At 52.5% G+C, this 69,858-nt stretch overlaps 2 protein-coding genes, 1 long non-coding RNA gene and 1 other non-coding gene across 6 annotated transcripts; 1 reads left to right on the forward strand and 3 right to left on the reverse strand.

Moving 5' to 3' along the window:
* Nucleotides 1-11,850: 11,850 nt before the first annotated feature.
* TRNAS-CGA (transfer RNA serine (anticodon CGA)) lies at nucleotides 11,851-11,932 on the reverse strand. Its single transcript has one exon. It is a non-coding gene; the product is annotated as a tRNA-Ser (tRNA).
* Nucleotides 11,933-18,107: 6,175 nt separating this feature from the next.
* On the reverse strand, nucleotides 18,108-33,079 carry LOC140895930 (small ribosomal subunit protein bS16m-like). 3 transcript variants are annotated; one of them, XM_073306882.1, is made up of 5 exons: nucleotides 32,972-33,079; nucleotides 27,030-27,142; nucleotides 22,289-22,450; nucleotides 19,146-19,406; nucleotides 18,108-18,326 (listed from the first exon to the last, which is right to left on the reverse strand). In XM_073306882.1, the coding sequence occupies exons 1-5, from the start codon at nucleotides 33,016-33,018 to the stop codon at nucleotides 18,211-18,213; spliced, it is 699 nt and encodes a 232-aa protein (XP_073162983.1). In that variant the 5' UTR covers nucleotides 33,019-33,079; the 3' UTR covers nucleotides 18,108-18,210. The 3 variants fall into 3 exon arrangements, with proteins under 3 accessions (XP_073162983.1, XP_073162984.1, XP_073162982.1); XM_073306883.1 differs by lacking the exon at nucleotides 22,289-22,450 and having other exon boundaries at nucleotides 32,972-33,072; XM_073306881.1 differs by lacking the exons at nucleotides 18,108-18,326; nucleotides 19,146-19,406; nucleotides 32,972-33,079 and having other exon boundaries at nucleotides 22,434-25,967; nucleotides 27,030-27,109.
* Nucleotides 33,080-36,575: 3,496 nt separating this feature from the next.
* LOC140895931 (small ribosomal subunit protein bS16m-like) lies at nucleotides 36,576-41,855 on the reverse strand. Its single transcript, XM_073306884.1, has 4 exons — nucleotides 41,617-41,855; nucleotides 39,211-39,241; nucleotides 38,563-38,823; nucleotides 36,576-37,743 (listed from the first exon to the last, which is right to left on the reverse strand). The coding sequence occupies exons 1-4, from the start codon at nucleotides 41,809-41,811 to the stop codon at nucleotides 37,607-37,609; spliced, it is 624 nt and encodes a 207-aa protein (XP_073162985.1). The 5' UTR covers nucleotides 41,812-41,855; the 3' UTR covers nucleotides 36,576-37,606.
* LOC140895932 (uncharacterized) lies at nucleotides 41,444-50,039 on the forward strand. The gene is made up of 2 exons (XR_012154396.1): nucleotides 41,444-43,714; nucleotides 46,627-50,039. It is a non-coding gene; the product is annotated as an uncharacterized lncRNA (long non-coding RNA).
* Nucleotides 50,040-69,858: the final 19,819 nt, after the last annotated feature.

The following is a 69,858-nucleotide window of genomic DNA, read 5'->3' on the forward strand; positions in this document are numbered from 1 at the left end:
GGCGGCCGCACGGACTCTGGTCTTTGGGCCACACAGCCCCGACGGAGAGGGCGGCCGCACGAACACTGGTCTTTGGGCCACACAGCCCCGACGGAGAGGGCAGCCGCACGGACTCTGGTCGTTGGGCCACACAGCCCCGACGGAGAGTATGGCCGCACGGACTCTGGTTGTTGGGCCACACAGCCCCGACAGAGAGTATGGCCGCACGGACTCTGGCCGTTGGGCCACACAGCCCCGGTCGGAGAGGGCGACCGCACGGACTCTGACCGTTGGGCCACACAGCCCTGTATGGAGAGGACAGCCGCACGGACTCTGGCCATTGGACCACACAGCCCCAGATGAGAGGGCGGCCGCACGGACTCTGGTCGTTGGGCCACACAGCCCAGACGGAGAGGGCGGCCGCACGGACTCTGGCCGTTGGGCCACACAGCCCTGGATGGAGAGGACAGCCGCACGGACTCTGGTCGTTGGGCCACACAGCCCCGACGGAGAGGGCGGCCGCACGGACTCTGGTCGTTGGGCCACACAGCCCCGACGGAGCGGGCGGCCGCACGGACTCTGGTCGTTGGGGCACACAGCCCCGACGGAGCGGGCGGCCGCACGGACTCTGGGCGTTGGGCCACACAGCCCCGACGGAGCGGGCGGCCGCACGGACTCTGGGCATTGGGCCACACAGCCCTGAGTGGGAGGGCTGCCATTTTGGCTCTGGCCATAAGGCCAAACCACCCTGAGGCTAAGGACAGTTATTTAGTTTCACCCATGGGACCTCGCCCCTTCACCCCTAAGGCATCGCCCATCTGTCACCATAAGACCCACACCATGATATAAGACTTTCGGGATCAGGATGCAAATATGAGTAGAAGCAAGGAGTAGCATGTGACCTCTCTAAGAGCTCCTGCCACTCCTCTACCAATCTGGGGGTGTTTTATCTCCATCCATCTGCCTCAGGAATGGATTTGACCAATGGGGGAAAGTTCTGGGGCAGAGTGACCCATCCGGAAGTGGGTCACGTGACCCCTCCGAGAACTCCTCCCAGTTGGGGTGAGCCTCAGCCCCTTAGGACCAGCCAGAGAGGGGATTTCACCAAATCAGGTAAGTGCTGTGGTGGGGTGACCTGCCCGCAAGAGGGGCCCATCACCGCTCCATGAAATCCCCCCACTGTCCTCTACTAATCGGTCAGGGTTTCACACACCCCATAGGCCATCCCAGAAGGGTAACGTACCGATCAGAATAGGCAGTGCCTGAAGGTCTAGGCCAGAAGCCGCCGATCTCTGGAGCTCCATGTTTGCGTGGCTGGCAGCATCCTCCTGGAAGTCGCAACACAACACTGCGTGGAAGATCCCGTCTCGTTCCAAGGATGTCTTTTGCAGAAATCGTGGCCTAGGCCTTCGGGCTAAACCTGTTCTGGATTGGTACACGTTTACCTTCTGAGATGGCCTAAGGTGGGAGAGAAACCCTCGCCAATTGGTAAAGGGCGGTGTGAGGACTTTTTAGGGACCACAGGATCCTGTTGCGGGCAGCTCACTCCACTATGGCACTTCCCCTATTTGGTCAAATCCCCTCTCGGGGTGGTCCTACAGAGCTGACGTCCACTTCAGTTGTAGAGGACAGAGGGAGGAGTTCTCAGAGGGGAGACACAACCCCCTTCTGGATGGGTCACCCTGCCCCGCAACGTCCCCTGATTGGTCAAATGCATTCTCTGGGTGTGTAAAATGGTGTTTGCCCCTGCCAAATTTTCGTAAAAGAAGGGAAGAAAGGCATGTACGTTTTGTGTTATCTATTAGGTGGCCATCTTGGACTTGGCAAAAGAATCTGGTGACCTTTTGCCATTGGCTATATTCATTTGGGTTGGGAAGCACACTCCCACGCACGGATTGAATCCGCGTAGACAGGGTCTAACATCCAGGCAGAGACGACGCAAAGAGGGATAGGGAGGGTTTGTAGTTAGGTCTACTCACCCGGTCCTGTGTCCATCATCGAAGTCTGTCCCTGACGTCCAATGTCAAGAGAGCAGAAGCTGTCCATCGCTCTCCCTGCAAGAGAAGGTAGAAAGCACATCAACATTTCCTCCTGGGTGTAATTGTTTGTGAGAGTGGAGCATTTCCAGAGTTAAAGTTTTGTTACTCCACCCCTTCTCTAGCCTGTCCTAGTCCTTTCCCCCATCGTAAATAAAGTCTTGTTTGTGTGGTTACCACTCTGTGGCCTTATTTTCGTGTGCTAAGGCAAGCTCTGACAGATGGGATTACAGAGGGGACTATGTGGGAAGACTTTACTGTAAGATTTCCCGCATCTTCTGAATGGGGTTTGGGTTCTGCCCTCTTTAAAGGAAGGAAAAATCCTGACAGGTGATCCTAGGGGGCTGAAACCCACCGTGATGAGTTAGTAATCTGTCCTATTCACCACTCTAGGATGGAGTCTGGGATGCAGGCTCTGGGATGGAGTTTAGGTGCTGGGTGCAGGCTCCGGGCTGGGGCACAGGGTGGGGGTGCAGGATGGGTGGAGGGGTGCAGGCTGTGGAAGGGAGTTTGGTTGTAGGCTCTGGGCTGGGGGAAGGGGTGGGGGTGTAGGAGGGAGTTTGGGTGCAGGAGAGGGGGTGTGGGAAGAGGGTGGGGGTGCAGGCTCTGGGCTGGGGCAGGGAGAACCGCAATTAACTCATGCAATTAACTCAAAAAAATTAATCGCAATTAAAAAAATTAAAACTGCAATTAATCATGATTAATTTTTTAATTGTGATTTTTTTAGGTATGATTGATCACCCTGTTAAACATTGAATACCAACTGAAATGTATTCAAGATTTTGGGGTGTTTTTCTCCTTTTTTCAAATATACTGATGTCCATGACAACACAGAATACAGGGCTCACGTTCTAGGATGATGGTTTACAAATATTTACACTGTCAAAGTAAGAAAAGAAAGAGCATTTTTCAGTTCCCCTCATAAAAGTGCAGCGGTGCAAGCTCTTGGTCGTGAAAGTGCAACTTACAAATGTAGATGTTTTGTTTTGTTCAGAACTGCACCCAAAAGGAAAACAGTGTCAACGTTTCGCGCCTACAAGGCCACCGGACGTTGAGAAGAGGCGTTCGCATGGCACTTTTGTAGCCAGCATTGCATGGTAGTTATGTGCCAGGCATGCTAAACATTCGTATGCCCCTGCATGCTTTTGCCACCAGTCCAGAGGACATGCTTCCATGCTGACGATACTCGTTAAAAAAAAGTAATGTGTGAATTAAATCGGTGACTCAGCTCCTTGGGGGAGAATTGTCTTCTCCTGCTCTCTTTTACCTGCACTCTGCCACAGATTTCATCTCCTAGCCATCTCGGATGATGACCCAACACGTGGTGTTCGTTTTAAGAACACTTTCACTGCAGATCTGACAAAAGGCGAAGAAGGACCAATGTGAGATTTCTAAAGACAGCCACAGGACTTGACCCAAGAGTTAAGAGTCTGAAATTGGACTCCAAAATTTGAGCGGGATGAGGTGTGGCGCATACTTTCTGAAGTCTGAAAAGAGCAACACGCCAATGTGGAAACGACAAGATCCCAACCACCGGACAAGGAAATGAACCTTCCGCTGGTGACATCTCAATCTGTCCTCAACATGGACGCATGAGCTCTGGAACGGTGCCTGAAACGCGAAGGGACGTATGATTCTTCAGCACATCTGGCCTGTCAATATCCTGCGATGCCAGCTACAACAGTGCCCTGTCAATGCCTGGTCTCCCTTTTAGGTGACACGTCAACGAGAAGTGGGCAACATTAGCTCCTGCAAATGTCAACAAACCCCTGTTTGTCTGAGCGATTAGCTGAACAAGCAGTAGGACTGAGAGGGCTTGTGGCCTTTCAAGTTTTCCATCGTTTTATTTTTGAATGCAGTTATTCCATTCTGTTACGTGTGAAAAATGCAGATTTTTCTTCCCCATAATTACAGCACTTACTCCTAGACGACATTTGCTGACTGGCTTTAGCAAGAATCATGAAAAATGGGTCTTCACACATTTAGCACTGACTGTCAGCCCCTGCCATGTCGTGATACCGTTCAAAGCACAAGACACTGTTTTGATGAAAGTATTTTAGCGCTTGTAGGCCCGGAATGTATTCAGCTGATTTTTAGAGCCCGTTAGACTTTTGGTACGTTTTTCAAAAGCATCTCTTTAAAATAATGTAGGTCTGGGATCGGGCACCTGACAACACAGATGGGGGCCTAGGGGGCTGTTCCAAACAGGTTAGGTACCAGGGGCTAGCTCCACAAAAATACTGAGCTGGGCTTGGCTGCTACTTTCACTTTAGCTCCCTAAGTCTGACACTGAGATGCCGCCAATCCTCAACCCCCCCCAGCTACAGCCTAAATGTAAGGGGACTGTTGCCCCCTTACTAACAGTCAGTGGGGGTGTTTTGGTTGGCTCGCTCCCAGTACTAAAAGGGGAAGGGTCGATGGGAAACCAGGCCCCTGAGACTGATAGTCCCCAGGAACAATGGGGAGAGGCCAACGCTCCAGGTCAGCCTGAATGTCAGGGCGAGAAGGCTAATGAGGGAGTCAGGAGGCCAGGGGGGTCCCGTCCTCTGTGAGAGCTGGATTTGCCTGGGTCAGACAGACAGAGTGGGGCCGAGCTAAGGAGAAAGCAGGATCCCGAGCTGAGCTGGGGAGCGGAGCTGTGCCGATCCAGAGGGACCAGTAAAGCAGCCCAGAGAGAGCAGACCTGTCGTGGGAGCAACCAGAGCCAGAGGGGCCAGAGAAGCAGCCCAGGGAGCTGGGGGCAGAGCAGCAGCCGTGCAGAGACCGAGTGGTGGGGCTGGGGCTGGAGGAGTCCGGAGCTGGGTGCGGTGAGCAGCTGGGGAGAGCGAGGGGGACCCTGGGCAGCGGGCCCCGCACAGGGAGACGCCTCAGCCAAGGGGCTCTGCAGGCCAGGCTTGGATCATAACCCCGACAGGGCGGGGGCCACACTGGGAAGAAGGGTCCTGCCACTTCGAGCCTGAGAGCGTGTGGCCACCACCAGAGCGAGTGTCCGACCCGCAGCATCCCCGCAGCACGGCCAGGGCCGGAGAAGGGGCCTGGGACTCACAAGGAGCAGACTGTGAACTGCCCTGACGTTCCAGAGACGCTGTTTGTGATGTTCCCTGCCACAGAGCGGGGTGATGTGTTTCCTTTCACCTTTCCCATTTTCCCTTATTCTTTTTAAAATTAATTGTTGATTAAAGAACTTGCATTTGCTTTAAATTATATGTAATGATTAGTGGGTCAGAGAAGTGCCCAGTGCAGAGAGAGTACCCCGGAGTGGGGACACCCGAGCCCCTGTCCTAGCTGACCACCGCAGGGTTGGGGGTCGAGCCCCCCAGGAATCCTGGGTCCAGCCTTGTCGGGGTTATGAGGACTCTGCCAGACAGGAGAGTGGAAGGGGAGTCCTCCAGGGCAGGGAGGCCTCTGGGTAAAGGGAGTGGGAGCGAGGACTCAGATCCTTTTGCTAGCCCACTTCACCGGGGTCATGCAGAAGCCAGGAAAGTTCCCCACAAGCGCGGGACTATTCCCCCGCTTACAGGAAGAAGGAGGTTCCTGAAAGTAGGACCCACAAAACCCAGCGTGTGAGGCATCTCCACACCGACGCTAACCAACGGGAAAGGCCGATGGGAGGGGTGTGTCCTGAGCCCCCCCTGCCTCTCTGGATCTCAGGTTACGAGGTCTGGCTTGGAGAGAGGTACCTCCCCCGGCTCCCGCCCGCCCAGCTTTCCCCCACCCCCTGCCCTGCCCTGCCCTGCCCTGCCCTGCCCCGGCCGTACCTGGTTCCAGCCCGGCCCTGCCACGGGGTGGGACCAACACTGCTGCCAAGGCCGTCCCGAGGGGGGTGCGGGCTCGGGGCAACCCCCACCTCCTCCCCAGACCCCGCCCCGCTCCACCCCTTCCCCCAAGACCCTGCCTCCTTCCGCCCCTGAAGCAGCAAGATTAATCCCATACGTTGCATTGATTGTGACTTATTTGCCTGATTTGAAACGAGACCAAAAGGACCTGAGTCTCCTCGCTGTCGATAGCCCCCCGCTCGGCCAACCAGCCCTGAGACTCTGAGGGGCGGGCGGCTGAGAGGTCTCACCAGAGGTCCCACAGGACGGCCAGGTCACCATCAGAGCGGATCGCTCTCAGATCCAGACCCACCTCTTTGTGAGGACCTCCCGCGATGAGAGCAACCCCCCCTTGCCCACCCTCCTCCTTGGGAGAGAGAGGGAAACAGGGGAAAATGAAGCAAGAGAAGAGGAGAAAGGAGGGAGGAAAGAGGAAAAGGGAAACCCAAAAGGATAAACCCCAAGGTCCCCAGTGATTCCAAGCGTCAAAGCGCTCGGTAGGAAATCACATTCTGCCCCCTTAAGCCAGTGTTTTCTGTGCCGAGAATCCTGCCTGCAGCAGGTGCATCAGACCCAACAGGTTCCAAACCTCTCGCAGCCTCCGACCTTGTCCAAGGGACGTTCGTTTTCTGGCACAACCAGGGGTAGGAAAGGAGAAAACTCCACAGAGGCTCCTCCTCATGCTACGAAGTGAATCCTAATTCTCTCCCCGTCCTCGAGGGGAGACCGGGAGAAGGAGACGTGCGGCAGCAAAGCCGGGGGGGTCTCAGCGACTGCCCTGGCCCTGCCCCTCAGCCCTGCCCCGCTGATGTCGGGGTCTCTCTGTGAGGTCACCCCCTCCCCACCACCTTTGCCCAATGGGCGGAGGTCCTGCAAAAGGCCTTTGTGATGTCACTGCCCCCCCACCCCTCCCCTCCCAGCTGCTGTCCTGCCCCTGCCCAGCCTCTTGGAGCTGGGAGTTGTTGCCCCCGGATCTCCGCACTCAATGACTGGTGAGTCGGGGGATGGAGCCGGCTATACAATAAACCACCAGTTTTTCATAAATTAGTCGACTTAAGGCCAGAAGGGACCATTGGAGCATCTAATATGACGCCCTGCATCTCCCAGCCCTCCCGTGTGTCACAAGAGCTGCTTTTGCACTAAAGCACCTTCCCGAAGGGCATCTAGTCTTCACTGGAAGACATCAAGAGATGGAGAATCCATCACTTCTCTTGCCAGTTTGTTCCAGTGATGAGTCGCCCTCCCTCTTACAAATCTCTGCCTTGTTCTCAGGAGAATTTTTCTGATTTCTGCTTCCAGCCATTGGTTCTTGTTCTGCCTTTCTTTGCAAGACTAAAGAGCCCTTTAAATACTTGGTGTTTTCTCTCAGCGAAGGCACTGCAGGCTGCCATCAGCTCACCTCTCCATCTTTTTAAAAACTAAACAGACTGAGTTTTTCAATCCCTCCTTATAAGTCTTCTCCATCCCTCAAATATGGCTCTTTTTTGCACCCTCTCCAGTTTTTTTAACGTTATTTTTGAAATGTGGACACCAGAACGGGATGCAGTATTCCAGTGTCAGTCTCCCCGCTGCTGAATCACCTCCCTTTCCATCCTCTCTTTATCTATCCATGGATGGCGTCACGGACTCACAGGACTTGTGCTCTCTCTCAGCCTCGTACAGTCCTTGGGAGGAACCCCCTTCAGTGTGACAGCCCTTCTTGGAGATCCACTCTCTCGAGGGTTAAGCCGTAGGCCCTTCCGCCTCCTGCAACCCCTCTTCTCTCAGCCTTGAGCATGCCTGTCTGCCGTGGGCCCCCTCAGGGAGTCCCCTCACTCTGGACCCCTGGGGCCTCTACTCCCAGAGGGAAGAACGCAACCCCGATCCCGAGACTGCCGTGACTCTCAGCCAGCGTAAAAGAGAGGGGTTTATTGAGTGTCTGAACACAGCACAGGAAACTCTCAGGGCCTCAGGCCTAACCTCCCTCTGCACAGTCCATCTAGGTCTCTCCTGCACCCGTGTGGGCTCTGGCTGTTTTCTCTCCCCAGTCCAGAAGCCCCCTCCTTCCAGCTAAGCGTCCGATATCACCTTCCCACAAGCCTGTGTCCTTTGTCTTCTGTCCCAGGTGAACAGGCTGCCTGGGTCTCCTCTATCTCAGCCTCTCCTCTCCTCCCTCTTTTCTTTCCCCCTGGCTGGAAGCAGTCACCGGGTCTTCTCTCCTCAGCCCATTGTCCTTCTACTGGCCCGACCTGGCTGTGACTTCCAAGCTGGGCCTCCCGCTCACCAGTCGCTGGGGTATCCGTTCTCCAGGCCTTTGCCTGAGGGCCCAACTGACAGGAGAGATCACCGCTGGTCCTCTGTAACAACAAACTACCTCTCCCACCTCGTTAAACAAACAGCACCCAGGGAAACTGAGGCATGCAAACCATTGAAAAACCAAGAAAATCCCCCCGTCATCACTGATGGCTTTGGCCCTGTTCCCCACAGCATCGCACCGGGAGCGGATGTTGAGCGGCTTGCCCGGTATGACACCTAAATCCTTGACAGAGTCACGGCTTCCTGGAGTACAGTTCCCCCTCGGAGGCCTGCCTGCTCTGTCCTGCTGCCCCCTCCCACTGCGCCAAGAGGGGACCTGGTGACTGGAGCTGCTGTGGTTGTGTGAGAGCGCCGGGCTGAGAGACCAAAGGGCACCTCCGTTCTGGAACAGAGGGGTCTGGCCGGTAGGCGCAGTCGCCCCCGGTTTGGGGCACAGAAGGGGCTGTGACTGGCAGCAGCTTGAAGCCCGTCCCCCAGCTGCGCTAGGCACTGTTTGAATGAGTGCAACGTCCGTGTTACATACGGGCTCCTGGGGCTCGGTGGGAAGCACTGAACTGCCTCAGAGTTCTCTGTTTGCAAGGTCGGTCCCAGGAGATTAGAGAGACAAGGCAGGGAGGGGATCTCTTTCATTCTCCAACTTCTGCTGGGGAGAGACAAGCCTTCGAGCTCCGCAGATCTCGTCCTCAGGCCCTGGTCTCTCTCTGTTAGCCGACGGCCAAGGATGTTTGGTGAGGTGCCAGCTATGCCCGTTTATACCATCCGTGACTTTAACCGCTAGGACGCACTGTCCCTTCGCGGCGGGCAGCCCGGGCTAGGCTGACGGATGCCCCAAGGTCCTAACCACCCGTGACTTTAACTGCTAGAGCTCAGAGCTCCTTCGCAGCGAGCAGTCAATACTGACTGACAGGTGCCCCAATGGCAGCACTAAGAGCCTCTCCACACCCGTGACTTTAACTGCTAGAGCTCAGAGCTCCTTCGCAGCGGGCAGCCAGGATTGACTGACAGGTGCCCCAAGAGTTTGCCCCGTGGAGGCGGCACAACTCAACGCTAGGCTCTTAGTACTCTCACCTAATGGCCAGGCTTTAGAGCCAAAACGGCTGAGGTTCTTTAATTGTGTTGGCTGCTTTACAGTAAACCAGAGAAAACAAGTCAGGCTTATGCATAAATGGTTACCAAAATTTATTAAGCTACATTCTAATCATGTGGTTACAAAATTGCTAGTGCCTACTTATTTAAATGTAGAGATGTTACACACACAAACAAGTTACAAAACTGAAGCCACAATCCCAAAGAAAGAAAACAAAGTATAGAGCTCTATTTCAAAATATGTGTACACTAAAGATAGGAGATCAGGTGTGGGTGCTTCTTACCCTCCTTGCGTCTCTCGATTCCAGCGGTGCCAAGCCAGGATCGGTCACTCAATTCCGCGGAAAGACGAATAAGGGACAAGGCGTAGGGACCCTCTTAGCTGCAGAAGCCTTGGGAGGCTGTCACTTATCTGACCAGCAGATAGATAGTGAAAAGCACTCAAAAATCAGGGTGCTGTAGGTCCCCTACTTATACCTCTGTACTCCTTTATTCTCTTTCTCCTTTCTTATGCCAAATTGAGGCTGGTCTGTCGGGGTGACGCCAGCTTTCGCAAGAGTAGTTTACACTTGCAAGGGAGAGAAACAATAAGTGTCGACTACTGGACATTTCTTTTATCAGGGTAAATATTTTCCCACCTAGGATGTTGGTGTGAGTGCATCACTCTATTTAGTAGGGGCGAAGAGCCATGTCTGTCACAGGGCCTCTGCCTGCTGTGAGCTTAATCCTTGTATCTGTTCCCAGAGGCACATTGTAGCAGCACACCTGTGCTTTCATAGCTTCAAAGGCTGTGCTGGAATATATGTTAAGTGCCCTGTTCCGGCTTCCTCCTGTGTTTCCAGCAATGCTGGTCTGAGCAGGGGGGGGCTGGCTGTCTGGCTACACTCTCCCCAACAGAACCGGGTCCAATAAACCATATGACCTCCCCGGCCTGGTCTTTCGGTGTTTTCTGCTCCCACGGTCGTGGCTGGGAAGGGCCACAGGGCTCAGCAGGCTCAGGGAGAAACCTCAGCCCCACTGGAGACAGGAGGGGAACAAACCTCACAATCCGTGTGGTCACTGCAGGTCTGTGCAACTGCCCCCCACTCACTCAGTGGCAGTCTGTGGGGGAGGTCTAGGGTGGCCAGGTGTCCCGATTTTAGAGGGACAGTCCCGATTTTTGGGTCTTTTTCTTATATAGGCTCCGATTACCTCCCACCCCGATCCCGATCTTTCACACTTGCTGTCTGGTCACCTGAGGGAGGTCTGGCAGCCCCCTCCCCAGCCACAGTCCATGCGTGCCCAGCAGTCCCTGTGAAAGCTCACCTTTTCTGGGTGTCTGTTTCACACCCTCTGCCAGAGACGTTCCCCATTCTTTCTCCAGTTCAGCTGGCAGCAGGTCTCGTGCGTGGGGCGGGGGAGAGCTGAGATTTCAGGCTGCTGTCTTATGGCGGTATTGCTGCGATTAACTGGCTGAACGTGCTAATTCTGAGGACGAAACGGGGAAAGGGGCAGAGACCGAGAGTCAGGGAGTGAAATGGAGAAAATACAGGAAGCATTTCGAGCAAGGGCGAAGTGCAATGACCTGAATCCAGAATATTCTCTGCACCCCTTGTCTAACTCTGGGCCTGATTCTCTTCCGCATTGACGGCCCTTTCCCTGTCTCCGGCCGTGTCTGGAGGGCTTTATGCCCCTGTGCAGCCCCTTCACACTGCCAGGAAGGGAGAGCTGTTATGGAATCTTAGCCCAAAGAGGAACCAGGCCCTGTGTCACCTTCATCCTGGGTTTCAGATGACCCCGAGAAGTTGGGGGGCCACCGGGGCCTAGAGCATGGCCCTGCCACAGAGGCCCCGCCCCCGGTCATCCTCTTCCCCCGAGGCCCCGCCCCCCCACTGTTCACTCCTCTGGCCCCCGAGGTCCCCCTACCTGCCCCTCGCTCCTCTCCGCCTCTTCCCCCAGGACTCCACTCACCCCCTGCTTGCTCCTCTCCGCCCCTTTCCCCGTAGGGGGGCTACCGGGGGCCATGGGGCCAGGTACCCGTCCCTTTTCTCTGTCTTCGGTGAGCGGGGGGCAGGGGGGTCCTTGCGGAAGGAGGTGAAGCAGGACAGGAAGAGGCACGAGAAGACGGGGCCGCGGGGGAAAAGGCCGAGGGGCGTTGGAGTGCAGGTTTTGGGGGAGGAGGCGGAAGGGGGATGGGAAGAGGCAGAGCAAGAGCAGGGCATCGGGCTAAGAGGCAGAGGGGAGCGGGGTGCAGGCGGGGCCCCCACTTCTCTGGAGCTTCACTTCCAGCGCTCGAAAGATGACCACGGGCCCACGGGCCTCCGGAGGGGAGACCCGCCCCACATTCCCAGCGTTTCCGCCCGCATGGACGGCCTTTTGGGGGAGGCTCAGGCTCCTGTGGCCTCTTCTACGGGTTGCCCGTGCTCAGCTCCTTCCATGCTCTGGAGAGGAGCAGCACCCAGGGGTGGGGCTGAGCCGGGGGGCGCTGGGTGAGGGGCAGAGGCCTGAGACCGCAGGGACACAGCGTGAGGCACCATCCCAGGCATCCCCATGAAAGGAGCAGAACAGGGTTTACCTGGGGTGGGGAGTGTATGGAGAGCGTCCCAGGGTCGGTGGAGATGTATTGCCCTGGTGAGCAAATGTGGCTAAAACACAGGCCTCGCTGTGAGCAGGATTTGAACCCGCGCAGGGAAACCCGATTGGATTTCGAGTCCAACGCCTTAACCGCTCGGCCCTCACAGCTGTGAGTGACGTGGCCCCCAGTGGCAGTCTCTACTGGAGCGGCTGGAAGCATGGGAGGGACGGGAGCGACGGGAGGGAGCTCTCCACCCTGAACGAGCAGCCGTAGCCATGTTGGCAAGAGAAGCTCTCCCAGCACCATAGCACTGTCCACACCGGCGCTTAGGTCTGTGTAACTTGTGTCACTCGGGGGGTGGCTTATTCACACCCCGAGCCACATACGTTCTACCAACACAAGGGGGAGTGTAGATGCAGCCTTAGCAGAGACGCGATTAAGATCCACTTCCTGGACACTACTGTGCTAATAAACGATGGTCACATAAACACCACCCTATACCGGAAACCTACTGACCGCTGTTCCTACCTACATGCCTCCAGCTTTCACCCTGACCACACCACACGATCCATCGTCCACAGCCAAGCTCTGCGATACAACCGCATTTGCTCCAACCCCTCAGACAGAGACAAACACCTACAAGATCTCTATCAAGCCTTCTTACAACTACAATACCCACCTGCGGAAGTGAAGAAACAGATTGACAGAGCCAGAAGAGCACCCAAAAGTCACCTACTACAGGACAGGCCTAACAAAGAAAATAACAGAACGCCACCAGCCGTCACCTTCAGCCCCCAACTAAAACCCCTCCAACATTATTCAGGATCTACAACCTATCCTGAAGGATGACCCAACACTCTCACAAATCTTGGGAGACAGGCCAGTCCTTGCCTACAGACAGCCCCCCAACCTGAAGCAAATACTCACCAACAAGCACACACCACACAACAGAACCACTAACCCAGGAACCTATCCTTGCAACAAAGCCCGTTGCCAACTGTGCCCACATATCTATTCAGGGGACACCATCCCAGGGCCTAATCACATCAGCCACACTATCAGAGGCTCGTTCACCTGCACATCCACCAATGTGATATATGCCATCATGTGCCAGCAATGCCCCTCTGCCATGTACATTGGCCAAACTGGACAGCCTCTACGTAAAAGAATATATGGACACAAATCAGATGTCAAGAATTATAACATTCATAAACCAGTCGGAGAACACTTCAATCTCTCTGGTCACGCGATTACAGACATGAAAGTTGCAATATTACAACAAAAAAACTTCAAATCCAGACTCCAGCGAGAGACTGTTGAACTGGAATTCATTTGCAAATTGGATACAATTAACTTTGACTTGAATAGAGACTGGGAGTGGCTCAGTCATTCTGCAAGGTAACCTATTTCCCCTTGCATAATGACAGGTTTCAGAGTAACAGCCGTGTTAGTCTGTATTCGCAAAAAGAAAAGGAGGACTTGTGGCACAAATAAATTGGTTCGTCTCTAAGGTGCCACAAGTCCTCCTTTTCTTTTTACTGATAAAGTTTGCGGGTGATACCAAGATGGGAGGGGTTGCAAGTGCTCTGGAGGATAGGGTTAAAATTCAAAATGGTCTGCACAAACTGGAGAAATGGTCTGAAGTTCACAGGCTGAAATTCAATCCGGACAAATGCAAAGTACTCCCCTTAGGACAGAACAGTCAGCTGCACACATACAGAGCAGGACGTGACAGCCTAGGAAGGAGTACTGCGGAAGGGGATCTGGGGGTCAGAGTGGACCACAAGCTAAATATGAATCAACAGTGTAACACCTGCAAAAAAAGCAAACCTCATCCTGGGCAGGATTAGCAGGAGTGTTGTAAGCAAGATACGAGACGTAATTCTTCTGCTCTACTCCATGCTGATGTGGCCTCAGCTAAAGTATTGTGTCTAAGTCGGGGCGCCATATTTCGGGAAGGACGTGGACGAATTGGAGAAGGTCCAGAGGAGAGTAACAAAAATGGTTAAAGGTCTAGAACAGGGGTTCTCAACCTTTTTCTTTCTGAGGCCACCCACAACATGCCATTAAAATCTCCAGGGCCCAGTGTGGGAGGGGGAGGCTCTGGGCCGGGGAAAGGGGGGAAAACAAGTTTGCATAGGTATAGTTTGACTTCTGTTTTGGGTGGGCAGGGGCCAGTGAGGCTCAAGCCAGCTCCGACGTCGGGGTCTGGGGAGGGTATGCTACATCCACCCCCTGACTCACCTCAGCAGGCCACCCGCCTGTCTGGACTTCGGGGGGGGGCTACAATCAAAAATTATAACTCAAAGGTGGGGGGGCTCAGCTCAAAAAGTTTGAGGTGAAGGGAAAGGGATAGCTAGGGGCTGTGTGCAGGGGGGTAGCTCAGGGTGCAGGGAGGAGGTAGCTAGGGGCTGTGTGCTCTCAGGGCTCCCCTGCGCTCCCTGTACCCTGAGGGCTCTGCCAGCCAGAAAGCAGCCGTGTCACCTCGCCCAGGCAGCAGCTGTCCCACGCAGCCAGACTCTGGCTTCCCACCTCCGACCTAGCCAGGGGGTGGAGAGAGGAGGTGGTGGAGGGGGGGTGTGGAGCTACCCCAGGACTGCCTTGCTCTTGCACTGTAGTTTCGGGGGGGGGGGGTGTAACACCCCTGTGTTCCCCCAATTCTGCCCATGGGCTCAGGGCTTCTGTCCCTTGGGGAGCACCGGGGCTCGGGGCTCCAGAATTCAGCCCTGCTGCTCCCGGCTTCAGCCCTGCGGGAGGTGCTGGGGTTCGGGCTTTGGATTTTAGCCACGGGTTCATGGACCCCCAGTGGGCCACGAACCCCCTGTTGAGAACCGCTGGTCTAGAAAACATGATCGACGAGAAAAGGTTGAAAGAACTGGGTTTGTTTAGTCTGGAGAAGAGAAGACTGAGAGGGGACAGGAGAACAGTTTTCAAGTACATAAAAGGTTGTTAGAAGGAGGAGGGAGAAAAATTGTTCTTGTGAATCTCTGAGGACAGGACAAGAAGCAATGGGCTGAAATTGCAGCGAGGGAGGTTTAGGTTGGACGTTAGGAAAAACTTCCTGCCAGCATAGTTAAGCACTGGAACAAATTACCTAGGGAGGTTGTGGAATCTCTGTCATTGTAGGTTCTTAGCAGGATCGACAGTCACCGCTCAGGGATGGTCTAGATGAGGGGTAGTCAATTATTTTTTGTCAAGGTCCAAATTCTTCATCAATGTACAGTCAGGGGCCAGACTGCAGAGAAAATCATTTAAAAAACTAATAATAACGATAATATGTAAACAACAAGTTTGTGGGGTCCGTTCAAAAGCGTCTGGCAACCCGGATTTGGCCCGTGGTTCGCCTGTTGACAGCCCCTGGTCTAGATAATACAGGAGAATTACGGAGACCTCGGGAATGGAGGTTGTTGGTAACTTTGCCCAAGCCGTTATGGGCTGCTCCTCAGGGCGGAGTGCTCGGAACGGTGGCTCACACACTGCAGCGGCTGCCCGGCAAGTTTCTGATTCTCGCCCCCTGACTGCAAGGGTGATGCGTGAGGCACCCGGGGGCGCTTTGGCACCAGTGGGTGTGCAGTGCAGGCCGGGGCCCTTTCAAACGCAGCCGCTCCTCCAGAGCGCGGCAGGCGGGCAGGAGTTCGGGCTCCAGCAGCTGACGCTCGCGGCCAGGTTCCAGCAGCAGCTCAGGGAGCTTCTTTCCTGGACTGAGACTAAGGTTGCAGGCTTGTCCCCCTCCCAGCCAGAGGCGGGAAACAGCCCCTGTGGCTAGTGCAGACCCCAGCACTCCTTCTCGGGAGCTCACAGCTGTGCCTGTGAACCTCAGCGTCTTCACCTGTACGTGGCTGGCCTTCCGCGTGGCAAGTCGTGGGTGGGGGTGGGGACAGGCAGCCCCGATGTGCCTAACTGGACGATGCCATGCCGGCACAGCTCAGTATTTGTTGGGTTTTTTGTTTTTCGTCTCCGCTGCTGCCTGACTGCGTACTTCTGGGGCCACGTGGTGTCTGGCTGACGGGTCCGTCTGTAACTCTGGTGTTCGTATTTTTGGGGTTCTACTGTACTTAGTCCTGCCTTGAGTGCAGGGGACGGGACTAGGACGGGCCTTCCAGTGCTGTGATTCCATGGACAGGACTAATGTGAGTTTTTTAATCTGACTTCCTGCATTACACCAACAATATGATTTTATCCAGCCATATGGTAGCAGGGCTCACCATTCTCCCCGACGCCTCCCCGAACCCCCATTTATCGCCCCCAGCCCCCACTGCCTTCCCTGGTTCCACCTCTATCCCCCCCATTGCCCCAGACCCCTGCTGCCTCCCTCTCCAAACCTGGGGCTCGCTGAGAAAAGCGAAACAAAGAAACATGCAAGTATCACTTTTCACAGCACACTGACTAGCTACCTGGGAGGCTGTGAAAAGTGATACTTGTATGTTTGTTAATATCACTTTTCACAAACTCCCAGCTAGCTACTGAGTGTGCTGCGAAAAGCAATAGTCAACATACAAATATAATTTTTCATATTATTTGTGAGTCTGAAAAAACCCTACATCAATAAATTACAAGGATTTGGACACATGTCTGTGCATATTTATTTGTTTTTCCTACAGTTACGTATTTTAGGGAAAAGTGTCAATGCGGCCACCAGGAAGAATTGGTGGGTCAAGTCCAAGGCCACCAAAAAATGTGTTCGGAGAACCCCTGGTTTAAATGTACTAATAGGCAAAATCCAAACCAGCCATGTCTGCCTGGACCTTTTCAGGCAGGACTTCAGGTATCACCCAAAAGATCTTATTTTTCTTTGGTTCCATGTATACATTTGCTCAGATTTTACTTCTCCATTAAAAATGTAACCAATTCCCAGCTGCCTGGCAAGTGAGAGCTGGCTGAGTTTCCATGGTTCTCCCCGCACCCTTATGGGTGTGCTGCCAAAGGGAGCAACACACAGGCCGGCAATGAATCTCAAGTGCCTCTAACTTGCCTAGCTCTTCTCAGCCATTTCTCTTGCTGTGAGCTGCCCTCCTTTTGAGCCCCACCAACTTCCTCACATGCAGGAACAGCAGCAGATTGCCATCTTGGAGCAACAGCTGAGGAAGGCGACTTTTCTGTCAGCACTAGAGTGGTCTATTGTATTGTGCTCTTCTTAAATAAGCAGGATACTGTGATCGTCCAGTGAGCGTGTCTCAGCTTTGTTACGTCGAGTGCTTTAAAAGGGGTGATGTGCTGCACTGTGTGGGCTGAGAAAGATCTCATGTGCTCCCCATCATCAATTCTGAGATTTGCACTGATTGGCATTAAGGCTTTTGGGGTGATGGTTCTATGACTCAAACTCAGTGGCTTTGTTTGGTCTACCAGAGTCTGAGGCTGGTGATCTTCGGGGATGGTACAAGCCTTACCTAAGACATTTAAGCGAGTCAGAATGTGGATGGAAGACTCTAGAATGAATGATGTGCGAGTTCCTCCAAGTAACAGGGATAGCCGTCTGCCTCTGAACATAGCTCAATTCTTATTGTGCTTAACACGCTGGAATATGAATGGCTGCTATGGGTGGCTGATCATCTATGAACATCATGTAGTAATTCCTGGTTTTTTAAATTATTGTTTTAGCTGGACGCATGTATAATGTTTGATCAAATACTGTTCAGGGAGAAAGGTATAAAACCATCCAAGTATTTGCTTTGTGTAGAGTGGTCATGTTCTGTGGGATACCTTCTGGAAGAACAGTAGTGTGGTTAACTAATTCGTGTCACATTCTGTGCTGCACCCCTGCACCGAAAAAAGGATTTTCTGCCGCTTACACTATTTGCAGCTTCACTGGGTGAAAATAAAGAAGCAACAGTGGCCAGGTCTGAGTGTCCCTCCTCTAACAAAAATCTTGAAATAGTTCACTGTAAAATTAAAAACCAACTGTGGCTTGTCTTAAGTAATGGTAAGGTGACATTTAGAAGGAAGCCTCCAGGTGCATCCTCACCTGTTCATTGATCCAGCACAACTTCCTATACATTAGACTCTTACGACAGTCAGTAACGTTCTCTCTACCTCCACAATAGAGCTATTTAGAAAACGGGAGTTTGTATTCAGTTTGTATGAATGCTGTAATCTGGAAGGCCCAGATGCACAAAGGTATTTTGGTTCTTGGATTCCATTGGATTTCAGTGGAATTTAGCAGCCTAAATTTTACCTTGGTGGATCTGGGCCTAAGTAATTGCAGTTTGACAAACATGAAAGATTAATAATTTGTGAAAAATAAGAAGTAATTAACAAATGAGGACAATCAGAATCCTTGTCTGAGGACTCCTAAAGCTTCAAAATACTTTAATGTTCTTATGAAATAATTGACATCCACTATCATTTCTTTGCCTGCAGTAAATATATTGTCCTTTTTAGTTGGCACACTGTTCTGATCATTGTCTGTACAGTAATCTTTTGAGTAATTCAGTTCAGTTAGATGTTATCAGTCACCTGGAGTTTCTTCCTCAGAAGCTGTTACGGCTTTCAAGGCTCTTCGCTTCCTTAATCTTTCTGCATTTGTGATTGTCATAGGATGCAATGGGAAAAATCCAGAAAGACCTGAAAGAAAGATTATTGATATTTATAGCTGGAGTTGCAATATGACTGTTCTAGACACACAGATTCAAAGGCTAAAAGGGAGCGCTGTGATTATCTCGTCTGACATCCTATATAACACATGTTATAGAACTTCCCCAAAATAATTCTTAGCATATATATTTCAGAAAAACATGCAATCTCAAGTTAAATTGTCAGTGATGGAGAATACACGACAACCCTCGGTCAACTGTTCCAATAGTTAATGAGACTTTTAAGAAGTGAGAGTAATTGTCTCTCTCACTAACCCTCTAGTGGCTTGAAGTGCCTTTTACTGCTGTCTCGGCCAGCTCAGCCTCTCCATAAATGAGACCCGTTCCCATTTCCTCAAAAAGAACAGGAGTACTTGTGACACCTTAGAGACTAACAAATTATAGCTCATCTTAATTAGCCTTTTACAGTTTGTATGGCAACTCCCACCTTTTCATGATTCTCTGTATGTGTAGATAGATCTTCTTACTATATGTTCCACTCTATTCATCTGATGAAGTGAGCTGTAGCCCACGAAAGCTTATGCTCAAATGAATTTGTTAGTCTCTAAGGTGCCGCAAGTCCTCCCGTTCTTTTTCCGGATACAGACTAACAAGGCTGCGACTCTGAAACATCCCATTTCCTGTGGCCAAAAGAAGGGTGACTGCATATATACATATTCTCAAGGATTCATGCAAAGAAATGAAGAAAGAGTCTTTGGTACTCCAAGTATGCGGAGGATCACCAAGGAAAACCTATTGTCTTTTAAGAGACATAAGCAAATAGTTCAGATTGGAAAACACACTGAGTTACCTAGAAGTTTTTCAACCGGTTTTGTGACATGTGCTCCACAACCAATCCAGTGTTTGATTCTCTCGATGTTCAAGCCAACAAGCTTTTCATTGTGGCTATTTGGGAGTGGGTCATAGCAGCCCACTTGCTCCAAATACTTGCTGTCCCGTGCTCGCTTGTTATATGCGGCCACTATACGGAAGAAGGGTCTGTTGGCACAACCACCAAGAGCCAATCGGATAGCTACGTGTCCTCCATGATAATTCTTCATAAGGAGATGAGCTGAAGGGAAGATCAACAGGTGTCACAATAGATTTGATTATAAACAGATGCGTATAGACATCGAGCCAAAAAATTCCAAAGGCCTTAGAGAAAAGCTTGGTTTCATTTAAAAATCAAGAAAACTGCTGTAACCTGCCCTTACGCAGCAACAATAGATTATTCTTCATGATGGAATCGAAGTCTGTCCCTTGCCAGGACATTGAGGTCTTAAAGCAATTTATTTACAATAAAGATGACAGATTTGCTCTACCAACCCTTAAGAGAGTTCAGCGGTGAAGGCTGCACATTCTCCACTAACTGTGATTGATTTAGAGGGATGCAGAAACTGGGGTCTGTCAGTACAACATGGTGTGCACGCAACCCTTAACAAGCCCTGTCTGCACTTACCAAGGTGCACCATGATGACCCTTGAAAGCACCTAAAAGAGGAAAAAGACCATGAAGGAATCCCCGCCACTGCCAAACACAGAACAAGGGGCTAGCCCACTGCAGCTGTGCCGCTGTAAGTGCTATAGGGTAGACATAGCCTGAGTTGACAGAGACGAGAACCTGAAAGTTATACACCGGACCCTCGCTAGAACACGCGTCTATAGAACACAAATTCTGATAGAACGTGGTTGCGGATCCCAAATTTAGTCACCGTCATTAACTTTCATTGTAACGTGGTCCCCACTGTAATGCAGTACGCGCTAGAATGCGGGATTTGGCATGGATCCCAAATCCCACATTCTAGTGAGGGTCCAGTGTAGTTTGAAAATCCTGAGGGAAACATGGGAGTTTAGTTGCAAGCCCTGCCCTGGCGCCTGTAGACTCTGTCTCTCATGACCCATGTGCCATGGCGATCCTGGGAATGGAAGTTTCAAAGCACCTGCCCCCACTCCCACTTTTATGCTTTGGGGTTTAGGTAACTTTCAACCTCTTAGGAGCACAGGCAAAATGAAAAGATTTTTTTTCCCCCCTGGTAGCCCTGCTAGGCATCAGCCTCACTGCCGCACCCTGCCTGCTTTTCTGTTTCAATAGCTTTGTTGCTAGGGCAATGCCAACAAGTGCCACATGAGTACATAAAATCACTTGTCATTTTAAGGTAAGAATTAGTTTCCCCATTATATTGGTGTTCTGAGGATTTGGTATTATTTTATATATGTACGTTAAGGCTGTCAATCACAGTTCTCTCACACGATTAACTCAAAAAAATCAATCGCGATTAATCACGCTTATAACAATAGAATACCAGTTGCAATTTATTATATATTTTTGATCCATTTTCAATACTGATTTCAATTACAACACAGAACACAAAGTGCAGAGTGCTCACTTTATATTATTATTTTTTTATTACAAATATATGCTCTGTAAAAATGATAAAACAAAAAAAATAGTATTTTTCAATTCACCTCACACAAGTACTGAAGTGCAAAGTCTTTATTGTGAAAGTGTAACAAATGCAGCTGGGTTTTTTCTGATTGCATCACTGCACTCAAAAACAAAACAGTTTAAAACTTTAGCGCCTACAAGTCCACTCAGTCCTACTTCTTATTCTGCCAATCGCTAAGACAAAAGTTTGTTTACAACTGACAGGAGATACTGTTGCCTGCTTCTTATTTACAATGTCACCTGAAAGTGAGAACAGGCGTTCCCATGGCACTTTTGTAGCCGGCGTTGCAAGATATGCCAGATATGCTAAACATTCGTATGCCCCTTCATGCTTCGGCCACCATTCCAGAGGACATATTTCCATGCTGATGATGCTCGTTAAAAAAATAAGACATCAATTAAATTTGTGACTGTACTCCTTGGGGGGAGAATTGTAGGTCTCCTGCTCTATTTTACCTGCATTCTGCATATGTTTCATGTTACTGCAGTCTTGGAAGATGACCCAGCACATATTCCTTTTAAGAACACTTTCACAGCAGATTTGACAAAACGCAAAGAAGGTACCAATGTGAGATTTCTAAAAACAGCAACAGCGCTCGGCCCAAGGTTTAAGAATCTTTACAATTTTTTTGTTTTTTACAGAGCAAATATTTGTAATCAAAAATAAATATAAATCGAGGACTGTACACTTCGTATTGTGTTGTAATTAAAATTAATATATTTGAAAATGTAAGCATGCCAAATATTTAAAGTAAATGGTATTCTATTGTTGTACAACCGCACAGTTAATCGTGATTTTTTTTAATCGCTTGACAGCCCCAATATATGTGTGTGTGTGTGTGTCTATATGTACACACACTATGAAAATTACTTGATTGGGTTGCAGTAATTGTTATTCTTGGATATTAACTAGTTCAGGGACTCCTCAAATCTTGCTGCTAATTGCCCGCGGTTTAAGAAATAGCCGAGAACTCCCGGTTCACAGGACGTGTGTGCGGGTCTCTGTGTGTGGGGGGGGTCTCTGGGTCTGTGTGGGGCGGGTGTGTGTGGGGGTCTCTGTCTCTGGGTCTGTGTGGGGGGGTCTCTGTGTCTCTGTGTGTGGGGGGGGTCTCTGGGTCTGTGTGTGGGGGGTCTCTGTCTCTGTCTCTCTGTGTGTGTGGGGTCTCTGGGTCTGTGTGGGGTGTGTGTGGGGGGGGTCTCTGGGGGTGTGGGGGGTGTGGGGGGGTCTCTGTCTCTGGGTCTCTGTGTGTGGGGGGGTGTCTCTGGGTCTGTGGGGGTGTGTGTGTGGGGGGGTCTCTGTCTCAGGGTCTCTGTGGGGGGGGTCTCGGTCTCTGGGTCTGTGTGTCGGGGGTGTGGGGGGGTCTCTCTGTGGGTCTCTGGGTGTGGGGGGGTCGGCAATTCAAAGCCGCTGGTTTTATGCTGCGGCCCCCCCCATGGCTGGCCCCGCTCCCGCCGCCGGATCAGGGCGGCCTCAACCCCGGCCCCCTCTCGTGGCCGGCGCGCGGCTACCTGGCGGACGGGCGGCGCTGCCAGGCCCGGCCGGGGTCCTCCCCCCGCTCCCGCGCACGCCGGCTGAACCCCCCGGATCCGGGACGGCCGCTGGGGGGCGGGGAGCCCGTTCCTTCCTATTCCGGCCCCGATGCCTCAGTCGACGCATCGTCAAGGTCCAGACTTCGGAGAAAACAATAAAAACTAGGTACAATCCTGCTCGTAATAAAACAATCAAAAGATTTCAGGGTCTGCTGGAAAGCAGCGGGTGGCCCCGCTTTGGCCCGCGTCTGCCTGTTGGCTGCCCCTGTAATAACCCCCCTGCTTTCACAGTGCTGGTGGAGAGTCACTCCGGGGGAAGGGAGTGGGAGGACATGGCTCCCTGGGGGCCGACAAGTCGCCCTTGGGTGTCCAACTCAGGTGGACTTGCTGACGTGAAGCAGGGGTGCTGAAGGCTCTGAGACTCAGAGTCAGGAGGCGGTGACGCCAGGTGACTTTCCTCCCTGGAAAAAGAAAAGGAGGACTTGTGGCACCTTAGAGACTCACCCATTTATTTTAGGATGAGCTTTCGTGAGCTACAGCTCACTTCATCGGATGCATACCGTGGAAATTGCAGCAGACTTTATATACACACAGAGAATATGAAACAATACCTCCTCCCACCCCACTGTCCTGCTGGTAATAGCTTATCTAAAGTGATCATCAAGTTGGGCCATTTCCAGCACAAATCCAGGTTCTCTCACCCCCTCACCCCCCTCCCAAAAACCACACACACAAACTCACTATCCTGCTGGTAATAGCTCATCCAAAGTGACCACTCTCCCTACAATGTGCATGATAATCAAGGTGGGCCATTTCCAGCACAAATCCAGGTTTTCTCAGCCCCCCACCCCCATACACACACAAACTCACTCTCCTGCTGGTAATAGCTCATCCAAACTGACCACTCTCCAAGTTTAAATCCAAGTTAAACCAGAACATCTGGAGGGGGGTGGGTAGGAAAAAACAAGGGGAAATAGGCTACTTTGCATAATGACTTAGCCACTCCCAGTCTCTATTTAAGCCTAAATTAATAGTATCCAATTTGCAAATGAATTCCAATTCAGCAGTTTCTTGCTGGAGTCTGGATTTGAAGTTTTTTTGTTTTAAGATAGCGACCTTCATGTCTGTGATTGCGTGACCAGAGAGATTGAAGTGTTCTCCGACTGGTTTATGAATGTTATAATTCTTGACATCTGATTTGTGTCCATATATTCTTTTACGTAGAGACTGCCCAGTTTGACCAATGTACATGACAGAGGGGCCTTGCTGGCACATGATGGCATATATCACATTGGTGGATGTGCAGGTGAACGAGCCTCTGATAGTGTGGCTGATGTGATTAGGCCCTGGGATGGTGTCCCCTGAATAGATATGTGGGCACAGTTGGCAACGGGCTTTGTTGCAAGGATGAGTTCCTGGGTTAGTGGTTCTGTTGTGTGATGTGTGCTTGTTGGTGAGTATTTGCTTCAGGTTGGGGGGCTGTCTGTAGGCAAGGACTGGCCTGTCTCCCAAGATTTGTGAGAGTGTTGGGTCATCCTTCAGGATAGGTTGTAGATCCTTAATAATGCGTTGGAGGGGTTTTAGTTGGGGGCTGAGGGTGACGGCTAGTGGCGTTCTGTTATTTTCTTTGTTAGGCCTGTCCTGTAGTAGGTGACTTTTGGGTGCTCTTCTGGCTCTGTCAATCTGTTTCTTCACTTCCGCAGGTGGGTATTGTAGTTGTAAGAAGGCTTGATGGAGATCTTGTAGGTGTTTGTCTCTGTCTGAGGGGTTGGAGCAAATGCGGTTGTATCGCAGAGCTTGGCTGTGGACGATGGATCGTGTGGTGTGGTCAGGGTGAAAGCTGGAGGCATGCAGGTAGGAATAGCGGTCAGTAGGTTTCCGGTATAGGGTGGTGTTTATGTGACCATTGTTTATGAGCACTGTCGTGTCCAGGAAGTGGATCTCTTGTGTGGACTGGACCAGGCTGAGGTTGATGGTGGGATGGAAATTGTTGAAATCATGGTGGAATTCCTCAAGGGCTTCTTTTCCATGGGTCCAGATGATGAAGATGTCATCAATATAGCACAAGTAGAGTAGGGGCTTTAGGGGACGAGAGCTGAGGAAGCGTTGTTCTAAATCAGCCATAAAAATGTTGGCATACTGTGGGGCTATGCAGGTACCCATAGCAGTGCCGCTGATCTGAAGGTATACATTGTCCCCAAATGTAAAATAGTTATGGGTAAGGACAAAGTCACAAAGTTCAGCCACCAGGTTAGCCGTGACATTATCGGGGATAGTGTTCCTGATGGCTTCTGGTCCATCTTTGTGTGGAATGTTGGTGTAGAGGGCTTCGACATCCATAGTGGCCAGGATGGTGTTTTCAGGAAGATCACCGATGGATTGTAGTTTCCTCAGGAAGTCAGTGGTGTCTCGAAGGTAGCTGGGAGTGCTGGTAGCGTAGGGCCTGAGGAGGGAGTCTACATAGCCAGACAATCCTGCTGTCAGGGTGCCAATGCCTGAGATGATGGGGCGCCCAGGATTTCCAGGTTTATGGATCTTGGGTAGTAGATAGAATATCCCAGGTCGGGGTTCCAGGGGTGTGTCTGTGCGGATTTGATCTTGTGCTTTTTCAGGAAGTTTCTTGAGCAAATGCTGTAGTTGCTTTTGGTAACTCTCAGTGGGATCATAGGATAATGGCTTGTAGAAACTCGTGTTGGAGAGCTGCCGAGCAGCCTCTTGTTCATATTCCGACCTATTCATGATGACAACAGCACCTCCTTTGTCAGCCTTTTTGATTATGATGTCAGAGTTGTTTCTGAGGCTGTGGATGGCATTGCGTTCCGCATGGCTGAGGTTATGGGGCAAGTGATGCTGCTTTTCCACAATTTCAGCCCGTGCACGTCGGCGGAAGCACTCTATGTAGAAGTCCAGTCTGCTGTTTCGACTTTCAGGAGGAGTCCACCTAGAATCCTTCTTTCTGTAGTGTTGGTAGGGAGACCTCTGTGGATTAGCATGTTGTTCAGAGGTATTTTGGAAATATTCCTTGAGTCGGAGACGTCGAAAATAGGATTCTAGGTCACCACCGAACTGTATCATGTTCGTGGGGGTGGAGGGGCAGAAGGAGAGGCCCCGAGATAGGACAGCTGCTTCTGCTGGGCTGAGAGTATAGTTGGATAGATTAACAATATTGCTAGGTGGGTTGAGGGAACCATTGCTGTGGCCCCTTGTAGCATGTAGTAGTTTAGAAAGTTTAGTGTCCTTTTTCTTTTGTAGAGAAGCAAAGTGTGCCTTGTAAATGGCTTGTCTAGTTTTAGTAAAATCCAGCCACGAGGAAGTTTGTGTGGAAGGTTGGTTTTTTATGAGAGTATCCATTTTTGAGAGCTCATTCTTAATCTTTCCCTGTTTGCTGTAGAGGATGTTGATCAGGTGATTCCGCAGTTTCTTTGAGAGCGTGGGGCACAAGCTGTCGGCATAGTCTGTGTGGTATGTAGATTGTAATGGATTTTTTACCTTCAGTCCTTTTGGTACGATGTCCATCTGTTTGCATTTGGAAAGGAAGATGATGTCTGTCTGTCTGTATCTGTACAAGTTTGTTCATGCAGTTGATAGATTTCCACTCCATACGGCTAAATGCAGTGCCTTGCATAATGACAGGTTTCAGAGTAACAGCCGAGTTAGTCTGTATTCGCAAAAAGAAAAGGAGGACTTGTGGCACCTTAGAGACTAACCCATTTATTTGAGCATGAGCTTTCGTGAGCTACAGCTCACTTCATCGGATGCATATCGTGGAAACTGCAGCAGACTTTATATACACACAGAGAATATGAAACAATACCTCCTCCCACCCCACTGTCCTGCTGGTAATAGCTTATCTAAAGTGATCATCAAGTTGGGCCATTTCTAGCACAAATCCAGGTTTTCTCACCCTCCACCCCCCCACACAAATTCACTCTCCTGCTGGTGATAGCCCATCCAAAGTGACAACTCTCGACACAATGTGCATGATAATCAAGTTGGGCCATTTCCTGCACAAATCCAGGTTCTCTCACCCCCTCACCCCCCTCCCAAAAACCACACACACACAAACTCACTATCCTGCTGGTAATAGCTCATCCAAAGTGACAATGTGCATGATAATCAAGGTGTGACCTTAAGGGGTTGCCACACTAAAGAGCTCCTCCCAGGGACTGTTCAAGAGCACCAGACCTATGGCAGGGAAACAGCCTGGAGAATGGGATTTTCAAAAGGGCTGAAGCAGGTTAGGCAAGTCCATAGGAGTTAGGTGCTTTGGAGGTTCCCACCAGACACCTAAATACCACTGAAAGTGTGGCCCAAAGTGCTTAAACACTAGGGCCCTGATGCTCAGCTGGTGTCAGTCAGGGAGGCTGAGAATCCGTGATAACGTCTCCTGTTAACCAAGAGCACCCGTCCCTGCGCTCAGATAGCCAGGGAGAGAGCAGGAGACAGCACTGGGCGCACAGATTCATGATTATGAATTATCTGCTCTCCTGAAATCTTCCCCTTTGGGCTCTGCTCTGAGCAGCCAGGGAAGCTGGGACCCCAAGGGCTCTCCCAGGATCTGGGCCCCTCTGGGCTGGGCAGTCACAGTGCTCTGAATGAAGCTCTGATCCACGAGTAATAGGGGCACACAGGAACTGATAATAACCCAACCTGCTGGGCCAAATCCCTCCCCCTGCCCTGCTCAAATACAATGAGAGAAACCCCCAGCAGCGCCCCTTACCCAGGAATCCCGTCACAGCCTCCTGGAGATTGTTCTCTCGAGGGAAATCCCGGATTCTCTTTTCCAGCTCAGGGGACTCGGGCACCGGATGCGGAGACATGGCCTTCTCATCCCTGCAGAGACATGAGCGTGTTTATTCCTCCCCCTCCTTTGCTCTAAGTTCCTGCCCCCCAGAGCCAGATGGGGAGTGGGTGGGAGCTGGGCCACAGGCAGGGCTAACGGGGCTGTGACCTCTGCTGCCCAGGGAATTTACTGCCTGCACGATCTGCCGGGGGGCCAGCCTGGAGACTGGGGGCCTCTCTCCATCCAGAGAGAAAACCCAGCCCAGGCAGGGCCAGCTCCCCTCACACCTGGCCCAGCCCCACATTCCCTACAAGGGCCTGGAGGGGCTTCTCCCGGGGATGAGCGAGGGGCTCATTCTCCAGGCCCAGCTTCTTCTCAGCTTCTCCTCTCAGCCTCCAAGGGGCCTGGTCACTCCCCGTGGGGTGGGGGTTCTGGGACCGGGACACTGCCCCACGAGGGCCTGGGCTGGGACACTCAGCTCTTTCCCCACAGGCCCTTGGGCCCCCCTCACACGGGACAGGCTTTGGGCTATGACAGAGCTGGGGCCAGGTCCTAGCTGGGCCCTCGGGGTGACAGGCTCTCAGCCCCATTAATGATCCCCCAAGCCAGCCTGGTCCCAGGGAGGGTTCTCCAGCCCAGAGCTGTGGGGCACTCCCCTTCCCAGGGTGGGTCACACAGACACAGCGGCAGCAGCCCCAGGGCTATGGGGATGGAGGGGGGCTGGATCCAGAGGGTGAGACCGTCCCACGGTCGGGATGCTGTGTCTGCTGCCTGGGCTCTGAGCCCTGGTCTATACTAGGACTTTAGGTCGAATTTAGCAGCTTTAAACCGATGTAAACCTGCACCTGTCCACACGATGAAGCCCTTTATTTCGACTTAAAGGGCTCTTAAAATCGATTTCCTTACTCCACCCCTGACAAGTGGATCAGCGCTTAAATCGGCCTTGCCGGGTTGAATTTGGGGTACTGTGGACACAATTCGAGGTATTGGCCTCCGGGAGCTATCCCAGAGTGCTCCATTGTGACTGCTCTGGACAGCACTCTCAACTCAGATGCATGATTGTTTGCTGTTGCTCTGACGGAGGGAGGGGCGACTGAGGACACGGCTTACAGGGTTGGCTTCAGGGAGCTAAAATCAACAAAGGGGGTGGCTTTACATGAAGGAGTATTTCAGGCAGGACTTCACGGAGGGTTCCAATAAGAAATGGTGCACCTAAGTTATTGTTCTTTTTGGAACAAGGAGGTTAGTCTGGCCTCTGATTGATACATGGCTAGATTTACCTCACTGCACCTTCTCTGTGAGTGACTGCAGTGTAACCTGGAGGAATGAGTCCCCTAGACAGGGGGGGAAGCAAATGAGTACAAAACAAATCTGGTTTATTTCTTGTTTTGATCCACTCCATCTATCTTTTACATCTTTGGCTGACAGCAGATGGTGCAGAAGGACTGCATGCCGTCCACATCTCATGGCTGCTCGGCAGAAGATGGTACAATAGGACTGCTAGCCATCCTCATCGCTTGCCTGCCTGGCAGAAGATGATGCAATAGGACTGCGAGCAATCCGTATCGCCTGCTCACCATAAGATGGTTCTATAGGACTGACTGCAGGACTAAAGAGAATAACCGGATCAAGTCACTCCAAATTTAGTCCCTGCGCCCATGTCTGCCCAGGCGCTCCTGATAGACCTCACACAGGCGACCAGGAGCACCTCGGACATGACGATGATGGCTACCAGTCCTATTGCACCGTCTGCTGCCACAAGGCAATGGGTTGCTGCTGCTGTGTAGCAATGCAGTACCACGTCTGCCAGCACCCAGGAGACATACGGTGACGGTGAGCTGAGCAGCTCCAGGCTTGCCGTGGTATGGCGTCTGCACAGGTAACTCAGGAAAAAAGGCGCAAAACCATTGTCTGCCCTTCCTTTCACGGAGGGAGGGAGGGAGGGAACGGAGGCCTGACGATATGTACCCAGAACCACCCGCGACAATGTTTTAGCCCCATCAGGCATTGGGATCTCAACCCAGAATTCCAATGGGCAGCGGAGACTGCGGGAACTGTGGGGTAGCTACCCACAGTGCAACGCTCCCGAAGTCGATGCTTGCCTCGGTCCTGTGGAAGCGCTCCACCGAGTGAATGCACTTAATGCCCTTAGAGCATTTTCTGTGGGGACGCACACACTCGACTATATAAAACCGATTTCTAAAAAAACGACTTCTATAAATTCGACCTAATTCCGTAGTGTAGACATACCCTGAGTCTTTTCCTAGCACAACGAGGCCTGGGGGCAGACGGAGCCCGGATGTATCTGCTCACAGCACTTCTGACACCTCAGAGAGACACTGCCGCGGGGTGGGACCAATACTGCTGCCAAGGCCGCCCCGAGGGGGGTGCGGGCCCGGGGCAACCCCCCCCCCGCCCCAGACCCCGCCCCACTCCACCCCTTCCCCCAAGACCCTGCCTCCTTCCGCCCCTGAAGCAGCAAGATTAATCCCATACGTTGCATTGATTGTGACTTATTTGCCCTGAGACTCTGAGGGGCGGGCAGCTGAGAGGTCTCACGAGAGGTCACACAGGACGGCCAGGTCACCATCAGAGCGGATCGCTCTCAGATCCAGACCCACCTCTTTGTGAGGACCTCCCGCGATGAGAGCAACCCCCACTTGCCCACCCTCCACAGACACCCCTCCTTGGGAGAGAGAGGGAAACAGGGAAAAAAGAAGCAAGAGAAGAGGAGAAAGGAGGGAGGAAAGAGGAAAAGGGAAACCCAAAAGGATAAACCCCAAGGTCCCCAGTGATTCCAAGCGTCAAAGCGCTCGGTAGGAAATCACATTCTGCCCCCTTAAGCCAGTGTTTTCTGTGCCGAGAATTCTGCCTGCAGCAGGTGCATCAGACCCAACAGGTTCCAAACCTCTCGCAGCCTCCGACCTTGTCCAAGGGACGTTCGTTTTCTGGCACAACCAGGGGTAGGAAAGGAGAAAACTCCACAGAGGCTCCTCCTCATGCTACGACGTGAATCCTAATTCTCTCCCCGTCCTCGAGGGGAGACCCGGAGAAGGAGACGTACGGCAGCAAAGCCGGGGGGGTCTCAGCGACTGCCCTGGCCCTGCCCCTCGGCCCTGCCCCGCTGATGTCGGGGTCTCTCTGTGAGGTCACCCCCTCCCCACCACCTTTGCCCAATGGGCGGAGGTCCTGCAAAAGGCTTTTGTGATGTCACTGCCCCCCCACCCCTCCCCTCCCAGCTGATGTCCTGCCCCTGCCCAGCCTCTTGGAGCTTGGAGTTGTTGCCCCCGGATCTCCGCACTCAATGACTGGTGAGTCGGGGGATGGAGCCGGCTATACAATAAACCACCAGTTTTTCATAAATTAGTCGACTTAAGGCCAGAAGGGACCATTGGAGCATCTAATATGACGCCCTGCATCTCCCAGCCCTCCCGTGTGTCACAAGAGCTGCTTTTGCACTAAAGCACCTTCCCGAAGGGCATCTAGTCTTCACTGGAAGATATCAAGAGATGGAGAATCCATCACTTCTCTTGCCAGTTTGTTCCAGTGATGAGTCGCCCTCCCTCTTACAAATCTCTGCCTTGTTCTTATGGTATTTTTCTGATTTCTGCTTCCAGCCATTGGTTCTTGTTCTGCCTTTCTTTGCAAGACTAAAGAGCCCTTTAAATACTTGGTGTTTTCTCTCAGCGAAGGCACTGCAGGCTGCCATCAGCTCACCTCTCCATCTTTTTAAAAACTAAACAGACTGAGTCTTTCAATCCCTCCTTATAAGTCTTCTCCATCCCTCAAATATGGCTCTTTTTTGCACCCTCTCCAGTTTTTTTTAACGTTATTTTTGAAATGTGGACACCAGAACGGGATGCAATATTCCAGTGTCAGTCTCCCCACTGCTGAATCAGCTCCCTTTCCATCCTCTCTTTATCTATCCATGGATGGCGTCACGGACTCACAGGACTTGTGCTCTCTCTCAGCCTCGTACAGTCCTTGGGAGGAACCCCCTTCAGTGTGACAGCCCTTCTTGGAGATCCACTCTCTCGAGGGTTAAGCCGTAGGCCCTTCCGCCTCCTGCAACCCCTCTTCTCTGAGCCTTGAGCATGCCTGTCTGCCGTGGGCCCCCTCAGGGAGTCCCCTCACTCTGGACCCCTGGGGGCTCTACTCCCAGAGGGAAGAAAGCAACCCCGATCTCGAGACTGCCGTGACTCTCAGCCAGCGCAAAAGAGAGGGGTTTATTGAGCGTCTGAACACAGCACAGGAAACTCTCAGGGCCTCAGGCCTAATCTCCCTCTGCACAGTCCATCTAGGTCTCTCCTGCACCCGTGTGGGCTCTGGCTGTTTTCTCTCCCCAGTCCAGAAGCCCCCTCCTTCCAGCTAAGCGTCCGATATCACCTTCCCACAAGCCTGTGTCCTTTGTCTTCTGTCCCAGGTGAACAGGCTGCCTGGGTCTCCTCTATCTCAGCCTCTCCTCTCCTCCCTCTTTTCTTTCCCCCTGGCTGGAAGCAGTCACCGGGTCTTCTCTCCTCAGCCCATTGTCCTTCTACTGGCCCGACCTGGCTGTGACTTCCAAGCTGGGCCTCCCGCTCACCAGTCGCTGGGGTATCCGTTCTCCAGGCCTTTGCCTGAGGGCCCAACTGACAGGAGAGATCACCGCTGGTCCTCTGTAACAACAAACTACCTCTCCCACCAGTGCCACCTTGTTAAACAAACAGCACCCAGGGAAACTGAGGCACGCAAACCATTGTAAAACCAAGAAAATCCCCCCGTCATCACTGATGGCTTTGGCCCTGTTCCCCACAGCATCGCACCGGGAGCGGATGTTGAGTGGCTTGCCCGGTATGACACCTAAATCCTTGACAGAGTCACGGCTTCCCGGAGTACAGTTCCCCCTCGGTGGCCTGCCTGCTCTGTCCTGCTGCCCCCTCCCACTGCGCCAAGAGGGGACCTGGTGACTGGAGCTGCTGTGGTTGTATGAGAGCGCCGGGCTGAGAGACCAAAGGGCACCTCTGTTCTGGAACAGAGGGGTCTGGCCGGTAGGCGCAGTCGCCCCCGGTTTGGGACACAGAAGGGGCTGTGGCTGGCAGCAGCTTGAAGCCCGTCCCCCAGCTGCGCTAGGCACTGTTTGAATGAGTGCAACGTCCGTGTTACATATGGGCTCCTGGGGCTCGGTCGGAAGCACTGAACTGCCTCAGAGTTCTCTGTTTGCAAGGTCGGTGCCAGGAGATTAGAGAAACAAGGCGGGGAGGGGATCTCTTTCATTCTCCAACTTCTGCTGGGGAGAGACAAGCCTTCGAGCTCCACAGAGCTCATCCTCAGGCCCTGGTCTCTCTCCCCAACAGAAGCGGGTCCAATAAACCATATGACCTCCCCGGCCTGGTCTCTCGGTGTTTTCTGCTCCCACGGGCATGGCTGGGAAGGGCCACAGGGCTCAGCAGGCTCAGGGAGAAACCTCAGCCCCACTGGAGACAGGAGGGGAGCAAACCTCACAATCCGTGTGGTCACTGCAGGTCTGTGCAACTGCCCCCCACTCACTCAGTGGCAGTCTGTGGGGGAGGTCTAGAGTGGCCAGGTGTCCTGATTTTAGAGGGACAGTCCCGATTTTTGGGTCTTTTTCTTATATAGGCTCCGATTTCCTCCCACCCCCATCCCGATTTTTCACACTTGCTGTCTGGTCACCCGAGGGAGGTCTGGCAGCCCCCTCCCCAGCCACAGTCCGTGCGTGCCCAGCAGTCTGTGTGTGTCTCAGCAGCCCCCTGCTCACTCCCACGTGGAGCCCACATCGGGGTGGGCTGGGCCTTGGTTTGTTTGATCCCTGAAGGGTTTTCTGGACACTAACTGGCACCCCAAGTTTCTCCTACTTTGAGGAAATCCCTGTGAAAACTCACCTTTTCAGGGTGTCTGTTTCACACCCTCTGCCAGAGACGTTCCCCATTCTTTCTCCAGTTCAGCTGGCAGCAGGTCTCGTGCGTGGGGCGGGGGAGAGCTGAGATTTCAGGCTGCTGTCTTATGGCGGGATTGCTGCGATTAACTGGCTGAACGTGCTAATTCTGAGGACGAAACGGGGAAAGGGGCAGAGATCGAGAGTCAGGGAGTGAAATGGAGAAAATACAGGAAGCATTTCGAGCAAGGGCGAAGTGCAATGACCAGAATCCAGAATATTCTCTGCACCCCTTGTCTAACTCTGGGCCTGATTCTCTTCCGCATTGACGGCCCTTTCCCTGTCTCCGGCCGTGTCTGGAGGGCTTTATGCCCCTGTGCAGCCCCTTCACACTGCCAGGAAGGGAGAGGTGTTATGGAATCTTAGCCCAAACAGGAACCAGGCCCTGTGTCACCTTCATCCTGGGTTTCAGATGACCCCGAGAAGTTGGGGGGCCACCGGGGCCTAGAGCATGGCCCTGCCACAGCGGCCCCACCCCCGGTCATCCTCTTCCCCCGAGGCCCCATCCCCCCACTGTTCACTCCTCTGGCCCCCGAGGTCCCCCTACCTGCCCCTCGCTCCTCTCCGCCTCTTCCCCCAGGACTCCACTCACCCCCTGCTTGCTCCTCTCCGCCCCTTTCCCCAAACGGGGGCTACCGGGGGGCCATGGGGCCAGGCACCCGTCCCTTTTCTCTGTCTTCGGTGAGCGGGGGGCAGGGGGGTCCTTGGGGAAGGAGGTGGAGCAGGACAGGAAGAGGCACGAGAAGACGGGGCTACGGGGGAAAAGGCCGAGGGGGGGTGGGGTGCAGGTTTTGGGGGAAGAGGCGGAGGGGGGATAGGAAGAGGCAGAGCAAGAGCAGGGCATCGGGCTAAGAGGCAGAGGGGAGCGGGGTGCAGGCGGGGCCCCCACTTCTCTGGAGCTTCGCTTCCAGCGCTCGAAAGATGACCATGGGCCCACGGGCCTCCGGATGGGAGACCCGCCCCACATCCCCAGCGTTTCCCCCCCGCATGGACTGCCTTTTGGGGGAGGCTCAGCCTCCCCTGGCCTCTGATACGGGCTGCCCGTGCTCAGTTCCTTCCACGCTCTGGAGAGGAGCAGCACCCAGGGGTGGGGCTGAGCTGGAGGGCGCTGGGTGAGGGGCAGAGGCCTGAGACCGCAGGGACACAGCGTGAGGCACCATCCCAGGCATCCCCATGAAAGGAGCAGAACAGGGTTTACCTGGGGTGGGGAGTGTATGGAGAGCGTCTCAGGGCCGGTGGAGATGTATTGCCCTGGTGAGCAAGTGTGGCAAAAACACAGGCCTCGCTGTGAGCAGGATTTGAACCTGCGCAGGGAAACCCGAATGCATTTCGAGTCCAACGCCTTAACCGCTCGGCCCTCACAGCTGTGAGTGACGTGGCCCCCAGTGGCAGTCTCTACTGGAGCGGCTGGAAGCCGACGGGAGGGAGCTCTCCAGCCTCAACGAGCAGCCGTAGCCATGTTGGCAGGAGAAGCTCTCCCAGCACCATAGCACTGTCCACACTGGCGCTTAGGTCTGTGTAACTTGTGTCACTCGGGGGGTGGCTTATTCACTCCCCGAGCCACATACGTTCTACCGACACAAGGGGGAGTGTAGACGCAGCCTTAGCAGAGACGCGATTAAGATCCACTTCCTGGACACTACTGTGCTAATAAACGATGGTCACATAAACACCACCCTATACCGGAAACCTACTGACCGCTGTTCCTACCTACATGCCTCCAGCTTTCACCCTGACCACACCACACGATCCATCGTCTACAGCCAAGCTCTGCGATACAACCGCATTTGCTCCAACCCCTCAGACAGAGACAAACACCTACAAGATCTCTATCAAGCCTTCTTACAACTACAATACCCACCTGCGGAAGTGAAGAAACAGATTGACAGAGCCAGAAGAGCACCCAAAAGTCACCTACTACAGGACAGGCCTAACAAAGAAAATAACAGAACGCCACTAGCCGTCACCTTCAGCCCCCAACTAAAACCCCTCCAATGCATTATTAAGGATCTACAACCTATCCTGAAGGATGACCCAACACTCTCACAAATCTTGGGAGACAGGCCAGTCCTTGCGTACAGACAGCCCCCCAACCTGAAGCAAATACTCACCAACAACCACACACCACACAACAGAACCACTAAACCAGGAACCTATCCTTGCAACAAAGCCCGTTGCCAACTGTGCCCACATATCTATTCAGGGGACACCATCCCAGGGCCTAATCACATCAGCCACACTATCAAAGGCTCTTTCACCTGCACATCAACCAATGTGATATATGCCATCATATGCCAGCAAGGCCCCTCTGCCATGTACATTGGCCAAACTGGACAGCCTCTACGTAAAAGAATATATGGACACAAATCAGATGTCAAGAATTATAACATTCATAAACCAGTCGGAGAACACTTCAATCTCTCTGGTCACGCGATTACAGACATGAAAGTTGCGATATTACAACAAAAAAACTTCAAATCCAGACTCCAGCGAGAGACTGTTGAACTGGAATTCATTTGCAAATTGGATACAATTAACTTAGGCTTGAATAGAGACTGGGAGTGGCTAAGTCATTCTGCAAGGTAACCTATTTCCCCTTGCATAATGACAGGTTTCAGAGTAACAGCCGTGTTAGTCTGTATTCGCAAAAAGAAAAGGAGGACTTGTGGCACAAATAAATTGGTTCGTCTCTAAGGTGCCACAAGTCCTCCTTTTCTTTTTACTGATAAAGTTTGCGGATGATACCAAGATGGGAGGGGTTGCAAGTGCTCTGGAGGATAGGATTAAAATTCAAAATGATCTGCACAAACTGGAGAAATGGTTTGAAGTTCACAGGCTGAAATTCAATCCGGACAAATGCAAAGTACTCCCCTTAGGACAGAACAGTCAGCTGCACACATACGGAGCAGGACGTGACAGCCTAGGAAGGAGTACTGCGGAAGGGGATCTGGGGGTCAGAGTGGACCACAAGCTAAATATGAGTCAACAGTGTAACACCTGCAAAAAAAGCAAACCTCATTCTGGGCAGGATTAGCAGGAGTGTTGTAAGCAAGATACGAGACGTAATTCTGCTCTACTCCATGCTGATGTGGCCTCAGCTAAAGTATTGTGTCTAAGTCGGGGCGCCATATTTCGGGAAGGACGTGGACAAATTGGAGAAGGTCCAGAGGAGAGTAACAAAAATGGTTAAAGGTCTAGAACAGGGGTTCTCAACCTTTTTCTTTCTGAGGCCACCCACAACATGCCATTAAAATCTCCAGGGCCCAGGGTTCCACCTCTATCCCCCCCATTGCCCCAGACCCCTGCTGCCTCCCTCTCCAAACCTGGGGCTTGCTGAGAAAAGCGAAACAAAGAAACATGCAAGTATCACTTTTCACAGCACACTGACTAGCTACCTGGGAGGCTGTGAAAAGTGATACTTGTATGTTTGTTAATATCACTTTTCACAAACTCCCAGCTAGCTACTGAGTGTGCTGCGAAAAGCAATATTCAACATACAAATATAATTTTTCATATTATTTGTGAGTCTGAAAAAACCCTACATCAATAAATTACAAGGATTTGGACACGTGTCTGTGCATATTTATTTGTTTTTCCTACAGTTACGTATTTTAGGGAAAAGTGTCAGTGCGGCCACCAGGAAGAATTGGTGGGTCACAGTCCGAGGCCACCAAAAAATGTGTTCGGAGAACCCCTGGTTTAAATGTACTAATAGGCAAAATCCAAACCAGCCATGTCTGCCTGGACCTTTTCAGGCAGGACTTCAGGTATCACCCAAAAGATCTTATTTTTCTTTGGTTCCATGTATACATTTGCTCAGATTTTACTTCTCCATTAAAAATGTAACCAATTCCCAGCTGCCTGGCAAGTGAGAGCTGGCTGAGTTTCCATGGTTCTCCCCGCACCCTTATGGGTGTGCTGCCAAGGGAGCAACACACAGGCCGGCAATGAATCTCAAGTGCCTCTAACTTGCCTAGCTCTTCTCAGCCATTTCTCTTGCTGTGAGCTGCCCTCCTTTTGAGCCCCACCAACTTCCTCACATGCAGGAACAGCAGCAGATTGCCATCTTGGAGCAACAGCTGAGGAAGGCGACTTTTCTGTCAGCACTAGAGTGGTCTATTGTATTGTGCTCTTCTTAAATAAGCAGGATACTGTGATCGTCCAGTGAGCGTGTCTCAGCTTTGTTACGTCGAGTGCTTTAAAAGGGGTGATGCGCTGCACTGTGTGGGCTGAGAAAGATCTCATGTGCTCCCCATCATCAATTCTGAGATTTGCACTGATTGGCATTAAGGCTTGTGGGGTGATGGTTCTATGACTCAAACTCAGTGGCTTTGTTTGGTCTACCAGAGTCTGAGGTTGGTGATCTTCGGGGATGGTACAAGCCTTACCTAAGACATTTAAGCGAGTTAGAATGTGGATGGAAGACTCTAGAATGAATGATGTGCGAGTTCCTCCAAGTAACAGGGATAGCCGTCTGCCTCTGAACATAGCTCAATTCTTATTGTGCTTAACACGCTGGAATATGAATGGCTGCTATGGGTGGCTGATCATCTATGAACATCATGTAGTAATTCCTGGTTTTTTAAATTATTGTTTTAGCTGGAGTTTCAGCTGGAGTTTCTTCCTCAGAAGCTGGTATGGCTTTCAAGGCTCTTCGCTTCCTTAATCTTTCTGCATTTGTGATTGTCATAGGATGCAATGGGAAAAATCCAGAAAGACCTGAAAGAAAGATGATTGATATTTATAGCTGGAGTTGCAATATGACTGTTCTAGACGCACAGATTCAAAGGCTAGAAGGGAGCGCTGTGATTATCTCGTCTGACATCCTATATAACACATGTTATAGAACTTCCCCAAAATAATTCTTAGCATATATATTTCAGAAAAACATGCCATCTCAAGTTAAATTGTCAGTGATGGAGAATTCACGACAACCCTCGGTCAACTGTTCCAATAGTTAATGAGACTTTTAAGAAGTGAGAGTAATTGTCTCTCTCACTAACCCTCTAGTGGCTTGAAGTGCCTTTTACTGCTGTCTTGGCCAGCTCAGCCTCTCCATAAATGAGACCCGTTCCCATTTCCTCAAAAAGAACAGGAGTACTTGTGACACCTTAGAGACTAACAAATTATAGCTCATCTTAATTAGCCTTTTACAGTTTGTATGGCAACTCCCACCTTTTCATGATTCTCTGTATGTGTAGATAGATCTTCTTACTATATGTTCCATTCTATTCATCTGATGAAGTGAGCTGTAGCCCACGAAAGCTTATGCTCAAATGAATTTGTTAGTCTCTAAGGTGCCGCAAGTCCTCCCGTTCTTTTTCCGGATACAGACTAACAAGGCTGCGACTCTGAAACATCCCATTTCCTGTGGCCAAAAGAAGGGTGACTGCATATATACATATTCTCAAGGATTCATGCAAAGAAATGAAGAAAGAGTCTTTGGTACTCCAAGTATGCGGAGGATCACCAAGGAAAACCTATTGTCTTTTAAGAGACATAAGCAAATAGTTCAGATTGGAAAACACACTGAGTTACCTAGAAGTTTTTCAACCGGTTTTGTGACATGTGCTCCACAACCAATCCAGTGTTTGATTCTCTCGATGTTCAAGCCAACAAGCTTTTCATTGTGGCTATTTGGGAGTGGGTCATAGCAGCCCACTTGCTCCAAATACTTGCTGTCCCGTGCTCGCTTGTTATATGCGGCCACTATACGGAAGAAGGGTCTGTTGGCACAACCACCAAGAGCCAATCGGATAGCTACGTGTCCTCCATGATAATTCTTCATAAGGAGATGAGCTGAAGGGAAGATCAACAGGTGTCACAATAGATTTGATTATAAACAGATGCGTATAGACGTCGAGCCAAAAAATTCCAAAGGCCTTAGAGAAAAGCTTGGTTTCATTTAAAAATCAAGAAAACTGCTGTAACCTGCCCTTACGCAGCAACAATAGATTATTCTTCATGATGGAATCGAAGTCTGTACCTTGCCAGGACATTGAGGTCTTACAGCAATTTATTTACAATAAAGATGACAGATTTGCTCTACCAACCCTTAAGAGAGTTCAGCGGTGAAGGCTGCACATTCTCCACTAACTGTGATTGATTTAGAGGGATGCAGAAACTGGGGTCTGTCAGTACAACATGGTGTGCACGCAACCCTTAACAAGCCCTGTCTGCACTTACCAAGGTGCACCATGATGACCCTTGAAAGCACCTGAAAGAGGAAAAAGACCATGAAGGAATCCCCGCCACTGCCAAACACAGAACAAGGGGCTAGCCCACTGCAGCTGTGCCGCTGTAAGTGCTATAGGGTAGACATAGCCTGAGTTGACAGAGACGAGAACCTGAAAGTTATACACCGGACCCTCGCTAGAACACGCGTCTATAGAACACAAATTCTGATAGAACGTGGTTGCGGATCCCAAATTTAGTAACCGTCATTAACTGTCATTGTAACGTGGTCCCCGCTGTAATGCAGTACGCGCTAGAATGCGGGATTTGGCATGGATCCCAAATCCCACATTCTAGTGAGGGTCCAGTGTAGTTTGAAAATCCTGAGGGAAACATGGGAGTTTAGTTGCAAGCCCTGCCCTGGCGCCTGTAGACTCTGTCTCTCATGACCCATGTGCCATGGCGATCCTGGGAATGGAAGTTTCAAAGCACCTGCCCCCACTCCCACTTTTATGCTTTGGGGTTTAGGTAACTTTCAACCTCTTAGGAGCACAGGCAAAATGAAAAGATTTTTTTTCCCCCCCCGGTAGCCCTGCTAGGCATCAGCCTCACTGCCGCACCCTGCCTGCTTTTCTGTTTCAATAGCTTTGTTGCTAGGGCAATGCCAACAAGTGCCACATGAGTACATAAAATCACTTGTCATTTTAAGGTAAGAATTCGTTTCCCCATTATATTGGTGTTCTGAGGATTTGGTATTATTTTATATATGTACGTTAAGGCTGTCAATCACAGTTATCTCACACGATTAACTCAAAAAAATCAATCGCGATTAATCACGCTTATAACAATAGAATACCAGTTGCAATTTATTATATATTTTTTGATCCATTTTCAATACTGATTTCAATTACAACACAGAACACAAAGTGCAGAGTGCTGACTTTATATTATTATTTTTTTATTACAAATATATGCTCTGTAAAAATGATAAAACCAAAAAAATAGTATTTTTCAATTCACCTCATACAAGTACTGAAGTGCAAACTCTTTCTTGTGAAAGTGTAACAAATGCAGCTGGGTTTTTTCTGATTGCATCACTGCACTCAAAAACAAAACAGTTAAAAACTTTAGCGCCTACAAGTCCACTCAGTCCTACTTCTTATTCTGCCAATCGCTAAGACAAAAGTTTGTTTACAACTGACAGGAGATACTGTTGCCTGCTTCTTATTTACAATGTCACCTGAAAGTGAGAACAGGCGTTCCCATGGCACTTTTGTAGCCGGCGTTGCAAGATATGCCAGATATGCTAAACATTCGTATGCCCCTTCATGCTTCGGCCACCATTCCAGAGGACATATTTCCATGCTGATGATGCTCGTTAAAAAAATAAGACATCAATTAAATTTGTGACTGTACTCCTTGGGGGGAGAATTGTAGGTCTCCTGCTCTATTTTACCTGCATTCTGCATATGTTTCATGTTACTGCAGTCTTGGAAGATGACCCAGCACATATTCCTTTTAAGAACACTTTCACAGCAGATGTGACAAAACGCAAAGAAGGTACCAATGTGAGATTTCTAAAAACAGCAAGAGCGCTGGGCCCAAGGTTTAAGAATCTTTACAATTTTTTTGTTTTTTTAAAGAGCAAATATTTGTAATCAAAAATAAATATAAATTGAGGACTGTACACTTCGTATTGTGTTGTAATTAAAATTAATATATTTGAAAATGTAAGCATGCCAAATATTTAAAGTAAATGGTATTCTATTGTTGTATAACCGCACAGTTAATCGTGATTTTTTTTAATTGTTTGACAGCCCCAATATATGTGTGTGTGTGTGTGTCTATATGTACACACACTATGAAAATTACTTGATTGGGTTGCAGTAATTGTTATTCTTGGATATTAACTAGTTCAGGGACTCCTCAAATCTTGCTGCTAATTGCCCGTGGTTTAAGAAATAGCCGAGAACTCCCGGTTCACAGGACATGTGTGCGGGTCTCTGTGTGTAGGGGGGTCTCTGTGTGTGGGGTCTCTGGGTCTGTGGGGGGTCTGTGTGTGTGGGGGGGTCTCTGGGTCTGGGTCTCTGGGTGTGTGTGTGGGGGGTCTCGGTCTCTCGGTCTCTGTGTGGGGGGGTCTCGGTCTCTGTGTGTCGGGGGTGTGGGGGGGTCTCTGTCTCTGGGTCTCTGTGTGTGTGTGGGGGGGTCTCTGTCTCTGGGTCTCTGTGTGTGGGGGGGTCTCGGTCTCTGTGTGTAGGGGGTGTGGGGGGGTCTCTCTGTGGGTCTCTGGGTGTGGGGGGGTCGGGAATTCAAAGCCGCTGGTTTTATGCTGCGGCCCCCCCGTGGCTGGCCCCGCTCCCGCCGCCGGATCAGGGCGGCCTCGACCCCGGCCCCGTCTCGTGGCCGGCGCGCGGCTACGTGGCGGAGGGGCGGCGCTGCCAGGCCCGGCCGGGCTCCTCCCCCCGCTCCCGCGCACGCGGGCTGAACCCCCCGGATCCGGGCCTCACGGGCCGCCGTAGCGCGGCAGCGGGTCGAGTCCCGCCGGCGCTGTCGGGACCGAGCCGTAGCGCGCCTGCGCCGTGCGCGCCCGCGTCTCGCGGCCGCTTTTCCCATCGGCCCCCGCGGGAACTCGCTGTCTCGGGACTACTCCCGTCAGCCACCGCGCGGCCCCGGGCACGCTGGGAGACGCAGCGTGCACACGTACGTCACCCCGCAGGCTCCGCTCCCGCCCCGTCGCTGTCGCGCCGAGATGATGTCACAGCGCGCGATGCTCCCCCCACCTTCGGAACGGGCCGCGCGGCCGGGGCGGGGGGGCGAAGCCGGGCCCCGCGGGTGACCCTCCATTTCCCATCAGGCATCGCGGCGCGCACGCCGTGGCCGCGGCCCGACCCGGCCGTCCCGCTCTCCGGGCGAGGCCCGCTCGGTGCTGGGCTCCCGGGGCGGCCGCTGGGGGGCGGGGAGCCCGTTCCTTCCTCTCCGGCCCCGACGCCTCGGCCGAGGCACCGTCAAGGTCCAGACTCCGGAGAAAACAATAAAAACCAGGAACGATCCTGCTCGTCATGAAACAATCCAAAGATTTCAGGGTCTGCTGGAAAGCAGCGGGGGGCCCCGCTTTGGCCCGCGCCTGCCTGTTGGCTGCCCTGTAACAACCCCCCGGCTTCCACAGTGCTGGGGGGGAGCCACTCGGGGGAAGGGGGGGGGGGCATGGCTCCCTGGGGGCCGACAAGTCGCCCTTGGGTGTCCAGCTCAGGGGGACTTGCTGACGTGAAGCAGGGGTGCTGAAGGCTCTGAGACTCCGAGTCAGGAGGCGGTGACGCCAGGTGACTTTCCTCCCTGGAAAAAGAACAGGAGGACTCGTGGCACCTTAGAGACTCACCCATTTATTTGAGCACGAGCTTTCGTGAGCTACAGCTCACTTCATCGGATGCATACCGTGGAAACTGCAGCAGACTTTATATACACACAGAGAATATGAAACAATACCTCCTCCTACCCCACTGTCCTGCTGGTAATAGCTTATCTAAAGTGATCATCAAGTTGGGCCATTTCCAGGACAAATCCAGGTTCTCTCACCCCCCTCACCCCCCTCCCAAAAACCACACACACAAACTCACTCTCCTGCTGGTTATAGCTCATCCAAACTGTTGGGAACACTGGGGCATGGCCACTAGGTAACTCGAGGGGATGGAAGACCACGAGTGTCGATGAAGCCCCTTCGCACTAGGCCCCGGTATCCTTGGCCCCCCCTCCTGCCTGGAGGCACTCACAGCAGCTCTGCGTGCTAGGCCCAAGTGTCCTTGGCCCCCCTGCCTGGAGGCACACACAGCAGTTATGCTGAGAATCTGCAACAGTATGTTGCAGAGTCAGACTGCCTGAAACTAAGCAAGGCCAAACAGGGGAGATATGGAAGAACAATGCTGAATAAAGCAGCTTTATGTATAGTTTAACAAATGATACAGAGACTCAGGGAACTAGCTGGGAACTGGATTGGCTGGCTATATGGATACTTGGAGCAGCTTGCTATTGGATAAGTATGCTGGGAAAAAGGATGTATAAAAGCCTGTGTAACTTCCTGCTCTGTTGTGCAGGATTTGAGATTTTATTCTCCCTGTACCTTTTTGCAGCTGCAAATAAACTTTTCTGCTTCTCCACCCCGTTGTGATTATTGGGTGTAGCACACCGGGTAACGAACCACTCAAGCTGTTGTTCAGCCTCTCGGCACTGGGTGCCGGCAACAGCTTTTGGCGTCCCTGGGTGGGCTCGAGGCTGCAATTTAGCCTTGCCCGGACCCCTCCTGGAGGTCGAGGATTGCGGCGAGAACCGACGCCCAGCGCGCACCGGTGAGTTCATCGGGGGCCTCGGAGGAGACGCGATTTGATCGACCCCAGAGGGCACAACGGTGCAACGCACTCATATAGTGGAGAAGCTGTTGTGGACCACGGTGAAGAACCGGTCCCTTAGACGTGGGGGAGGAGCAGCTGCAGGGCCACGGTGAAGAACCGGTCCCTTGGATCAGGTAGGATCCTTTTAAAATCCGGATTATATGCTCTGTTGGAACCTGGGGACGCCCAGAGTTACCCTGTAGGTATGGGACAGGGACAGAGCTCAGAGGTTAGGGCACGGTGTACGCCCCTAGAGTGCATTCTAGCAAACTGGAAGGTATTTGGTGCGGATCCGATGACTAAGAGGCAATTAAAACGATTCTGTACAGTTGACTGGCCTCAATATCAACTAGAGGACCAGGAGTGGTGGCCACCAGGATGGTCAATTAATTACAACACGATCCTCCAATTAGTTTTGTTTTGTCAGAGAACAAGGAAATGGAATGAACATATGTATGCGCATTTGTTTCTGACTTTATGTACTCGACCAGATATTTTACAGCGCTGTAATCTGACTCCAACTGGTTTGGTAGCAGCTAATGTTAGTCCCCAGACCCCAACCCCCACTGTAATGGCAGAGCCGGTGTCCCCTTCGGCCCCCACACCCCCACCGTATAAGGGTAGGATGCCTCGGGTTACAGAGATTGCCCCCTCGGTGGGACTCTATCCTTTGCTTACCGAGACTGTTGTGGCTTGCCCAGGGGCAGACGGATGTCAGGCTACCACTATGCAAGTTTAAACCCATGTGCCATTCAATCCAATAGACTTAGCAGCTTTTAAAACAAAGGCTGGAGAATTCTCAACGAACGCAAGCAGGTTTATTTCAGTCTTTGAGGGGTGCCTCAGTAGTCACAAGCCGATTGAGACGACTGTAATATCCTCCTGAGAACCCTGTTGTCTGAGGTGGAGAGGGATCAGGTTACAGCTAAGGCAAGGGGAGCGTCAGCGTTCAAGCGAAAAAAAAGAAAGGAATCTATCTGTCAAGTTCCTCTCCAAATAATTGTAAGCGGCTCAGGGCATTTCTGGGTATGGCAGGCTTTTGCAGGATATGGATCCCAGAGTTTGGACTGTGGGCTAAACCCCTGTACGACTGTGTAAAAGGAGCAGATCATGACCCCTTCTATTGGACCCCAGAGGCTGACAGGGCATTTAAAATCCTGAAAAGAAAATCGATGGAAGCCCCGGCTCTGGGCCTGCCGGATCTCTCTAAGCCGTTTCAGTTGTATGTACATGAACAAAGGGGGGTGGCGCTAGGAGTGCTTACACAGCTGTTAGGAGCATGGAAGCGTCCTGTGGCTTATTTTTCTAAGCAATTGGATCAGGTTGCAAAGGGTTGGCCGGCATGTTTACGGGCGGTCGCAGCTACTGCCCTATTGCTTGAGGAAGCCGAGAAGCTAACATTGGGAGGGGTTATGCAAATCTATACTCCCCATATGGTCCGAGCCTTATTGGATGCAAAGGGAGGGCTTTGGCTCACCCAGGCTCGGATTGCTCAGTACCAGGCTAAGCTGTTAGAGAACTCTGAAGTCACCCTACAGCCTTGCCCCTCCCTTAACCCACCCACTCTCTTGCCAGAAACAGAGAAACAGAAACATGACTGTTTAGAGATCATAGATGTCCAGTACTCCAGCCATCCGGATTTAAAGGATGCACCCCTCCCAAATGCAGATTATGAGTGGTACACTGATGGTAGCAGTACTGTAATAGATGGGCAAAGGAGGGCGGGTTATGCTGTTGTGACCCTCCATGACACTGTGGAAGCTGAAGGTTTGCCTGCTGGGACCTCTGCCCAGCTTGCCGAACTAATAGCCCTGACCCGTGCACTTGAACTGTCAAAAGGAAAGCGGGTCAACATTTTTACTGATTCAAAGTATGCTTTTGGTGTGCTGCATGCTCATGCTGGCCTATGGAAGCAAAGGGGAATGCTGACAGCCCAAGGCTCCCCAGTCAAGCACGGGCCTCAAATCCTCCAGCTCCTAGAAGCCGTACAACTCCCCTCGGAAGTGGCGGTGGTACACTGTAAAGCCCATCAAAGGGAAGATCAAGATGTGGCCAGAGGTAACGCCCGGGCAGATAGAGAGGCTAAGCATGCTGCCACCCTGCCATCCCCTCAGACTGAGAACGCCCATATGCATGCCCTTATCCCATCAGTAGGGGAACTTCCAACCCCTCAGTACTCTGGGGAGGAGAGACAGCTAACTGACAAACTCAGTCTCCGGGAAAAGGAGGGATGGCTCCATTCCCCAGAAGGCAAGGTCCTCTTACCAAAGGGCCTGATCCGGCCAGTGCTGCAGAAACTACATCAAACCACTCATGCTGGCAGGGAAGCACTTATCCAGCTAATGGGAAAATACTTTATCACTTCCGGACTCCGACCCCTGGCTGCCCAGGTACAAGCGGACTGCTTAGTCTGCCAAAAGAATAACCCCCGACCGGGACATCCTGTGCCACCAGCTGCCCTAGAACCCACTCCGGGCCCTGGACAAGTGTGGCAAATAGACTTTACTGAGTTTCCCCGTACCCAAGGGTTCAAATATCTCCTTGTTATAGTGGATCGGTTCAGCGGATGGCCAGAAGCCTTCCCCTGCTGTAACTGCACTGCCAGAACAGTGGCCCTCAAGTTTGTTAAGGAGCTCATTCCTCGCTTTAAACTCCCCCTGTGGATGGAATCTGACAACGGGACACACTTCACGTCAAAAATCATTCAAAGCATCTCACATGCCTTACAGATCCCCTGGAAACTCCATACGCCCTGGAGACCGCAAGCCAATGGGGTAGTGGAGCGGACCAATCAGACCCTTAAACGGCATCTCTCAAAAGTGTGCCAAGAAGCCTCACTGCGATGGCCTGATGCTTTGCCCCTCGTCCTACTCCGTATCCGCGTTCTCCCAAAGGGTAGATTAGGGCTCAGTCCCTTTGAAATTATGTTTGGAAGGGCATGGCCCATGAATGGCACCCCGGTTCTGTCAGGGGAATGGGAGTTGGGTAATGTTTTTTTGTCACAGTATATGTGTTCCCTGTCTGCTGTTCGCTTGTCTCTTCACAGGTATACCAAGGATTCCCAGCCTCTCCCCTTGGACTCTCCTGTTCACTCCTTACAGCCGGTGACTCTGTGCTTGTTCGCACCTGGAAAGACGAGCCTCTCCAGAAAAAGTGGAAAGGACCCTATACAGTCCTGCTGATCTCCCATACAGCGGCAAAGATCGAGGGACACAAGAACTGGATCCATCACTCTCGTCTGAAGGCAGTAACCGCCCCCTCGTCAGCAGAACAGTGGACCGTCCAACCTGCTGACTCCTCATCTAGTGACGATCTCGGGCTAAAGCTACTGTTTAAAAGACACAAATAGCGGGCACCTTAATGCTAAAATGGGCCCACCCAGGTACTGGAGACCCTGGGTTGGGAAGACTCTGGTAATAATTAATTGGGTAACATTGTTATTCTTTGTATTGGTATTTCCAAATTGTGCATATCGGGAGCATAACTCCTTTGTTTTGCTTGCGCACCATGTTGCTACTTTAACAAACCAGACTGATTGCTGGGTATGTGCTCCAACTCCACTGTCCCCAAAACGGGAATGCCCCTTGACATGCTGCCCTTGACCCTAGCAGAATTAGCCACCACCAAAGAGCAGGAAAGAACGGACTCACCGTTCTGGAACAAGATCTCTTTACAGCAAGTCACCTATCAGGACCAGGAGTATTCAGTTGCAGTACTCACTAAGGGAGTGTTATGTTTTACCCAAAACCAATCTGATCCCTATGGGCATCCTGTGGGAAAGAGCTCCTGTGTTATTACACAGTGGGCTGATGGGTATTGGATAAAGACCAACAGGGGAGGCCAACGGTGTGGGTGTAATGGTTCCTCCCCTTTTAGGGAAACACAAATAATCTTACCACAGAAAAGGGGCTTGAAAATGTAACTTGCCGACCAGTTAATATCTCCAATGTAGCAAGCCAATGGTGGGTTTGTAGTGGTCTCTATGGCAAGTGTAATTTGAACGGCACAATTAAAAATGCCCCCACTTGTACCCAATCAGGAGGATGGAATGCCCCCCTAGGGGCATATGAATTGTTTAAAAAAGCAGCCAAAGCAGCCTTAAATATCCCAGGAATCCCCTTAAGTAAACGGTCCTTATTGGGCCCTACAGGGTCACTATTTTGTATGTGGCCAAAAGGCTTACAAGGTGCTGCCAGCCAACTGGACAGGTAGCTGTTATATAGCTCATGGAGTTCCTCATCTTTCCATAACTGCCACACTGCCCAAAGGAAAGATTAGAAATGCCCGAGACACCTCTGTTGAGTCACGAGAAAAGACCCTGTGGTGACTGACTAAGGCATTGGCGGGCAATATGAAGAATCCCCTCACAACCGAGAAGCTGGTAGGGTGCTCTGTACTGGGAATAGCACCACTGTTTACTGGGCCAGCCATGGCATGCATAGGCCGCTATACTGTAAGGCTGCAGATGGTACTTGAGAAAGTGGCCTTAGAGTTAGAGGACTCGGTTAGTGATTTAGGGTCAGCAGTAAAAACATTAAATAAAGAGGTACAGCAGCTCAGGACGTTTTCCCTCCAAAACAGGCTGGCTTTGGACTATCTCTTGGCATCCCAAGGAGGGGTTTGTGCCCTTATCGGGCCCCGATGTTGTGTATATGTAAATGATAGCAGTTATGAGATCTATGAAAAGGAGGTACAGGCTAAGGCCCATGCCTGAGCCGGAGCACAGATTGCCTATACTGCCCCAGAGAACGATTGGTTGCAAACCTTGTTTTCAGGCTGGGGTTTGTTGTCTTGGCTTGGTGGTTTATTTAGCCTGCTATTGAAATTTCTCTTTCCTGTACTGCTTGTATTACTGGTATTATGCTGTGCGGTATCATGTGTCAGGGCCCTTTTGCAAAAGTTAATAAGTCATTCTCTTCAGGGCTATCACAAAGTGCTTATGCAAAGTCATATTGTAAAGAAATAAGTAGCCCAAGTGAGAAGACTCAGAGCCAAGGCTGTTGAGTGTTCTCAAAGGGGGGAGTTGTTGGGAACACTGGGGCATGGCCACTAGGTAACTCGAGGGGATGGAAGACCACGAGTGTCGATGAAGCCCCCTCGCACTAGGCCCCTGTGTCCTTGCCCCCCCCCTCCTGCCTGGAGGCACTCGCAGCAGCTCTGCGTGCTAGGCCCAAGTGTCCTTGGCCCCCCCGCCTGGAGGCACACACAGCAGTTATGCTGAGAATCTGCAACAGTATGTTGCAGAGTCAGACTGCCTGAAACTAAGCAAGGCCAAACAGGGGAGATATGGAAGAACAATGCTGAATAAAGCAGCTTTATGTATAGTTTAACAAATGATACAGAGACTCAGGGAACTAGCTGGGAACTGGATTGGCTGGCTATATGGATACTTGGAGCAGCTTGCTATTGGATAAGTATGCTGGGGAAAAAGGATGTATAAAAGCCTGTGTAACATCCTGCTCTGTGGTGCAGGATTTGAGATTTTATTCTCCCTGTACCTTTTTGCAGCTGCAAATAAACTTTTCTGCTTCTCCACCCCGTTGTGATTATTGGGTGTAGCACACCGGGTAACGAACCACTCAAGCTGTTGTTCAGCCTCTCGGCACTGGGTGCCGGCAACAAAACTGACCACTCTCCAAGTTTAAATCCAAGTTAAACCAGAACATCTGGGGGGAGGGGGATAGGAAAAAACTAGGGGAAATAGGCTACCTTGCATAATGACTTAGCCACTCCCAGTCTCTATTTAAGCCTAAATTAATAGTATCCAATTTGCAAATGAATTCCAATTCAGCAGTTTCTCGCTGGAGTCTGGATTTGAAGTTTTTTTGTTTTAAGATAGCGACCTTCATGTCTGTGATTGCGTGACCAGAGAGATTGAAGTGTTCTCCGACTGGTTTATGAATGTTATAATTCTTGACATCTGATTTGTGTCCATTTATTCTTTTACGTAGAGGCTGTCCAGTTTGACCAATGTACATGACAGAGGGGCATTGCTGGCACATGATGGCATATATCACATTGGTGGATGTGCAGGTGAACGAGCCTCTGATAGTGTGGCTGATGTGATTAGGCCCTGGGATGGTGTCCCCTGAATAGATATGTGGGCACAGTTGGCAACGGGCTTTGTTGCAAGGATGAGTTCCTGGGTTAGTGGTTCTGTTGTGTGGTATGTGGTTGTTGGTGAGTATTTGCTTCAGGTTGGGGGGCTGTCTGTAGGCAAGGACTGGCCTGTCTCCCCAGATTTGTGCTGGAAATGGCCCACCTTGATTATCATGCACATTGTAGGGAGAGTGGTCACTTTGGATGAGCTATTACCAGCAGGACAGTGGGGTGGGAGGAGGTATTGTTTCATATTCTCTGTGTGTATATAAAGTCTGCTGCAGTTTCCACGGTATGCATCCGATGAAGTGAGCTGTAGCACACGAAAGCTCATGCTCAAATAAATTGGTTAGTCTCTAAGCTGCCACAAGTACTCCTTTTCTTTTTGCGAATACAGACTAACACGGCTGTTACTCTGCAAACTGGAAAAAGTGTGACCTTAAGGGGTTGCCACACTAAAGAGCTCCTCCCAGGGACTGTTCAAGAGCACCAGACCTATGGCAGGGAAACAGCCTGGAGAATGGGATTTTCAAAAGGGCTGAAGCAGGTTAGGCAAGTCCATAGGAGTTAGGTGCTTTGGAGGTTCCCACCAGACACCTAAATACCATTGAAAGTGTGGCCCAAAGTGCTTAAACACTAGGGCCCTGAGGCTCAGCTGGTGTCAGTCAGGGAGGCTGAGAATCCGTGATAAAGTCTCCTGTTAACCAAGAGCACCCGCCCCTGCGCTCAGATAGCCAGGGAGAGAGCAGGAGACAGCATTGGGCGCACAGATTCATGATTATGAATTATCTGCTCTCCTGAAATCTTCCCCTTTGGGCTCTGCTCTGAGCAGCCAGGGAAGCTGGGACCCCAAGGGCTCTCCCAGGATCTGGGCCCCTCTGGGCTGGGCAGTCACAGTGCTCTGAATGAAGCTCTGATCCACGAGTAATAGGGGCACACAGGAACTGATAATAACCCAACCTGCTGGGCCAAATCCCTCCCCCTGCCCTGCTCGAATACAATGAGAGAAACCCCCAGCAGCGCCCCTTACCCAGGAATCCCGTCACAGCCTCCTGGAGATTGTTCTCTCGAGGGAAATCCCGGATTCTCTTTTCCAGCTCAGGGGACTCGGGCACCGGATGCGGAGACATGGCCTTCTCATCCCTGCAGAGACATGAGCGTGTTTATTCCTCCCATTCCTTTGCTCTAAGTTCCTGACCCCCAGAGCCAGATGGGGAGTGGGTGGGAGCTGGGCCACAGGCAGGGCTAACGGGGCCGTGACCTCTGCTGCCCAGGGAATTTACTGCCTGCACGATCTGCCGGGGCCGGCCTGGAGGCTGGGGGCCTCTCTCCATCCAGAGAGAAAACCCAGCCCAGGCAGGGCCAGCTCCCCTCACACCTGGCCCAGCCCCACGTTCCCTTCAAGGGCCTGGAGGGGCTTCTCCCAGGGATGAGCGAGGGGCTCATTCTCCAGGCCCAGCTTCTTCTCAGCTTCTCCTCTCAGCCTCCAAGGGGCCTGGTCACTCCCCGTGGGGTGGGGGTTCTGGGACCGGGACACTGCCCCACGAGGGCCTGGGCTGGGACACTCAGCTCTTTCCCCACAGGCCCTTGGGCCCCCCTCACACGGGACAGGCTTTGGGCCATGACAGAGCTGGGGCCAGGTCCTAGCTGGGCCCTCGGGGTGACAGGCTCTCAGCCCCATTAATGATCCCCCAAGCCAGCCTGGTCCCAGGGAGGGTTCTCCAGCCCAGAGCTGTGGGGCACTCCCCTTCCCAGGGTGGGTCACACAGACACAGCGGCAGCAGCCCCAGGGCTATGGGGATGGAGGGGGGCTGGATCCAGAGGGTGAGACCGTCCCATGGTCGGGATGCTGGGTCTGCTGCCTGGGCTCTGAGCCCTGGTCAACACGAGGACTTCAGGTCGAATTTAGCAGCTTTAAATCGATGTAAACCTGCACCTGTCCACACGATGAAGCCCTTTATTTCGACTTAAAGGGCTCTTAAAATCGATTTCCTTACTCCACCCCTGACAAGTGGATTAGCGCTTAAATCAGCCTTGCCGGGTTGAATTTGGGGTACTGTGGACACAATTCGAGGTATTGGCCTCCGGGAGCTATCCCAGAGTGCTCCATTGTGACTGCTCTGGACAGCACTCTCAACTCAGATGCACGATTGTTTGCCGTTGCTCTGACCCAGGGAGGGGCGACTGAGGACACGGCTTACAGGGTTGGCTTCAGGGAGCTAAAATCAACAAAGGGGGTGGCTTTACATGAAGGAGTATTTCAGGCAGGACTTCACGGGGGGTTCCAATAAGAAATGGTGCACCTAAGTTATTGTTCTTATTGGAACAAGGAGGTTAGTCTGGCCTCTGATTGATACATGGCTAGATTTACCTCGCTGCACCTTCTCTGTGAGTGACTGCAGTGTAACCTAGAGGAATGAGTCCCCTAGACGGGGTGGGGGGGTGTTTGCAAATGAGTATAAAACAAATCTGGTCTATTTCTTGTTTTGATCCACTCCATCTATCTTTTACATCTTTGGCTGACAGCAGATGGTGCAGAAGGACTGCATGCCATCCACATCTCATGGCTGTTTGGCAGAAGATGGTACAATAGGACTGCTAGCCATCCTCATCGCTTGCCTGCCCGGCAGAAGATGATGCAATAGGACTGCGAGCAATCCGTATCGCCTGCTCACCATAAGATGGTTCTATAGGACTGACTGCAGGACTAAAGAGAATGACCGGATCAAGTCACTCCAAATTTAGTCCCTGCGCCCATGTCTGCCCAGGCGCTCCTGATCGACCTCACACAGGCCACCAGGAGCACCTCAGACATGACGATGACGGCTACCAGTCCTATTGCACCGTCCGCTGCCACAAGGCAATGGGTTGCTGCTGCTGTGTAGCAATGCAGTACCACGTCTGCCAGCACCCAGGAGACATACGGTGACGGTGAGCTGAGTGGCTCCAGGCTTGCCGTGGTATGGCGTCTGCACAGGTAACTCAGGAAAAAAGGCGCGAAACCATTGTCTGCCCTTGCTTTCACGGAGGGAGGGAGGGAGGGAACGGAGGCCTGACGATATGTGCCCAGAACCACCCGCGACAATGTTTTAGCCCCATCAGGCATTGGGATCTCAACCCAGAATTCCAATGGGCAGCGGAGACTGCGGGAACTGTGGGGTAGCTACCCACAGTGCAACGCTCCGGAAGTCGACGCTTGCCTCGGTCCTGTGGAAGCGCTCCGCCGAGTGAATGCACTTAATGCCCTTAGAGCATTTTCTGTGGGGACGCACACACTCGACTATATAAAACCGATTTCCAAAACACCGCTTCTATAAATTCGACCTAATTCCGTAGTGTAGACATACCCTGAGTCTCTTCCCAGCACAACGAGGCGTGGGGGCAGACGGAGCCCGGGTGTATCTGCTCACAGCACTTCTGACACCCCAGAGGGGAAGGAGAGACAGAGCAGAGAGTCAGTGGCCATAGCCCAGCCGGCCCCCTGCCCCAGACGGGTCACTCTGCTCCCCCAGCCCGGCCCCACAGGCTGCTCCCCCAGTGGGGTGGAGACTCTGAAGGGCTGTGCTAGAGGGAGCAGAGCCCCGTTCACACCAGATGTTCCGCAGGGACGGGACGGCCGGGTCCTCTGTGCTGAGCCCAGGGCTGGAACAGCCTTTCACCAGCCTCCCCCACCTCCCTGACAGCCCAAACTCCTGTCTCTCTGCAGCCCTGGGCCCCTGGCCCTGCAGACGCCCCGGGCCATGCTCCCTGCACTGAGTTACCCTGTCAGCCCGAGTGACTCAGGGGCCGTCCCCTCCCTGCACTGGGCTCTGGGTGCATCCGACACTGTCTCACCTGCAGCAATTCCAGCACCGGCTGCTGACGCTTCCCCTTCAGCTCCGTGATCAGGGCGCTGAGCCGGGAAATCTCCTCACCCAGGTGGGTGGCATTGTCCTTCCTCCTCCTCCCAATCTCCTCGCCCAGCTCTCCCAGCCGGGCCAGGAGGAGGCGCTCCTGTTCGGCCAGAAACTGGTGCAGCCCCTCGCACTTGGACACCACCAGCGGCCGCTCCACTTCCGTCTGCCTCTGGGGTGCACAGAGAGACGCAGGGGCAGGGCAGGGACCCGGGGAGAGCGGGTGTCTTGGGAAATGGTACAAAGCCTTGTCCGGGCTCCCCAGAGCGTTTCATTCCATCTCTTTGCCAGAGTAACCGTGGCTACACGAGAGCTTTTGCTAGTATAAAAATGTGACCCAAAATCACCAGCCCCCAGCCCGTCCCCACCACTGTCCCAGCACCAGAGTGAAGTGCAGACCAGGCCGTGGCAAATGGTGCTTCCCAAACTGCCCAATGGCATCACTGGGACGTCTGACACTCGAACCCTGGGATCAGCAAAAGTCTCCCCCTGCTCCGCCCCGACCCTGCCACATCTGCGCCTGTTCAGTGTTTTACTGGCCTCTCCCTCCGCCCCCCCTCCTAGCACTAGAGAGACAGAGACAGAGGCTGCTCCCAGCTACCCTGGTGTAAACCCATTGACCCCAGTGGGAACTAACAGCAGGGTCCCAGAGGAGTCTGACCTGACCCCACAGACTTCGGTGGGCTCACTCCTGATGTACACCAGGTACCTGAGAGCAGAGTCTGCCCTGCACTGGTTAAAATGGCCCTGACCTGTCTCCCTGTAGCGACCCTGGAAACCCTTTAACCTTCTGAATGACCCAGACCCCAAGCAGCGCAGAGACCCCCCTGCTACTGTTGCTGACACGCCTGTGCAAAGCGGCCGGGCAGGGCAGGGCACCTACCAGGAGCCTCTCCCTCTCCTTGTCCCAGTCGGATTTCAGGCCCAGGAGCTCTTCTGTCTCCTCCCACAGATGCTGCAGGCGGGTCGGGATTTGCTCCTGCAAACAGACAATGGCTCTGGGGGCTGGTTTGGGGTCACTGGTTTGGGCCCAGCGATAACATCGTCACTGAGCAGAGTGAGGCTGTGGGAGCAGGTCCCCCTTCTCCAACCCTCTGAAAAAGTGACCTCAGCTCCAAGGTAGCTCCCCGGCAGAGCTGCTGGGCCTGGCCCGCTCTGGCCCAGCACCATCATCTCCAGGCTGATTCCCTGCCATAGGTCTGGTGCTCTTGAACAGTCCCTGGGAGGAGCTCTTTAGTGTGGCAACCCCCTTAAGGTCACACTTTTTCCAAGGAGGAAAGTCACTTGGCTTCACCGCCTCCTGACTCTGAATCTCAGAGCCTTCAACACCCCTGCTTCACGTCAGCAAGTCCACCTGAGTTGGACACCGAAGGGAGACTTGTAGGCCCCGAGGGAGCCATGTACCCCCACTTCCTTACCCTGGAGTGACTCTCAACCAGCACTGTAAAAGCAGGGGGGGTTATTACACGGGCAGTCAACAGGCAGACCGTGGGCCAAATCTGGACCACCAGATGCTTTTGAGCAGATCCTGAAATCTTTTTATTATTTTATTATGATCATGATTGTTATTATTTTGTATTATTTTCTCTGAAGTCTGGACCTTGACTATGCCTTGACCAAGAAATTTGGACCTGAATAAAAAATAATTGACTCTCCCTATTTTTTGACATGTCTGGAACACAACGCAGACAGTGCTTAGTGAACACAGAGAATGGAAAGGTCCATCTAGGTCAGTCCCAGAGCCCTCTGTCCCCTCTGTCGCCCGAGCCCACAAGCTGCTCTCCTGCCTCCAGCAGCCCACACCTAGAACCCCAGCCTAGTCCTTTGTCCTCCAGCTGGGCACACTTGGTTGGCTTCCCATGGAGGGTGGGCCGTCCATGGTCATTTATTGTTTGGTGCTAAATGTCCAGGCAATTGGAATGGCCATTGTCTTCTGGGACACTCCATGGGCATGGGGCCCCAGGCAGCCAGCTGTCCCTCATGCCTGTATCTCTGGGTCTCTACGAGTAACACCTTTCCGCCCTCCTCTCACCTACCTAACCATGGGTAAGGCTAAGATTTTGTCAGGGATATTTTTAGTAAAAGTCAGGGCAGGTCACGGGCAATAAAGAAAAATTCACAGAAGCCCGTGACCTGTCCACGGGGAGTTCAGCTGCGGGGTCCCCACACCTCTCACAATGGCTGGGCAGCTGTGGGGGCTCGCTTGGAGCTACGAGCTGAAGTCACAGAGGTCTCTGGAAGTCACGGATTCCGTGACTTCTGCAACCTCTGTGAAAAACTCATAGCCTTAACCATGTGTAACCCATGCCTGCTTGGTGTGGCGCTCTGTCCCCCTTCAGCAGCACCTAGACCAACTAAAGATGTGTGAACCTCCTACAGTCTTGGAGAGGAGAACAGGTCTTTTAGCTCACTCAGTAGAGGCTCGTCCATTAAGCTCCACAGGTCCCCCTCTTTGATCCCAGCTGACGACAACGGGGGTCTGTGGGTGTTAAACATGCACCACATAGGGGACACTGAGGCACACACAATATTCATCCAAACTATTATGAAAAATTCCCACTGCACAACAATCCCGTTATTAGGCAGCTCCCTGGCTCTAACCCAGGGCTGGTCAGACACACGGGGGGGCTCTGTAGCTGCAGAGAAGCTGCCCCTGTAACTCCAACCATGCAGATAACTGTTCCCGACCCTGTGCTCCTGGGCAGCCTCCTCCATGGGAACCACCGTGTGAGTGCGGTGCGCCCAGGATCGGTCACACACCAAGCAAAGGGGGGTTTGATCCTCCTCGCAGGAGAGTTTCAGAGCCTCCTGGTGCCTGTCACCCACTCTCTGCCCCTCAGGCTCTGGCCCCGCCTGCAGCCTCAGGCATTTCACTAGCTCCGCCAGGTTCCCCAGCTGCCCGTGGGGACGCAGGTCTCTCTGCAGGGCGCTTTCTCTGCACTGGGGGCAGGAGAAGTTTGGCTCCAGCTCCCCCCAGCATTGGCTGAGGCAGGCCTGGCAGAAGTTCTGCCCACACTCAATGGTCACTGGGTCTGTGAAATACTCCAGGCAGATGGAGCAAGTCACTTCGTCCTGCAAGCTCCCAGCTAGGTCCCCGGCAGCCATGGTCCGGCTGCACTTTCCTGAGCAGAGGAAGTAGCCAGCAGCCCTTGAAACCTTTTTTTTTTAGTCGATTGCACAACCAGGAGCCAATCACCCTCACCGGCGGGAAATTTAAACAAAACCAAAACCAAAGCAGAAGCCGCGCCCCCAGAAAAGCCCCCAAACAAGCAACCAGCTACTTAAAGAAATGAAGAGGTGATTTAATTACATACACAAAGAAGCCAACGCTGCTCCCCTGTTTCTACGTCCCAGGATCACATTAGCAATGGGAGTCGGTGTTCAGCTCTTTGTCCTCTGTGACACGTTAGTCCTTCTCCTAGTCACTGCTTTCCAGGCTACCGTTCCCGAGGCTCTAGGTGCAGCCACCCGTCTCCATTCCCAGCTATAGGGCCTTGCTTTTGGCTGCATTTGTTTTACTAATCCCAGTTTACCAAACTCTCCAGGCTGCTCCATACAACGGCCCCATCATTAGCATTATTTACCACTCCTCCAAGCTGTGTTAGCCACAGTGATTTTATACTTCCTTCCAGATCGTTAATTAAAAAGTTGAGACGTGAGGGGGCTACAGCCAATCCCTGTGGGGCCTCATTAACAGCTCCCCCATTCAGTGATGATGCCCCATTGACAGGTACAAGGTCAGACTTGGGGTCACAGAGCAGGGAGATTATTTTACTACTGTTTTATAATGCACCTCATTTATTTATTCACAGGCTCCACCCACAGTGTCTGTCTGTCACTGTTGTATCTGGGCCCTTCTGGGACAAGTCTAGTCTCATTTACACTGGATCCACTCCAAAGTGAATCCAGGCCATCCCTCCCAGCCTGCCCACGAATGCTGTCTGTGGAGATCTATCCCAGGAAACAGCCTCACTCAGCCATGCTAGGGCTGGTGCCCTGATTTCTTGGCTTCTGTGGAAACACTCCCAATGGCCTTTCCCCTTCCCCTTCCCGCACATGCTGCCCCAGGCTGGGCAGATCCCATCTGTCTAGGGTTTGCCCCTGCTTCACCTGCCACCTCTCCACTCAGGGGACTCAGGGCACTTCAGTAATTCAACAAATGCCCTTGCTTTATTAGCACTGTGTCCAGGCCCTACTCAGGTATCAGGCCCCATTGTGCCAGGTGCTGCATACATACAGAACAAACAGACAGTCTCTGTCCCAAAGAGCTGCAATCTCCCTGCTTCCCTTCTCCCTGCAGGAAACCCTCTTTGCTACATCTTGGACCCGCTCCCACTGCTCTCTGGGTGATTGGCACTTTCACTAGCTCAGGGCCTTGGAACATTTTCTACGTGTTTCTGAGCCTCCGAACCATTTAATAAAATCACATCTCTGGGTGAGTTATGGCTTTGCTCCTCCCCCACCAAATGGGAGCGTCCTGAATGCAGCCAAACAGCTGTTTTGTGGTGGGCAGAAGGCCCTGGAAGGGTGGGGGAGGAGTTGGTCAGCGGGAGATGCTCTGGGGGATGGCAGAGCTTGGCTGCCGGTGGGTGCAAAGCACCCACTAATTTTTCCCCATGGCTGCTCCAGCCCTGGGACACCCATGCAGTCAGCGCCGATGATGCCCTCCCCCAAATCAAAAGTCCTCGAGATTTTGGGTGCATCTCTCCATGTTGTAAATGTTACCAGCTTCTGTGTGTGCGTGTGTCTCTGGGTGGGGGGGGGTCTGTGTGTGTTAATGCTTAAGTTGATTGTGAGGTCACGGATGCCAACAGCAAAGACTGTTCGGCCTCAGCATTCTTGCCCTGCCTTCAGTCTGCCAACTGCCTTGGTTGACAACGGCTGGTGACCCAAGGAGCTGCTGAGAGACGCGGACTATCCCTCTGTCAACAACTTCTTGCATCAGCTTTTTCCACAGGTTTTCGACAAAAGATGAGTTTTTACAGAAGGTAATTCCCACATTCTTTTCCTGCTCCTTCGATCGCACATGACAGGTTGGTGCCTCCTTCCCCTCGGGCAGGGGTGGCCGACCTGGGGCTCCGGGGCCGCATGCGGCTCGTCAGAGGTTAATACGCGGCTCCTTGCACAGCGCTGACTCCAAGGCTGGAGATACAGATGCCAACTTTCCAATACGCTGTGGGGTGCTCACTGCTCAACCCCCTGCTCTGCCCCAGGTCCTGCCACCTCTCCACCCCTTCCCCCAAGGCCCCTGCCCCTTCCCCCAAGCCTGCCATGCCCTCGCTCCTGCCCCTTCCCCACCAGAGCCTCCTGCGCACTGCAGAACAGCCGATTGCGGCGGGCGGGAGGAGTGGGGAGGGAGTGGGAGGCGCTGACGGGCGAGGCTGCCACTGGGCGGGAGGTGCTGGGGGTTGGAGGGGGTGGTGGATGGGGGGCTGCTGGCGTGTTACTGGGGCTCTTTGGCAATGTTCATTGGTCAATTCTGGCTCTTCTCAGGCTCAGCTTGGCCCCCCCGGTGCAGGGACGGGTGGGGGCCAGCGTTGCAACAGTCAGGTCTCAGCGTTCCGTTTTGATTTGAATGTGGGCATCTCTCCCTTCTCCGTCTGCTTCAGCCTGTCACGGTCTTTGGAGGCAGATTTCGATGCTTTTATCTTTCAGCAGACTAGCATGGGTGAATTTCCATGGCTATAACCTAAAGGGAAGATAAAAAACTGGTGTAGAATTTAGACTGATAGCTCCATCAATAGTATTTCCCTCGGAGTTGCCCCTAATGCACTCCTTGCCTTCAAGTAGTGAATAGAAACCGTCTGTCTCATGTCATGATTGTCTAATGTATGTGTATTGAGACAAGATAGGTCTCAGAATGTACATGATTGAAAGACACATAAATGAGCTCAGATATGCAGAAGAAATAAATCTGAAGCTATTGAAAGTGACCCAGCTCCACTCCCATCCCCTGGCTGCCATCTTGGTAGTTCTCTCAGAAATAATCTCATGGAGAGAGACTTCAAAACTCTCTACAAATTCTACTATTCCCCCATTGGGCTACATAAAACAGACGTGTTAAATCCCCCCTGCAATCCCTTTCCAGAAAAGGGGTTTAAATAAACTGCAGCCTAAATTTGTCATGGGTCTCGCTGTGATTTCTTTGTCATTGTTTGGGTGGCCTATTGTTCTGATTGGACGTTACAAATCATATGGGAAATTCTTCACTTAAAGTTTACTGGTTATTTTCCCCCTGCTAATACAGTCCAGATTTTGGAATAGTTGAGAATAAGTCAACATATTTGCAGCTGCTAATCCATCCTTCCAGACCCTCAAGCCTTCTAGATGACAATCCTTTGTTCCTTTTCCTGGCTTCTCTGGGAACAGAGGTGTCTTGGTTTTCGGCTTGGCCCTGTCTGTTCCCAGAGTCCCAACATTCTGTGCACAAAGGAGTGGGGTTAATAATGAAGCATTTTTGCAACTAGGCCCCGGCAATGAGCAAAGAAAACAGAAATTGACCTTGGCTGTTTCCATGTCTGTCCATTGGCAGAGGGGGCGTGAGCTCCATGGGGTGAGAGTCAGGCTAGGAACTGGAGCCAGTGACTGGGCTAGGACGGGATTACAGATCTGGTGCGTGGAGGTTTCTTGTTATAGAGCAAAAGGGGAGAAGCTGTGATGTGCTGTGTCCAAGAAAGGCTGTGACAAAGGTGGAACGGGGATCCTGGTGCCTCTCCCCAAGGAAACCAGTGCATCTCCTCTTGGACAGGAGCAGCAATTTTCATCCTAGCCGTTAAAGGCAACTTTAGGTTCATAAATTCAGTTTCAACGGCTCTGAGGCCAGGCCTGATCATCAAGTCTGACCTCCTGCATAACATGGGCCCTGGAACTTTCCCAGAAGAATTCCTCTTTCACCATGGTCCCAAGTGTCTTCACCTGGGGCTGGGTCTAGTCATGGGGGTAGAGCTCAGTGATAGAGTGTTTGACTGCACATTAAGTGGTCCTTGGTTCAAATCGAAGTGCCCCCATTGAAGCCTTTGTTAATAAGCAGCAAATTTCAAAGAAACAAAGGATTCAAAAATGAACTAGATAAATTCATGGATGATCGGTCCATCAATCGCTGTTAGCCAAGATGGGAAGGGATGGTGTCCCTAGCCTCTGTTTGCCAGAAGCCAGGAGTGAGCAACAGGAATGGATCTCTTGATGATTCTCTGTTCATTCCCTCTGGGGCACCTGGCACTGGCCACTGTCGGAAGACAGGATAGAGGGCTAGATGAACCTTTCGTTTGACCCAGTGTGACCAGTCTTTTGTTGTTTATATTCTTTTGTTGTATGAACCAGTCCTGACTATTAGAGGAGCAGATGGCTTCAAAAGACCACTCTCTTGGATCTGGGAATCCTGGGCAGACTAATTCCCTTCCTTTAGAGTAGGACAGAAAAACCCATTTCCTCCGTCTTTCTATTCCAGGCTTCGTTCCTTTTTTCAAAGACTCACCTCTCGGGAGCACAGAGAGAGCCATGTGCACACGGTGTTCGTCCAACCGGCAGCCATGGAGGCATGCTCTGCCATCAGCCAGCAAGAACAGGCCTTGCCAGAGAAGCCCATGAGAAGCAAATGCTCGTGGAAGATCCTATCAGGCATGAAAAGACTCTGTGTCTGTAGCCAGTCTGACAACTCAATGGCAGATAGCGATGCGGAGAGAACAGTTTCCTCTCCAAGAAGGTGGACGTGCTTTTCCCTGAAGAAGGAGAAGAAGAAGAAGAAGAAGAAAGCAGCCAAGAACCAGGTGGCGTCAGAGGAGGAGAAGCTGCAGGAGAAGCAAGACCAAGTTGAACTGGATCTTACAGGTGAGGATACAAATCACATGGTTAGCAAGGAGCATGTGAGGAATACTCTCACCAGTCAGTCTACAAGCCTTATGGAAGCGGGGGAACGGTCCCGCTATTGTGGGGAACTTTCCTGGCTTCTGCACTACTCCGGTGAAATGGGCTAGAGGAAGGATCTGAGTCCTCGCTCCCACTTCCTTTCCCCAGAGGCCTCCCTGCCCTGGAGGACTCCCCTTCCACTCTCCTGTCTGGCAGAGTCCTCGTAACCCCAACAAGGCTGGGCCCAGGATTCCTGGGGGGCTCGACCACCAACCTTGCTGTGGCCACCTAGGACAGGGGCTCGGGAGTCCCGACTCCGGGGTGCTCTCTTTGCACTGGGCGCTTCCCTGACCCACTGATCATTACATACGATTTAAAGCAAATACAGTTTATTTAAACAGCAATTAATTTAAAAAAGAATAAGGAAAAATGGGAAAGATGAAAGGAAAACACATCACCCCGCTCTGTGGCAGGGAACGTCACAAACCATGTCTCTGGAACGTCAGGGCCGTTCACAGTTGGTTCCTTGTAGGTCCCAGGCCCCTTCTCCGGCCCTGGCTGTGCCGCAGGGATGCAGCGGGTCGGACACTTGCTCTGGTGGTGACCACACCCCTCCGGGCTTTGGGGAGTGGGTCCCTCCTTCCCGCCGGGTTCAGATCCCCCTCCCAGTCTGGCCTGCAAGGACCCTCAGCTGGGGGTGTCTCTCTGCGCTGGGCCCTTTGCTAGGGTCCCCCCTTGGCTGGCCCCCGTTGCTCTCCGCACCCAGCTCCAGACTGCTCCAGCCCCAGCCCCACTGTTCGAGCTCCGGCTCCACCCTGCCTCAGCACGGATGCTGCTGCTCTGCCTCCAGCCCCCGGGGCTGCTTCTCCGGCCCCGCTGGCTCTGTGGCTGCAGCCCTGCTCCCAGCCCAGGGTCTGCTCTCCCTGGGCTGTCTCTCTGCCCCGCTGGCTGGCCCGCCTCTGCTCCCCAGCTCAGCTCGGGCCCCTGCTCTCTCCTTAGCTCAGCCCCACGCTGCCTGAGCCAGGCAATTCCAGCTCACGCGGAGGACGGGGACCTTTCTGACCCCCTGACTCCGTCATTAGCCTGCCCGCCCTGTCAATCAGGCTGACCTGGAGCGTTGGCCTCTCCCCATGGCCCCTGAGGACTGTCAGTATCAGAGTCCTTGTTTCCCATCCACCCTTCCCCTTCCTTTTGGGACTGGGACCTAGCCAACCAAAAACCCCACTGAGTTTGAGTAAGGGGCCAACAGTCCCCTTACACTTCCACATCAGGGCCATCTCATGGGACAGTGATGGGTACCTCAGACTCTGGAATCCATTTAGTGCCGGATCCTCTTGGAGAGGGTGGCAGAGGTCCATCGCTGAGGTGGGGAGAGCTGACAATGTCAGGTCACCCCCTCTTGGGTTCTGGCCCTGTGGGGTGGGGAGTATTAACATTACTCCAGGCTGTAAGGGGAACAGAGAGGCTGGACGTTGGAGGAAATCATTTCTTTTCTCCTGGATGTTAGGGGGCTTATTCCTTCACCCACTTACTTCCCTGGTCCTTCTCACATGAACAGAGAGCAACAATACCCGAAGTCCAAAGGTGCAAACAATTCGATGTTTATTGGGGTGAACTTCCAGCAAGCATGATTCCAGTTTCCTTCCTTAGTATCCTCCTTCCCAACTCTGACACCACAGAGCCTTACACCTGTGTCCCTGTTCCCATTCCTACCCTTAGCCAAACATGATTCCAATTTTCTTACCCCCATTCCCTTTTCCCATCTCCCCCTTTAGCAAAACATGATTCCAATTTTCTTACCCCCATTCCCCGTTCCCATCTCACACACCCACATGCCCACCCACACCCACACCCACTCACTTCCTCATTGACTACAGATTATATAGTAAAACTTGAGTTCTGCTTAGCTATACCTTAACCAATCATTTTCCTGAAATTTAACTAACCAATCCTAACATATTGTAACATGATTATGTAACCAATTATATCCCACCACATTAATTAGTTTACACCCAGCAAAATTAATTATACAGCAGACAGGAACAATCACAGAACCAGAGAGATTATACAGACAAACAATAGCAAAGTGGGAACTATAATGACAAAACAATACCGAAGTGAGGATTTCACATCCCAGCTATTGATAAGTGAGTTCTTGCCAGACAGGCTGCTATCAAACTAAGTTTCCTTTTACATTTTCTAGGCACTTCCCTTTCTCTGGAGGTGATAGGAATACAATCCTGTCCTGATAGTGCCTAACAGCCCAATAGCACCTTATTTCAATGTGACTAGGTTGGAATGTGAGGATGTGACCGGTCGCTTCCCAGCTTATGGCTGCCTCTGCTGCTTAGCCAAAGGCCTGAACCTAAGCACAGGGCCACAAACTGTCACAGTAAGAGAAGGCCCTTACACCGGCAGACAGTGATTTCTTTCTTTTATACCTCTAGAACTAGCCAAGCGATAAGAATACACCTAAATTCTTAGAGTCTAGGCCTTCACAGACAGGCCTGAATATCTATATCCTAACACTGGATCGGGTCCCTTTCATCAGGAAAATGCTCCCGAGGTCTCAGCAGGTCACAGCTGGGAACCGTACCAGAGCTGAGTCATTCCTTCTTGGGGGGTTAAATGCAAAACGAGGCCTGTTGCCCGTCACTGACGGGAAAGGTGGGCAAGGGGAGAGGAAGAGTAGAAAAGAAAAGAAACCGGCCCCGAGGTAAGAAGAAGTCTTGTTTGGTAAAAGCCCCCGGCTAAGAGGCATGAGATCGGAGTTCTCTGCTCAGCTCTGCCAACAACCTTCAGTCTGAGCCGGGGCAATTCGCTTCAGGGCTCTGTGCCCAGCTTCCACCCTCTGGAAACCAGGGAGAAGACATGGAAAAGCAAAACGTTAAGAATGGTTTCAGAGTAACAGCCGTGTTAGTCTGTATTCGCAAAAAGAAAAGGAGTACTTGTGGCACCAATAAATTGGTTAGTCTCTAAGGTGCCACAAGTCCTCCTTTTCTTTTAACGTTAAGAATGTTTCTTTCTGCTGCAGGGACGAAGAAGGAGCCGTCGGAGACGAAGGAGAAGTGGGAAAAAGGGAGCCCAGAAGAGCAGGAAGAAGAGCGCGCTCCCGTCTCCTCATTAACGAGCATCGCCCCCAGGACGATGGTAATGACGCTGTGTGGCTGTGCTCATGGAAAGCACCCCTTGCTGTGTGTGTTCATATCTCCCAGAGCTGGGATCTCTGACAGGAGAACGACCTGCCCCTTCCTCAGGGGGCTGAAAAGGAACACTCTTGAAGTGTGATCAACTCCAGCCAGTCTTTACGAGTTTCTCTGGGTTGTCGAAGGAGGCCCAGTTTGACAAGGGGGTTTAGGCACCTCAAGAAGCCCAGGGGTGCTTCGTGGGATTGGCAGACGTGCCTGGCTCAGGTGCCTGATTCTGAGGCACTTCCCATGGCCCACAGGCACAGCTGAAAGTCAGACCAGGCCCATCCCTGCCCTTGTCGGGGTGACCCGCATATCTCCTGGCTGTGGGGTTCTGGCCCATCTCGTGGCACCAGGACCATTCGAGACAGAACCGATGAGTCTGCTCTCCAGCCTGAGCTAACAGCCGCATGGGTTTTAGCTCCTGTGGCAGGGATCTCCTGCATTGAGATCCCAGGTTCGATCCCGCCTGCCAACATCTGGCTCCGTCCGAGTCACAAAGGCACCTCGACGCCCTTGTGACTCTTGCTGTCAGGGACAGAGCACCCTGCAGCGCATACAAAAGTCTGCAATTCTGGGAGCTCCTGAGGTGCCGGGGGGCTGGAGTGTGGAGGCGAGTCGGCCACTCCGGTGTGCTCTGCTGCGTCCTCAGCTGCGGGCATCCAGGACAGACGGTGCTAATCCAGCGCCACGCAGGCCAGCCGCAGCAATCCCCAGGGGCTGCCCTGGGACACCAGGGCAAAGGCCTCCAGCACGCCAGGCCCTGGGGTGAGGTGACCCTGGAACCGGGCCCCCAGGAGTAACATTGTGCCCAGTGAGTTCTGACCCACAGGAGCCTGGCCCCGGAGGCCCACGGTTTGGGGTTCTCCTCAGCCAGGCAGACTCGCTCCTTCAGTCTCAGCTACTTTCTCTCCTGCCGGCGATTCCTGCCTGTTTTCTGGCAGCGCCTCACGCTGCGGGGTGGGGAAGGAAGAGGGCGTTTCCCTTTGGGCCCTATTCTCACTCCTTTCCTCGCAGACACTGTGGGCTGCCAGAGTTGCTGAGCCAATCTCCTCAGGCGCTCGGGGTGGGATGGGACATGGGGCAGGTTCTCCAGTGAGCCCTCGGCGACACTCAAGGAGCAACTCGAATGGGCTTTGCAGGACATTGAGGCTTTCTCAGCAAAAGCTGGGCATCCTGGGAGAAGGGCTAGAGAGGGAGGAAATGGGGTGGCCCTTGGGGTCCCCGCACTCCCCGAGAACCTCCCGTCTCTTCTCAGGAGAGGGGGACAGAGCGTGGACAAAAGGCTGAGGAAACCTTGGCACCTGGGGAGGCTTTTTAAGAAACGGGCTCAGCCGGAGTCTCCAGGCTCCCTCGGCGCTGGCAGCCTCCCCCGGAGACAGACTGTTCCAGGCCAGCTGCCCGAGGGAAAAACTCAGTCCCCACAGGCTTTGTCCCTGTTCATTGCAGACCCTCGAGGAGCACCCTTCCTCAGACCCGCTCCACGCCCTGCTGATGACAGCCGTGCAGGGTCTGACAACACCCACCCTGCAGAGATTTAGAGCCGCAGAGGAAGAGCTGAGGGCCATCGTATCTCTCCACGGAGACAAGATGGAGAGAGTAAGAGACGCCCGCAGTGGGGCAGGGGGATGCTGGGCAGAGAGGGGGACGGGAGAATCGCCTCTCCTAGGAAACCATTCCTGGGACACACTGGCATGGTGCTTTGAAGGTTGGCTCAGCCCCTTGCCATTCAGCGCTTGGCCGCGGGGATCCGCGGCGTCAGGTTTTGAAGTGTTCTCTGCCCGAAGGAGCTCTGACACTTCCCTGAGGACGCCCAGCCACACTGAAGGTGTGTGACAGCCCCAGCCCTGGCAAGGCAGCACTCACCTAGTCTGCTGACGAGCCTCCACATTAGGCTCCAGGAGCAGACATGGTTTCCTCAGACATGCTGCAGGGCCTTGTTTTCCAGCTGAAGTATCAGGAAGAATTTGGCTTTGCACGTCTCTCTCTGTCTCTCCCAAGCTCTGATCCCGTTTCCCACCCCGCTAGCAGAACAGGTCACCAGAATCCCCCACCCAGGGCTGTAACTCCTGCTTGTAACTCCTTGTTCGAGAGAGGCAAGAGCCATGACCAATTCCTCATGGAAGAGCCCTCGGGGGGGCTTGTCCCTTTAGGGTCTGTCTAGCCTGTGCTGCAAACTCTGCAGCAGGAGCCTGAAAGCCTCCTGGCCCTATGGACTTGGGCTCCCAGGGCTGGCTCTGTGGGACCAAAACAGGAATGCAGACTCTTCTGGGCTTGGGCTGGACCTTGATCTCTGAAGCCCAGGGAGGAGGGGAGCTTCAGAGCCTGGGCTCCAGCCCAAGTCACCACGTCTACACTGCTGTTCTAGGTGCCAGAGCCTGAGCCCGAGGGTAGAGAGCCGGCTTTAAGATTTGTTACGGCAGGTTTTACAATCCCGCAGCACAGAGGTTCTCCTTAGCGGGGCTGGGGCCTGGAGCTGGCTCGCCCCATCCAACTAGCCCTGCCTGCCATCTCTAGGATGGGCTCTGGGGTCTGGAGCAGTGGTTCTCAGCCTGCGGCCCAATCAGCACAGAGCTGCGCCCCATGGGACATCCTCAGGGCCAAACAGGTAGGATTGGATGTGGCCCACAATGGAAATTAGGTTGAGACCCCTAGTCTGGAGGAACTGATTGTGCTAGAAAGAGCAACAGGAAGCTGCAGAGACTGAGGAAAGGCTCCTGCAGGGAAGCCTTTGAGAGCAGGGCTGAGAGCAGTCAGCTATGGCAGAGAAGGCCCTGGGACATCAGGGGAGTTTCGGCTGTGCCCCCTGTTAGGTTTTGGGGAAGGCTTTTGTGTGTGTTTCTGAGCTTTAAGGTGCTAAACCAGACCTCAGGAAGACTGGGGTTCCTGGACTTGTCAAAGCCTCTTTCTTCAGATTAGGGAGGAGCCAAGATGGGAAACTGAGGTCAGAGGCGGCTTGCAGGGCTGCCAGGAGGGGTTCTCTGTGAGGAGGCCACTCTTTGATTAATCCATCCCTCAACTTCCTGGCATTCTTCCAGGTTGGAGACGTCGTGGGAGGGATCTTAATCTGGCTCGACAACGTCTGTGATCCCAGAGCCAGAAAAGCAGCGCTGAGGGCCACGGCCTTGCTGGCTCGCTCCCACCCCCAGGACGTGGTTCTGACCTGTGTGGCTCACACGCTGTCATCGCACAGGTAGGAAGCTGCTCTGTTATCACCTCAGTCTGTTATTTCTCTTCCTGCTCCCACTGACAGGCCACAGGCCGGGAAGGGTCCGTGGGGCTCACACAGTTGGAGGGAGTTTCCTGCTGTGCAGAGAGCTGTCCATGCTTACTAAGAGGAGATGGCCAGGCCCAGCCGCTGAGGAGCCATCCTCCTCCTGCACTCCCCGGGATGGAGACGTGCCAGTTTTCTGGAGAATTCCAGCATTGTCCTGATTTCTATGGGTCACCCACTTCCTCTCAGATCCAGTACAGGGCCAATAAATGACTTTGGGGCTCACTCAACATCCCTCGCTCATGAAGTCTGGCTGCTCCTTAGTGCATGAGAGAAGGCAGAGACGGAAAAGGCCCATGAGCCCCATCTGTCTATCCTCTGCAGACCAGGGCAGGATTGTTACCTGTCGTCAGATCCCTAGTTATTCCATGGCTGAGGAATAGGTCAAAAAATACACTCATTCTTCTGGAGCTGTGCGGCAGAGGTAAATCTCTGAAGACAGAAATTTCCAGGGCTTATTGTTGCAAAAAAGACAAAAAATCATCCACACATGACCAGAGCGTAAATGCAGTGCAGCCTGCCTGAGTCTGCAGACAGCCGGCAGTAATAGCTCTGAGAGGGGTGAGTGCCTCTTTTCATCTCAATATGGTGTAAACTCTGAGTCCTGCTGGTTAGTGCTGGTCACTTTGCAGAGTCATCCATCTGAGGTGTTGAGAACACAATCCCCATGTCCCTAGGGGCCGTGAAACCCAACTTGGACCCTAGCCAGAGGTCACAACTCCGGCTTTCCTCGGCATCTTCTGCAATGCTGTTCTGCACTGCCCAGAGACAAATCTGTGTCACATGGGAGAGCAAATTGAAGAGCAGCATGAAAGAAATTGAATTTCTTGCCGAGCCTCAGCCTCAGCGTTGAATAAATACAACGTTCTCTGAAGGGACTTGCCCAGCCTCAGCCTCCCCACACCAATCGGTGTTTCCACTGAGAGATGCCTTTCCTGCCTACATTGCAAGCCTCTCCCTGGGGAGGGCGAGAGGTGGCCAGGCAGGGAAGGTCTGACTTCTGTTTCGGACTCTGCAGATGTGCCCTTGAGCTGTGGAAGGCCTTGGGTGAAGAACCCCAGCTCACCAGGGAGGTGCTGCGGCAGCTGCTGGACAAGCTCCAGCAGAGACGCCGGGAGGAGAAGAGCGGCTATGTGTCCCTGGCTGTAAGTGAGATTTGAGATGTCACTTTGCGAACGCACCACCGCAGGGAGGATGGTGCATCTTTGTGTGTGTCTGTGTGTGTGTCTGTGTGTGAGTTTCGCCCCTTCTGAGCTTCAGGCCACAGCTCCACTACACAGCTCAGCTGACCTAACCTCCCTCGGCTCACAGCCGCCACAGCAAGCCCATCCCTTGGGTGGGGCTGCACTTTGCTGCTTGTGTCAGCCAGGGCCGGCTCCGGGTGCCAGCAAAGGAAGCAGGGACCTGGGGCAGCCAATAGAAAGTTGGGGCGGCACGTCCGGGTCTTTGGCGGTAATTCGGCAGCGGGTCCTTCATTCCCTCTCTTCCTCTTCAGCGCCACTTCGGGGGCAGCTCAATCGGGTTTTTCTTTTCTTTCTCTTCTCCGCCTGGGGCTGCCAAAAAGCTGGAGCCAGCCCTGGTGCCAGCAGCGCACGTCCTCACCAGAAGCGCTTGTCGCGATTCCTCGGTCAGGGTGGGGCATTGCGGGAAGGCTCCTGAGGGTCAGTTGACGTAAACGACGCAGTGTCCTCGCTGACACTGCATCGACCGAACTGCATTGACTTGGACTCTCTGCCCCTTGTGGACGTGGAGTTATGAACTTGGCCCCCAGGGGCACTTCTGCCAATGGGAAGGAAATTCCATAGTTAGGGTGATGCTGGGTGAGTGGCCTTGTGTTGACCTAACTCTGTCGTGTAGATCAGACCTTCGTGTGTCCTGGCCACCTCCAATCAAACCAAAGAGGTGTAAATAAAGTTTCCCCCAGGTAAAAGTTACAGATCTTAAGTGAAAAGAAAAGGAGTACTTGTGGCACCTTAGAG

The sequence above is a fragment of the Lepidochelys kempii genome, chromosome 11 (genome assembly GCF_965140265.1).
Source record: "Lepidochelys kempii isolate rLepKem1 chromosome 11, rLepKem1.hap2, whole genome shotgun sequence".
NCBI classification, from domain to species: Eukaryota; Metazoa; Chordata; order Testudines; family Cheloniidae; genus Lepidochelys; species Lepidochelys kempii.

Coding starts and splice junctions, on each gene's coding strand:
- LOC140895930 (XM_073306881.1), bottom strand. CDS start 25,825: ATGGACATCGTACCAAAAGGACTGAAGGTAAAAAATCCATTACAATCT.
- LOC140895931 (XM_073306884.1), bottom strand. CDS start 41,811: ATGGGAAAAGCGGCCGCGAGACGCGGGCGCGCACGGCGCAGGCGCGCT. Junction 39,242..41,616: donor CAGCGCCGCCCCTCCGCCAC/GTAGCCGCGCGC, acceptor TTCCTCTTTCAG/GTGCTTTCAAGGGTCATCAT. Junction 37,744..38,562: donor ACCGGTTGAAAAACTTCTAG/GTAACTCAGTGT, acceptor TCTTTCTTTCAG/GTCTTTCTGGATTTTTCCCA.